The 72,089-nt window shown below is 34.0% G+C and overlaps 1 protein-coding gene across 1 annotated transcript; it reads right to left on the bottom strand.

Annotated features, from left to right (window-relative positions):
- Nucleotides 1-20,940: 20,940 nt before the first annotated feature.
- On the bottom strand, nt 20,941-67,561 carry PGANT9 (putative polypeptide N-acetylgalactosaminyltransferase 9). The gene is made up of 14 exons (XM_051209888.1): nt 67,502-67,561; nt 64,981-65,156; nt 64,783-64,932; nt 62,908-63,156; nt 61,180-61,333; nt 58,488-58,654; nt 47,242-47,406; nt 45,699-45,912; nt 36,577-36,694; nt 32,922-33,110; nt 31,471-31,599; nt 26,644-26,754; nt 24,778-24,909; nt 20,941-23,170 (listed from the first exon to the last, which is right to left on the bottom strand). Exons 2-14 carry the CDS (start codon nt 65,096-65,098, stop codon nt 23,018-23,020), a joined length of 2,049 nt encoding a protein of 682 aa, XP_051075360.1. The 5' UTR covers nt 65,099-65,156; nt 67,502-67,561; the 3' UTR covers nt 20,941-23,017.
- Nucleotides 67,562-72,089: the final 4,528 nt, after the last annotated feature.

The raw sequence follows: 72,089 nt of genomic DNA, 5'->3' as shown, positions 1-72,089 counted from the left end.
GAAAAGTTAAATGTTGACTTCAATACAAACCACTAGGATGATAATTTTTGACGAATATTTTCATTAAAAAGTTTTCTACAGTTTGTACTGAAATCCATAATTTCCGTAATACTGTAACACTAAATTCATATTTTATACTTGATTGGGATTTTTCACTATTTATTTCTCATTTCACCTTTTCTTTTCTGACATTTCTAGATTTGGATGTGTGGTGGTAGTTTAGAAACGATGATTTCTAGTCATGATGGACATATTTTCCATATTCGTTCAACATATAGTTGGGCAGTTAATCGTAGTAACATCTTTAAAAAAAAAATCTGCTTTGTCTAGCCGAGGTTTGGTTTAATGATTAGGTATGTGTCTAATATCACATAGATCAGAAGAGTGTTCATTATTTTGTTCAATGTGTAACACCAACAGTTTTTTGATGATCTGACCAATTTTTCTATGTTGACATTCAATGTCCAGTGTAATTTGTTCGTATTTATTCGATGTATTTCAAATACAAAGAAGTAGTTGAAATCATGAGTCAATTGAAGCTAGACCACCATAGAAAACCTGGAAGCACTGGATGGCCGTTTCATCCTAGTATGGGACTCCTCAGCAATGCGTAGTTGAGGACTAAACTTTAAACATTTTATAAATATCTTCACACCATTTAGAGTGAGTGATTGTTAATAACATGTTTAAGTAAACGTTTTGTTTTGCAGAATCTAATTAGATCTTAGCAGTTAATTACGTAATAAGACCTTTCGTCTTTCATTGATCAGTTTTTCTCAGTTTTTCTTTAAAAAAAATTAGTACTTTATTCATGTACAAACAAAGTGTATTTGTTTTGTAGAATATAATTAGCTCATAGTCACTGATTAATTAATAAGTATTTTTTCTATCGACATTTGGTTGAATATATATTGATTTGGAAACGTTTGTAACAGTATAACATTTATGAGTTTATTTGATACACTTCCGAAAGTATTCAAGAATACAAAGAAATAGTTGACAATTTAAATTTGAACCGAAAATAATGAAGACAATGGTGTACGGTGGCGAAACTTCGTGGATTGGTTGAAGTTAGACAATAACACCGTTGGATGCCGGCTCAGTGGTCTAGTGGTTAAGTGATCGCGCGCGAGCCAGTGGGTCCTGGGTTCGAATCCTGCGAGTTCGTGGATGCGCACTGCTGAGGAGTCCCATACTCTAATGAAACGGCCGTCCAGTGCTTCCAGGTTTTCCATGGTGGTCTAGCTTCAATTGATGCATTATTTCAACCTGTGAAAGTTCTAAAACTCCCCACAAAACCCATTCTGATAATTATAGATATGTTCACACATTTCAGAGGAATTTGTAAACAATATATTTCTTAGAAGATATAATTAGATATTAATGATTTATTGTGTAATAAATGCTTCTTTCCTTTCTATATTTATTCTGTTTAGATTGATTTCGGTAACGTCTCAGAAGCAAAGCCTTACGAGGAAAACTGAAACGTCACTCATTTGATTGGTATCTTGAATTATTTGTTCCTTCGTAAGCTTTAGCTTCTGGTGATGTAAGTTTTATTGTGTCATAAACATTTTTCAGTATGCGGAATTGTGGAGTTTGTACTTTCACAGTTGAAATCACGAGTCAGCCTAAGCTGGACCGCCAGTGAAAACCTAGATACACTAGAAGGTCATTTCTTCCTAGTACAGGACTCCTCAACAGTGCGAATCCATCAGCCTGCACGCCAGATGCAAACCCACAGCCTTCGGTCTCGCGCGCGAACGTTTAACCTCTAGACCATTAAGCCGTCTAGTGCTTCCAGGTTTTCAATGGCGGTCTAGTTTAGATAGACTCGTGACGTCAGTTGTGAAAATACTAAAATCTCCACAAATCCCCCATTACTGATAACAATCATTTGCTCACTGGTGATTAGGTTCAAGATGTAACTCCTTGAGTTCTAATAAGAAGTCGTGACCAGTGGAGTCGAATTCGTGTTGGGTGTGACACAGTTCTCTACCTCAGGTAATGGATCAAGGGTTGTGCAAGATCAGGGACTGATTGAAGTTAGACATTTAGAGCACGGGGCCCTGGCTCATTGATCAAGAAGTTAAGTGTTCATGTACGAGCCCAAAGGTCCTGGGCTAGATTTCTGTATACGGGATAGTGGACCCTCATTTCTAAGCAGTACCATACTGACACGAACTAGTCGTTCATTGCTTCCAGGTTTTCAATGATTTTCCAACTGACATTCTTATAAAATTCAACAAACTCCGGAACCCCATACTATTGATGTCAAAATGACTAGTGTTCAGTGTTAACTTGAATAAGCTTATACCTTATATGAAACAGTGAGATTAATGATCAGATAAAATACGGGTGAGATAGGGTGAAAGAAATAATAATTTAATTACTAATCCGATCCACTGTTTGGTGGAAGACCGTTGTGCGTAATGTGTGGTCAGTACTAAGCCGATTAATTATGCTTTTGGCAGACTAATAGTGAGTCTAAATCAATAATAATATTATTGATAACTATAATAATAATTTTAATAATAGTAACATTATAATTATAATAGTAGTATTATACAAAAATGTAGATAAAAATAACAAGAATGTTTGACTATGAAAGGTTTTATAGGCATTAACCAAATTAGTTCATTATATAATTAAGCTTAGTATTGATTTACTGGTTTGAATAGGGTAAGAGAAGCGATTGGACATACTTCCTCTCGATACAGACGTAATTAGCAAAACGTTTGTTACGTGTCAGATAATAGTAGTGGTTATGTAAGAGTAAAGTGGTAAGCATAAAAATTATATAAGAATACTAAAAATAGAAGTCTTAAGAAAAAATGAACATTGAAACAACTGTGGTTTAAATTTATTAACGTGTGTTTGTAAATGGACACAATCAATCATCTCCATTTTGAGGTTCCAGATTTTTTGTTTCAAACGGAGTGTCTTTCGACGGAAATCATGTTTATATTTGATGATTTGTCAGTCATTTATAATCCCATTTTTCTGTTTTTCTTAATCTAATCAATGTTTTTCTTCGGTCACATTTTTTTCAAAGCGTTTTGTGTCCTTTGTTCATTCGGACGCATAAAACTGTGTTCAAATTCTCTCAACTTTCTTTTTAGTAATATAAGTCTTTGTGAAGTGAGATGTTTTGCAATAGCCATATATGAATTTTGTAGTTTTGAAAACAAATGAAATGGACAAATCAGTGACATTAAACTACTTATGTCAGATTAAACGAAGTGCAATAAATGTATTGCAAAACTGTCACATGCTTGTAAAGTAGGAGAGCGTAGATGTTTTGATTCAACAGAGTTTGGAATTGTACTGTGAACCGTTAGTATTGAGACTATATGTTTTACTTAAAAGAATTTCAAAATTTAAGTGCTTATGATTTGTCATTTTGCAATGGAGACTAATTGGTTCATATTGGCACCATAAGCTAATCTTGCGATTTCAAATTGTGTGATGCATAGTTTTGGCATGTGCTGATATCATGGTTTGGTATTAACATTTATCTTTCAAAAATTTATGTAAACACGCAATCTGATCAAATAGTGATGAGTGGTAGTTTAACTTAGATCAATTCAGGATTTCAATGAAATTCAACCATATATATGTTGGTGTTGTGATTCTGATGCCGATTTTTCAAAGTTGAAGTCACGAATTAATCGTAACTAGACCACCATCGGTAATCTGGAGGCACAGGATGGCCCTTTTGTCCTAGTGTAAGACTCTTTAGCGATCCGTATTCAACATAGCTGGGAATTGAATCCAGAACCTTCTGTCTGGTGCAGAAACTCTAAACCCTCGGACCACTGAGTTGTTATTCAGCGGTTTTAATGTCTAATTTCAATGTAACTTCTTTTCGGAAAGTAACTTTTTTCACTGGTTCTTCTATATACACTATTTAGAGAAAGCAAAAATCGAGAGAGGACATGTTTAAACAAACTACATTCAACATATACAAATCGTCGAGATCAAGGCAAACAAAATTATGAATTTGATTGAAATTACAAAATCTTTGATGAATAATTATTAATAATGCCATCCATATCCAAGATAATAATTATACATTTTAATGGTAAAAAAACCTGATAGTACGCTACAGTACTCTAGTTGTGCTAATCGATGTGTTGAACAAGTTTCTCGAATTATGATCTAAATCACATGACTAATTAAACAAAACCACTAAACTGACTACAACTAACAATGATGGTATAGTCAAATTGAAAGTGCCTAGTTGATTGACGAATGCTTATAAAGCTCATAGTAGAACAAGAAGTTATAATACTATTGTTAAGAGAGTGACAGTCAGTCGGTTAGCTACAACGTAGGACCAGGCACATATATGCATCGGTTCAAGTTGCTATACATCTTTAGCACAACAAGATGAATACCGAATTCATAGAAGTAGTTAATATAAAAAAGAAAGACTGCATATAAGGAAGAAAGAATTAGTAGAAAGAAAGATATGAGGCGATTTTAATCTCATAGTTTAAAGGAAGACAAAGACTGTATACACCCACACCGTTGTGATCGATTCTGAGCCATGTCATCAAGACTCTCCAACCATTGTTTACGATAGTTACGTGGACCCCTACCAAGTAGTCTGCATCTACCAACATGGCTCAGAATAGAAGTTAGTGACTTCAAGCACTGATGCCACGTTTTGGTTTGGCCGCCCCTTACTTCCTTCCTACCATCCCGAACACAGGTTAGCATTGCACGTCGTGGTAATCGGTGTTCAGGCATACGTAAGAACACGTGCCTCAACCATCTCAGTGGATGAAGATTCACAACCTCATCAACTGATTTACCGTCATACCCTAATACCCTGAATATAACCGCACTATTACTTACCTGGTGATCCTAGCAGATGCGAGCAATATTTCTAAGACGTGGGTGGTCAAATACTGGTAGCTGATTGTTCTTCATTCCAGTACCTAATGGACTCAATTTTTTACGCAGATCACTTGGTTATGAGTTGAATAATCAATGTTTATTCTTCGTAAAGTAGCACTTTTTTCACTATTCCATGTATTCTCATCTCGAAACGCTACTATGTGATACAAACGCATAAAATATCTACCTAAATACACAATTTAGTATATGCTCCTTGCATCATAATCTTTCCATATTTATTTCAATCCAAATAAACTGGTAAAGTTTAATTTGGTTATTGATTTATTCACTAGATCAGTCGAAATTTTCTACTGGTACCCATCCAGTGTTAAGTTATGACGAATTACTTAATACCGCTATCGAATAAGTTGATAATATATACAGTTTCTATTTAACACGTATAAATTGTTTACATTAGCACATATATACTCAAGGATATGGGAAATTATTATTTTAAATTCAGATGAATGAGTTCAAAATTTATGAGTCTCAGAAATTACAAGTTACTTGTAGACTTCTTAAAGTTAGATTCTGTTATTTGTAACCTTATGGTGTACTGAACAGAACACAAGTGGGGACAATCGAATGTATTCGATAGGAAATTACAGGGCATTTAAATAAAATCTGCGAACCATAGAGTAAACCGTTAATTTGCATATTATTCCATCATACCAAACGTGAGTGTTCCTGTTGTAAACATCAATCTATTGCCTCAGATTTTATTGTTCATGCGTTTTCATACCAATTGCGTTCCGTTCCCGTTCTTTCCTCATCGACCTTCTATTGAAATACATTCTATGCCTGACCACCGTTATATACTACTTGTGTGGATATAAGTAACCCACACCACAATGATACCTAATATTATTCATATAAATTAATTGTCGGAAAAATATATTACCAGAATCTTGATTACCTATAAATCTTTAAGAAGGTAAATATTAAAAGGTATTTCATTTGCTAAATAACATGTTATGTCAATTACAACAATAGTCATAGTCCTGGCCATATTTGAATACTTATCATGCCAACTGTGAACAATATCTTGTAAGCTGTCTTCCTGAAGAAACTACACTTTTCTCAGAAAACAAAATGATTTGTGTAACACTGGAGAAAAATAACAGCTTAAGTGGATGCTTTAGATTTTCTTAAGTTCTTTAAGATAAATAGTGTAATGCGCAGCTTTCATTTCTGTTCTGGACTATGTCAAAAGTTATTCATCAAGTTTCGAATCAGTTTGTCCTGGTGGCTATGATTTTAATTTATTCGTGCTGCACATGCATATACTAACACACCTTTATGTCAGCCAGCACTCAATTATTACAAACATATGTAATAATTTTGTATTTCAACGCAGTGTTCATTACATAATGACATCCACTGAAAAATGGCTGATATAATATTGAACAGACATTTTATCTAGGTATTTTCATTCCAGTAATTATACTGAGGATACTAATAATGTACATTATCACATCTCTTGTCACATAAAATACTTACTTCACTATTCTGTTATTGCGGATTGAAAATGCTGCTGTTCTTTATTGTTTAGATGCCCCAATGCCAAAGAAGAGAAATCGCAAATTTGTTATAGTAAAAGAGTGGCTATGTTATAAAAAAGGTGGCAACCAAGTAAGTTAATTTTGTTGACGTAATTTACGCAGTAATTATTGTTAAACTATGCCTCAAATGTCATTCTTAAATTTTATGCTGACAGACTGTACAACTAATTCCACAAAAGTGAATACATAAATCAAATGTTCAACCTGCAAGAATTCTTAGAATCATTTCATAATCCATATCCATTTGTTAGTTTTACATGTAGAGAAGAAGAGGATAATAAGATGACGTATCGCTTGACGTTCATCTCTTTGAGATGGTGGAAAAGTTCTTTTTAAAAGATTAGATACTTCAGTTAAAAGGAATGTGTTTGAAAGAGAAACTTGGATGGAGCAGTATAATCGTTTCCACGACGTCACACCTTCCCAACATAAAATTGATCCAGTTAAATACCTTAAGTAACCAATACGCAATAAGGACAAGGAAGACTGATACTTTATCTCTCAAGGTTAGCTCAATACTAACTTACCCCGAACAGAGTGGAGGAATGCAAACCAACGCTCACTAGTCCAATATCTTTACTATATTTCAGACATTCATTTATATACCTACGAGGCCGGACTACGCAGCAGAGAAATCGAGCAACAGTGTTAACATAGAATGGCAACATTAATGATCGGAAAAACGGAGTACTGTGTATACAAGAGACGGGTTCTAATTTATGAGTGAAAAATTCTACGGCAACAATTTATGGTTCAAGTAAAACTTTATAACTAGGGTAACACGAAAATAATAAGATCAAAATACTTGATATTCATGTGGCCAATATATAAATGAATAATATAGTAGAAAAATAGCAACGAAAGTTTATACCTCTTGCAATACCATCCTTTTTTGAAAATCATTGGTAAGACATGTCATTAGAGTTCATTTATATCCTCGCTGCTTTTTTTTAATCTGTTGTGATCTTCTTAAGGGTGCCTTAATTCTTTTATCCAGTATTCAGAGGCTTATGGATTTTTGTATTGTTTTCGTCCCCTTCTACGCATCTAGATGGTTGTATGTGGCTGATGTGCTTTATCCATTTTGCACTGCCAACCCTGACTTCATAGATGATTTTATCTCTATTGCGTAGAACAATTCCGTGTACCCTACCGGTCTTAAGACGATGAAAATTAAGTATCAGAACCAGTTATCCTGAAGAGGATCTTCTGGGATTTTCTCCACTTCTCTTGCTGTGCTTTTTCTCCAAAATAATTGTTAAACATGTAATCAATATATATGAAAAGTATTGTAGAAACATGGCTTCGAAATTTTTTACCTCCCAGTTTAGTCGTCTCTTACCAGAAAGATATTAATGAATCCCTGTATTTGGATCCTGAATACACGTTTCGGAGAAGTAGTGTGCATAAATGGCGCGAGAGTCTAGAGTTCTAGCCAAAAACACCTGGTATCCTATCTGACACAAGAGTAAAACATTAAAGATATACGTGAAGGCTTAGTCAAGAAGGTAAAAGAATTATTAAGAAGTGAGGGAGTGATTCGATTATTAACAAGATGATCTTGAGTGCTATTAGAAGTATGAGAGCGGTTGTCACTTCTCAAATGTCCACACCGTTGAAAGATATTTCTTTTTGAAGGACCTGAAAAAATCCGAATTCATGGTGGTCCTAGTGACATGGGAATGTGACCACAGAGCCCCTGAGACAACTGGTGGAATGTTTTCGATTTGTTAGTTCCGCATTTCGAGAGGCTTTATCTCCTGAGACAATTCTGTGAGTTAATGTGAAGTGTGAAGATTTTTGGTGGATACTTTTAGGCCCTTTTCCTCCGTGGAGAGAAAGCATCATCGCTCAAGATGCTGGTTGTTTGTGGAAAACAACTTACTGTTCTCACACCACTCTACAGTCAACAGTATGATTTTTCCTTTGGGCCTTAAGTTGTTGATTTCAGTTTTACGGTTCTCTAATCGACCTGCTTTTGATGGAAGGATCTAAGTGAAGATGTGTTACAGCCGACAGAGCTCGGTTGAGTCATCACGATAAGCAAGCCTGACCACCAAGTCAAAATAGCAGATACGTAAATTTGTCGAACAAGCAAATACTAACGCAGCAAATCGGGATAATGTACTCATTATGAGGTCATCTGTATGTCAGAAGGGTCTTTGTGGATATTATAGTAATTCTAACAGTTGAGATCATGAGTCAATTAAAGATAAACTACCATGGAACACCTGAATGCACTGAACGGCCGTTTCGTCCTATTATGGGACTCCTCAGCAGTGCGCATCCGCGGTTCCCCAGTGACAGGTGGAGTTCAACCGGGTCTGTTGTGAGATAGTGAATCACTGAAGACAATAGTGACTGTGTCATTCAATTTCGTGGATTAGTTGAAGTTAGGCATTAACACCATTGGATGCTGGCTTAGTAGTCTAGTGGTTAAGCGCTCGCGCGCGAGACTGATAGGTCCTGAGTTCGAATCTTGTGAGGCGGGATCGTGAGTGCGCACTGCCGGAGTCTCATAATAGGGCGAAACAATCATCCAGTGCTTCCAGACTTTCCATGGTGTTCTATCTTCAGTTGATACGTGATCTCAACTATTAAAATCATCTATATGTGTTAATCAATTTATTGACTGCTGCCGGCTGTACTCAAAAGTCCTTATCCTTACACACTTGTGAGCTCGTACTGGTATGTTTATTAAGTCGCAATATGAAATTTCAGTAGTTTCATTCTTTGCCACTTAATTGACTATGGTCATAATATAAAAATCGAACATGCCTTCACAGTTGTATATCGATATCCTGATTGTTTACCAAAGGACCCAAGATAACGCTTATTATTTATAGCTGAAGCAATAGAAATCACTTCAAAGAAACCTATCTTATGTATACAAAGGCAATAAATACATCCTTCTTGTTTACCTTGCCACAAATTAAAATCGTTTCATTCTTAGTTGCAATTGTGTCCATCCCTTTTCATTTTGATTTACACTCATTTCCAAGACGTTTATTAATGTTAATCATACATCCATCTTTCTTATTTTACACGTTGCTCTTAATAATATTAACAGTAATATTTTTTTATGTCATCATTATAAGAAATATTATTACTGTGATGGCAACTGCGACACAACAATTCTTATTTTGCGTCAAATTGATTTTGTATACAATCTTATCTCATTTATGAGAACTCATCATCTTAATTAAGACATATAATTATATTTAACCTTTATGTATAACGTTTTCTAAATAATATCGGTAATATTAGTTTCTTGTCGATAATCCGTACTATTTATGACTTGATCGAGGTGACATTCACCATTGTCAAATCGTAACAGGGATAATTTTAACTTCAGAATTTTGCTTTATAACGAAAAGTAGTCGTCCTGGATTTTTACTACCTTTACCACTACGGGATTTGAGTCGACAATTGCATCTCTGTGCTAATGTGGTATGGCAACTCGAATTGATGTACGTACGTACGAAGTTCTACGTTGATACTGACTGACGCCCTAGATTTTTAACTGCAGGGCTTAATGAGGAAAATATCAGAGACGACCGTTCGTTCTAATACTCTCTATTTTTGCATAAGCTAAAGGTGCAGATGTAGTTGACCTAAGTTGTAGTAGTAAGTTTGACAAATGCTAGTTCCGTCAAGATAAAAATATGGGTTCCATCTGTAGGATAGGGTTTTAATTTCCGGAACTGTATAGGATATTTTATCCAACCTAGCCGAGACCCACTGGGTGATGGCAGCCTATAGTTGTTTAGAATAGTTTTTATAGTTCAGAATTGATATAACCCACCTAGTCAAGTCTTTGACATTGTTCTAATTCGCGCAATATGATTTAAGTATATGTGAAATGCTTTTGTGATTAAAACAACAAACAAAAAAGCATTTATTACTGCTTCCAGATTTAACAATCTCTAGCTTGAGATCAGTACAAATCTAACTAAATAACGAAATGGTAGATAATGTGAACGGTTTTATGGGGACAAATCTCTCTAATAGAAAGTTGGCCACTTAAATCGATACATTTGTGTTTCATCCTATATATTGTGCTGTATCCGAAGAAGATTAACTTATGGGTATCTTCGGAGGACTATTAATGGTTTGTTATTATACATATATTCTTACCGCATAACTATCAAGTAACTAGATTATATTTATACATCGTATTATAAGCTTTCATGTGATCTATTTAATACCATTATACTATTTACTATTCTTAAGTTATCCCCAATCTAATAGTTATGGTCTCTCACACTCACAGCCAATTTTGGCTTGATCATATATAATTGTTATTTTCCATTTTGTGGTATGATGCGGTTTGATTTGCTTGTTTATAAACTACGTATGTCTGAAATACATGATTCATTCAGTGAAAGCTGGGATTGGGTTCTGGACTCAATGAGCAGGGTGAAACAAAAGGAACCAATAAGGATTCAAAGTTGACTCTAGGATGCTCGTTTTGCATAGTGTCAAGATCATGTAAGTCGGTGATCGAAGTAGTGTTTTAGTCACATGATAATTGACGGGGCTTAGGACATGATACAATCACAATAAATAAATGAATGAATGGATAAAAGAATAAACAGGTAGACTAGTCTATTTTTAATTCAACAACCATTTGTTAATGGTATAGTTGACATATAATTCGCAGCGAGCTAACGGATATTTTCTCCGCCCTATTTTTGAACTCGTCAACGCGATAAGTATATACCACTGTTATAATATTCACATTAAAACTTGGACCCAGTGGTTATCGTCTCGATTTACAACACATCCATCCACCAAGTTATTTGGTTCAGGTATTCACTATCGTGTCCAATAGTTATCGATATATTATTAACGGTTTGTTATTTTCCGTTGCTTTGTATTCAGAACTGCAATTATTCAGTATCCATTTGTTAAACAACACAAACTGACTATTAGTATAGGGGCTGTGAAGATTATAAAGTTTTTAATTGAGATCATGAACCGATTGATTTTAGACCACCTTTGGAAACCTGGAAGCACTGGATGGCCGTTCCGTCCTATTGTGGGACTCCTCAGCAGTGCGCATCCACGATCCCGCTCGAGGGATTCGAACCCAGGGCCTTCGGTCTTGTGCGCGAACACTTAACCTACTGGACCATTGAGCCGGAATCCAAACTGACTATTCCTAACTTACAGTCTCTTCGTTTTAAAAAGTAACAAAAATCATTTTTATATAAAGCAGAGATGTTTTAGAAAACAAAAGATTCAGTATTACATAATCTTACGAAAATTTGATTTACTTATTTTGTAATTCAGTAGTTATTTGTCAATCAAATAACAAACAAAAAATTCGCAATATTTTAAAATGACATTTGTTTTCTATTCGTCGTCTACATAAGTTACTTATATACTACTATACAATTTCATTAAATGTGTCTATCTAGTTTTAGATAAGTTGTAAAGGGGAAAATTGTAGAGAGTAAACGAAATCCTATTTCTGTATGTATACATAAATGTGTGTATGTGTTTCTGATCAGATGTCTATTACATTTTAGTACTGATCTGAATTTAATCTAATCTACAGACGTCAATTGACATTTTAATATTGTTTATATCATTGCATAGAAACTTTTTAAATATTCATTCGGTTCTACAATCACTTGTTCATTTCATTTATTATTTAAGAATACAACACAATTATTCAATTAGATGGAGAAGATTTGTAGCTCAGGTGGATAATTTTGGTGGAGTTTTGTTCTTTGAGCTGGATGGTTTGGTCGTGCAGCTTTCATCGTTCTTCTGAACGACATCATCAGCACAAACTTCAGATAGAAGTGAAGTGTTCGAATTTCTCCACATGCAGTTCACAGCTTAAGGTCAATAAGAACCAATCAACATCGATGTGCACAGAACAAGCTGTGAAACACATATGGAGAAATTCGAACACTTCACTTCTATCTGAAGTTTGTGCTGATGATGTCGTTCAGAAGAACGATGAAAGCTGCACGACCAAACCATCCAGCTCAGAGAACAAAACTCCACCAAAATATTCAATTAGATACTCTGATCAGCTTTGTGTATTTGCAAATTGTGTTAAGTTTGATAAAATATTAATAGATAATTACTGAAATGTAACTATTTATCGATCGTAATAGTGTTCTGAACCTGATGAACATAATCATATCGTCTGTTAGATACATTTGGAAATAAAATAATGTTAAATCAATTGAAACTTTATTCATATACCAAATAGAAGACAATGATATTGCTCTGTGATAAATTTGTACTCATTTTCAGTATCTGATAATCATTTACGAGTTCCATTTTGTTATTTAGGGACTATGGATACTTGATATTTATCTCTATCTGTTAAACAGCAAATTCAAGTAATCTAATTATGTTGACAGGTAAAATAACAAACTCTGGCTTTCACTATACGATTGTACCTTTGCGTCCCTCATTACTACCACACTACCTTACACCAATCTCTTCGTTATTGTTCTCTTTTTTTTCTATTTCTCTTCGAATTCTCATTGTTTTGTGTGGCGCATATATATTTGCGCTCTCTTGTACCAATATTTATGTGTTCAAATAAAATAATAATAAAAATAACAAACCAATATTATTAAAATGTTTGACTTATAATAAGTATTACGGTTATCTAAGGTTATCTATCTATCTTAGTGCAGGGTGAATATACGATCAATATATCGTCTGACAGGACGGAAACCAACCTGTATCTTGCGAGTCAGTCTTTTCATGGTTTTGAACAATTTGCGAAGTAAGACAGAAGCCAATAGTTTGGACGCAATTGGAATTAGACTTATCTAATAACACTTGTTGCAGAAACATTGTGAACTCTATTTAAAGATAAGAACAACTATCAACCCTACTGACAATGTTGAAATACTTTAATTGTTGGACATTTGTCAGTATCTCAGTCAGTTCTTCAACCAGAAGGTCATCACCATCTTTGGATAGGGCAGGAATTAAGTCATCTGGGCCTGGTCGTCTTCGGCGCTTCAGGAACCAGAGATCCTTGCCAACTTCCGCTTTCCTAGGTGAAGCAGTCGTCACGGGCCATGGAGATCAGTACAATATGACCGATATAGCTGGGGAGGCAGCACAGTCAAACAGATCGTTGAACAACTCTTCCCATCATCCTAGACGTTGGTGGATGTTGTTGATTGGCACTCTATTACAGTCGCAGATTGTTTCACTAACACCAGAGTTCTTGCTGTCAGTGACTCGGGTGAGCTGTAGGTTCTTCTGGCGGTAATCAGAAGCAGCTTCTGCTTCCAACTCGTTGGCACGCTCCGAACACCAGGTATCTTGTTCCTTACTCAAGCTATGCACAATTTCATCAAATAACAACCTTTGTTTTTGATCACCTTCGCGGTCGAGAGGAGTAGACCGACGTGCTTCAGTAAGTTGCAAGGAATCTCAAGAAACCCAGTGTTTCACCTGTTTTAGTATCGGTCCTAACTATCAATTGAAACATTCAAACAACCAATACAAATATATTATGTATATTGGAGGTTTAATCAGCTGTTGATGATACTAATCCTTTTTTTCATTTTAACTTCATTCAGACACTAGTTTGTTATTCAGAGAATAGAATCATGCAATTGTAAACTATGCATTAAGCATCCATTTACATGAGATCAATAATTACTGTTTTGTTTCTGCATACTGATTTTCCGCTTACGATTTCATAAACAATTTATATACTTTTCTACAGTAGTTCTGGTTACTACCACTACTAATAATGATATTAGACGAGATAATTACTGTTATGATTCTGATATTCATTGAAGCTGTATAAGTTTATTTCATAGTTGTAGTTCCAATGGTTATCGTGAGTTCATTTATGAAACAGTAAGTGTTTCTGATATTCATTTTCTGTATCCAGTGTCATTTTTATTATAATTATTGATTTATTAAGAAACCTTTTTTATATGAGTAAAATCCTGTTTAATTATTTAAGTTCTCATTTATCCACTCATTTATCATTATAATACCAACGTTATTTGATTCACATTATCTTTGTATGCACGTAAAGAAAGACCTACCATACCCTATCTAGTATATATACTATGTGATGAACAAGATGTTAAACTTGACCTTGTCAACAACTTGAATTCTTAAACATGTTTCTAATTAAAAGTTGTGCAGATTCTAAACAATACATTTGATTCCGCATAGTGTATTTACTTCATTTGTGTAAAAATATAAAAAGTTATCGCTTTTTCCACTTTTCAGTTTGCAAAAGAAACTTTTTGAAATACTTTGTGTTCAAAAATCTATATTTTACTAAATACATAATACTGAATAAAGCCATTAATAATAATAATAAAAGTAATCTTGAAGGGATTGATTCTCCCTAGAGGATTCGTTCCCGTGTCATCCAACTTCATAGTCAGTGACATTACCATTGAGCGATACAACTCACCACTTGTATCTCATTGTAATGCGTACGAGGTAAAATCACTTATATTAGTGCTCACATTGCAGCTTGTTTGATAGAATTCGATCAAAAATAAGTCATGCACGACACTGGTCACTACTCATATATTGACCAATTGTTAATATACTGAGTCCATTTTAATTAAGACATGATATATATATATATATATATATATATATATATATATATATAGAGAGAGAGAGAGAGAGAGGAGAAACTTTCACCAAAATAAATAATTTTTTGACTTTTTTTATTCCAGCATCTCCAATAGTGCAAACTTCACGGATTCCAACAGGTTGTTTGAGTTCTTTTTATGTCTCAGACTGAAGTCAACAGTTTGGCATTTATAAGGATTGATTGTGAAACCATCACCAATAGACCATCGTTCAATGTGAAATAAAAACGCATTTATTTCAGGGTGATGTAAAGTGGTAGAAATCTTCATACATACAGTGAGATCATCCGCATACTGAACAAAGGTGTTTTCTGTGAAAGATGACAAATCATGCAGGAAATCTGTGAAAATAATAGTAGAATCCTTTATGTCGTTTATATCCACCAATCTGGTAAAAGAGATGGATATTTGCTTTTCGTACTCCCAATTTCGTAAACTAAACTCTCGACGCGAGAAAGACTTCCCTGACAGTGATTGTATATGTGTGGCTATTTGAGGGCATTTTGAGAAGTAGTGCAAACTCTCCCTACCCTCGACCGTACCAAGGTATTTGGGGGTAATCTAATTACCTTTACTCTTCAACTAAAGAGGTTGGATTTGAATAAAAAGTTGAATAAATACAAAATGAGTAACATTAATCTATGGGAGATACGATTTAATATGGATAGGATGTTAATTAAGAAAATATATCGATTCAATTAGCTTGAATGATCACTGTGAAAGATGAATTGATAGATTTGATTTGTAAGAAAATATGAACAGGATAACAGAGCTTATTACTGTTTTCTGATTAATTAATTTGTTCAGAATTATTTTTTCAGAACTTCCCAATTAGTAGCTTTATGATTTATGAATATAATTTGCTCATTATGAAAAAGTTTTTTGTTTCCTGTTACTATTTATATCAATATTTCCTAATATTTCTCTTTTAATTGAATAGTTTTCTATCGTTTAACTGTTTTAAAATACACTGGTTGATTGCCTATCACTACAGGATGGTACTATTCATCATTGAGGTGAATGTCTAGAAACTGATGATGAAAATTATTAAGTTCAACTTTCTGAATGTACTAGATCGTTAGAACAACAATGGACGTTCAACAGAAAACTATATCTACTATCTGTGGATAAAAATGTACAGCTGTGATATTTTACAACAAATCATGTTTACTTACTTTTACTTACTACTGTTACTCCTAATGTAGTATAGGCCACCGACCAGCATTCTCCAACACACTCTGTCCTGGGCCTGCTTTTCTAGTTCTATCCAATTTTTGTTCATTTTTCTCATATCTAACTCCATTTCTCGACGTTATGTGTTATTTGGTCTTCCTCTTCTCCTTTGGCCTTCTGGATCCCATATGAGGGCTCGCCTTGTGACGCAGTTGGGTGCTTTCCTCAATGTGCGTCCTATCCACTTCCAGCGCTTCTTCCTGATTTCTTCATCCGCTGGGATCTGGTTTGTTCTCTCCAACAGTAGGTTGTTGCTAATAGTGTCTAGCCAACGGAACCGAATTACTTTGCGTAGAGAGCCGTTAATAAGCACTTGTATCTTCTGGATCATGGCTTTCGTAATCCTCCACGTTTCCACTCCATACAGTAGAACTGTCTTGACATTTGTATTGAGATCCCTAATCTTGGTGTTGGTTGACAGTTGTTTTAAATTGCAGATATTCTTCAGTTGTAAATATGCTACTCATGCTTTGTCGATCCGCGCCTTCACATCTGCATCAGGTCTAGTGTGTTCATCAATGATACTGCCCAAATATGTAAAATTTTTCACATCTTCCAAATCTTCTCTGTCAATTGTGATTCGATTGTTGCATGCTGTGTTGTATTGAAGAATCATGTTACTACCAACTTTTTATGTTGTTTGCAGTTCAATTTAACATGTATATGTGTACTAGTGATGTCATTCATGAGATATTGTTTTCTTAATTTGTTCAATAATACATGTCTCTCTATCCTGATGATCAGTCTTTCATTTTATACAACAGTTACATTGTCAAAAATACATATGACAAATTTTATAAACATATAATATACAACTTATTTCTTTATATTTCATATTTATAATTCTGTAAAATTATGACTTGGCTTTATCATGGATATCTAATTTTACTCCACTTTTAATATGAACTCAACTATTCAATGTTCAATTGATTGTATCACGAAATAATAGGATATGATACGGTCACCTCCTTTCCTCCCTCCTCCTCTCTCTTTCTGATTGGTTTGTAATAATAGCATATTTTGAAAATAACAATTACAGCATCGATGCCAGTTTACAGGTATGATCAGTTTGATACAGATAGTAATATTAAATGTAGGGAATAGATATGTAACATAAGACTTATAGTGTCATTGAATAAGAAAAAGAGAATTCAGCGAAGAAAATTTTCTTTTCGACGAAATCATTTACTTAAGCTGTACATTCGTATATATAGTTATATGGAAAATGTATGTCTATAGAAGGATAGAAAGGGTTGTATCACAAAAAAATGGATTCGACAATAAATAACAAATGAGGTTAACGTACTAATCAAGGGGTAAGGAAGAACAAAATTTAAGGGTCAGATAATAGTCCAATTGACAGATTGACAGATATGAAGAAAAACGACAAAACAACAAAGGTCATAATAATAAACTGAATGATAATCAAGAAAACTTGTAAAAGGTAATAATAATAAATGATTAAAGTTTAAAGTGCAAAATAGTAATTTAAAAATATGGATAATAATAAAAGTGCATTAGGAAAGAAAAAAAAAACAACCTAGCAACATACCCATTAAGGCCAAGGAAGGATAAGAGGCTGGACAAATCGTTTCTGCACGCAAAGTTCAGGCTTTAGTTTGTGGATTGCCAATGCCTCTGCGGTGCATAAAATATTGATTCGAACCCCCTTCGATCCAGTTCCTTTGACTCTGTAAACTATTTTAAACGAAGAGTCTTTTGGAGCGATATGTCCACAGTTGATTAAGTGCTCCTGTATAGAACTCGTGATTGTTTTTCGCTCCCCTTTCAAAAGCCAAGCCGGATAATGTTCCGAGATGCGTTTGGATAATGATCGCTTTGTGCGGCCTATGTAACATGCCCCACATGAGCAAGTAAATTTATAGATACACATTTAAGTGGCCCAAAGCGAAAGTTTGTCCTTTACACACCCCAGAATGGTAGGTCGGCTAGAGAAGATGATTCGAAGTTTAGCTGCGTGGAATGTTTTATTCATTGATTTCGAAATCCGTTTATTTAGGATTTCAGCAGCTGTATCTCCCTTAAATTCCATATTCATAAATAGAGTTTTTTTCTCTACTGTCAATGCTTTATCATGGGGTCTAGGTACCAAGTTTCTATCGATGAATCTCGGTGGATAACCGTTTTTGATGAGGGTCTGTCGAAGATAAAATAGTTCCCCATCTATTGTGTCGTTGGAACAAATTCGCCTGATCCTTGAGGATAAAGAATGAATTAAGTTCCTTTTTCTAATTAATGGAACCCAACTGTGGAAGTTCGTGTATTGTCCATTCCAAGTGGGTTTTCTGTATATCGATCTCTGTAATAAACCGTCAGGCATTCTTTTTAAATGGATATCAAGAAAATGAAATTCGTTGTTTGTCTCTGCTTCTAAGGTGAATTGGATTGATGGGTGACAGTTATTGAAAATATTCAAAATATCATTGAGGTCACTGTCTTCTTCGCAAATAATGAAAGTGTCATCCATATATCTTTTATATAAATGAAATCTTTCAATTATTGGTCGAAGTACCGAGTTTTCTAGGTTCGCCATAAAACAATCAGCCAGGAGAGGACCCAATGGAGAGCCCATTGCAACTCACTCGAATCCATTTTTTTGTGATACAACCCTTTCTATCCTTCTATAGACATACATTTTCCATATAACTATATATACGAATGTACAGCTTAAGTAAATGATTTCGTCGAAAAGAAAATTTTCTTCGCTGAATTCTCTTTTTCTTATTCAATAACATAAGACTGTTTTAAGTTGTCTAATACAAAAATTGGTTAGGTGGTATATTTCTCACACATGTTACATTAATGAAAGGCATTAGCCTGTAACTTTTCATTATTTTTAAGTTAACATCTTATTGTGTTGACTTACCCGACGTCTGAAACAATTTTTTCGTAAGATAATTCAGGTTACATTGCAACATGAATTTACTTAATAGATAATCTTATTTAACAAGCTGGCGATATGTAATCGGACGTCGTTATCTTTTCCTAAATAACAACACTCCTAAAATGCTTGGCGTTTCTAAGATCCATCTTCAAAAAGTGATGAAACAGTTCACAGGAATAAGTCTAGACGATATGTTGCACTGAAAAGAACATATTCAGGAACTAAATAGATGTATCAAAATGGATTACACATATCACTTTCTCGAAATCCACTTTACAGATTTTTCGATTAGCTTTGCTTTTATACTGAGTATTTATCTACTTAATAGTCAACAAGTGACGTCCCCTTGGTTAATATCCTTGTGGATTCCTCTATAAGTATGCGGTTGCATCACAACTATGTACTTCAGTAGTTCTTTGAAGTCTTTGGGACTCAAAAAAATATTGTGCCATCAACTTTACACTATACTAGGTTCAAAATATTTGACTATCATATTGAAAAAAACTGTTAATTTCAAATATGCTAATATAGCATGCTTTTACTTTAATTGGTACCGCCGCCAATCAAAGATCCCTGTAATAATAAGTTAAAGCAAATTTAGGAAATTTTTTAAAGTATGAATAACTGAGATAAAAATAAATCAAAGTGATGACTTAAAAATTTCTGTTTTCTTCCTTATGCCTAAATGAGTAGCGAAATGCTTTTTTATTATGAAGTAATCATCGTCCGCAATCAACAGCAGAATGAGCTTCAATTAAACAGCCACTACATACATAAACTGTCTAGACAGAACCGACAAATTATAGAGAAATGTAATAGAATAATAGAAAGATGACACCAACACGTTCCTAATCCCGGCATACCCACACTAGAAGTAACACACATATGATTGTTTAGTCCAGAGTGTATGATAAATAAGGACACTCTAACAGAAGATATATTCGTTTAGAGTCAGAATAAAGAAAAAAGTCGAAACAAACAGATTGAGTTGCAGTAACTTCCGGCTGCAAAATCCACTATTCATACATCAATACTGGTTACTAGTGATCATAAAGAGTTGAATTAGTCTAACATTTCATTATTTGTGAGAATTGGTTTATTGCTATCGTATAATAATGTCAGTTTCACTAAATTTCCAAGAGCATGAAATGTTGAAAAATTCATTCTTTCAAGCCCCACAAAGTTGGCGGCCTGCTTGAACATCTGGGCTATCTGTTCCTGCCATCTAGATATTTTAACAAGTTATCTAGTTTTGTTTGTTTTAATACATCATTATGTCTAATAATCGCATAACCTATTCAGGTGCGTTTCTGAAAAGTGTACAACCTCTCGTTGTACATGTTACAATGGCCAAAACAGAGATATTGTGGTCGTTGGCAATATGCAGCGAAAAGAATGTACATTATTCAGATGTTCATTTACTGGACTGTTAACATCTAACTGGCGATCACTCAATATTTATCGACAAGATCGACCGAGAAGTCAGAACTGCAAACTTGTTGAAACATTTTGTGCTGAGAATTCCATAGTTTATCAAAAATATAATATTGAATAAAGCTAATATTAATAAATAGCAGATATTTTGAACAAAAGATTGACAAATATCACTTTATTAAAGGCTTCTCATTTACAACTATTGAAGCAAATTACTTAAAGCTAGCATAATTTGCTTGTAGTAAAATCTTGTTATTGTTGCCAAATAATGGTCATACTGGCTGTTTATTATTCGGCAAGTGTGAACTGTCAACCGACTTTTCTTTACGAAACAATGATAGAGTTTACCAGGTAATTATACGTTTGTGGATATATCTTCAGCATACGTTCGTCATTTAGTCAGTCGTTTGACATTAGCTTTGTGCAGATCAGCACAATGGAAGCTACTGTGCAAGTGGTACACATACACAGACTAAATTCAACAGATTGTCTATTCCATTTTGTTGTCACCACGTTAATTTCTCGTCATTTTGTGAGTGTGATAACTGAGCTGTCAAGACTTAATGTTTTTTGAAGACCACCTTCAACCAGTAAGCATCGAACATAGAGTATATGACGTTGAGTTACCTAGACTAATGGCCTCATTGAAACCTGACCGGTAGGATTCGATCAGCACTAGAAATCAAATAAATATAATATCGGTTAAAACTTTATGGTTAATCTCTGTAAGTGAAGGTGAATGGGTATTGTCTTAATAGATTTATTTTTTATTTATTTACTTGAACATATAAATACTGGTACAACGGGGCACCGAATACATATGCGCCACACAAGTCACTTGATTTGTATGTGAGCTGTAATACTGTTTGGGTGACCAAACCAAAGCAGGTAGTTTTCTTAGGGGGCCACACCCGGAGCCTTCGACCCAAAGGTCTGATCCACGAGGCGATGGAGCAACGTAAGGAAATGCAGTCTCACGGTGGGCGGTGACCAATAAGTGGTTCATACGCTATTTGTTCCTTCAGGATACTAGAACCCATGTGCACCATTGGTTTGGAACTGGGGTGAACTCTCCATCTCCACCAACCCAGTTAAAGTACTGGATATCCACTTTTCGTCCTCTCAATTTCGTAAGCAACACCCTCGCCGCGAGAGAGCAGTGAGTTGGTCTTCCCAGGTAGTGGCTGTATACGCGTAGCCATGTGAGAGCATTTCGAGAGGGGAAGCTAACTCTCCTCACCTTCGGCCGTACCAGGGCATCTGCGGACATCAATATGAAGTATAACTATGAAAAGTGTGAGAAGATTGAATCATTAGTATAAAGTAAAAACCGATCTGACAATCATGTAACTACGTTAAACCATCGAATGCACCTTGTTCAATAAAAAAAGTTTTGAGAAAAGTCAGTTATAAAATATTTAATTCGAGAGAAAACGAAATATGTAAAAAAAGAAAACGTAAGATTATGGTCACATTGTTTCATAACGATATTTGTTACTCTAGAGAAGTTTATAAAATACCTCAAAATAATAATGATTATCATCAAAAGAAATTCATGTCTCAATTCTCAATAGGCACTTACATACAGTTTGTTTTAATGAATAAATAATAAAATGAAATAAATTAATTTGATACATAAAACAACAACAGGGGTAATACAATCATTTCTCCATGTATATATATATCTGAAATGAACGAGAACGATGATTGTGTAACAGCCTCATAATTCAAAGTATGGGAAACATGTTGTGAAGCAAAACAAAAGAGTTTTGTAATGAAAAATAGACTAAAATACATTTTGAAAACAAACCATCATTCTATAGAATAACAACCATAAAGTTGAGGGGTAGATAATAAATAAACAAAATATTGAGCATCGTTTATTTGTACATTCAATTACATATTATAAATGAGAAATAACCAAACACCATGAGAAAGGCACATTAGTGAATATATAAAAAAAAATTGGACTCATACTGGTTATCTATCTTGTCTGTTTGTTTGTTTATTTTATTGGTTGTAATTTTTTACAAATTTATCTAAATATTACGTAACTGTTATCACAGATAAACGAAATTGTAAAAATGAGCATGATATGTTATCACTAGGCTTAACCAATTTACACATTGGATGTTGAAAACACAACAACAACAAAAAATAAATTGATAGCATAATACAATATCTGTGTACTTTCCATTCTATTCACAAAACCTTTGTTTAAACAGATTGTACATCTAAGGAAAGACATTGTTGTTTTCTCATGTTAGTACAAATACATGTTAATAGATATATATACACATGAAGTAGTTGAACACGAAATAATAGATTGGTAATTATTCCAATGTGTTCAGTCAATATTAAAATCGATTAAAATCTACAGCGGTTGGCATATACGGTTTGCGATTAAATTTCCATTGTTGCTTTAATGATCCAGTACATGAGGCAAGTTGAACACTGGATTTTTCAATATTGATCTCTAAACATCGTCCTTCATGACGAATAGTATTGTCCTGTAAATTAGAAAGTAGTTTAAGAATAATTTCAGTTTGATTAAACAAACTGTTGGATTTACCTTATTTTCAATTAGAATTCAATAGTAATTGAATATTGCAGTGGACAGTTTTTTAAAAAAAAAACAACATTGCTAGAAAATAAGTAGTATACTATTGTAGTAAACAAGAATTTAGTTGGGGACAACTAATTCATTGTTAAATATAAAATTACAGAATGTCTTCCTAAAATGTGAAAACAATACATTAAGTACTGCATCTGCACATCATTCCATCAATTCTCCTTTACATCTTTCATAATTCTTCCAATTCATAACCCCTTTATGTTTACCTTTCTGCTTTATTCAGTTCAATCTTCTCAACCTTCTTTTGACAGGCATTCCACTTCTGGTCGGCGTTACATACTACTTAGAACTGTCAACATAAGTTGCATACAGCATACTATGTTGTCTACTCTTTACTTTAGATCAAACGATAACTGTAAGCTTCAGAGCTCAATTCACAAGTTTAATATATTAACGCACTATGTTAAAGATTCGAATTTTCTGGTACTCATCACCAAATCATATTGATAGACAAGAATAAACTGATACTATTTGACGCAACAGTCACATATAGACCGATCAATTGATTCAAGTCATTGATCCACAGAAATTAAATGAATAAAATAATCGAATCCATGAGTCTATATAAGGTAGACTACTGGTGAAAACTTCGAAGCACTAGACAGGCGTTTCGTCCTAGTATGGGACTCATTAGCAGTGCACATCTACGACCCACACATGGGACTCGAACCCAAAACATTCGGTCTCACGCGCGTACGCTTAGCAATAGAAAGTACTGCTGATTGTCGTCTGCACCTGGAATCTCGCAAATGGTGGTTAGAAACATTCAGTCATGAGGAACTTGTAATGGTCATGTAAGTACGTTATTGTTATATCCCGACGAGAATTATGAATGGTAACTTTTAAGAACTATTTATCGACCAATACGATACATATACTTTTACTGTATAATTGTTAAGTAACTAAACTATGCGTATTCATGTTGCTGATATTATAAGTTTTATTTTGACAAATAGACTATTATTATACGAGTTATGCCAAGTACATTAATTACAGTCCCCCACATTCACAGATACTTTTGGCTACATGTACAAATGTTGTTTTCCACTTTGTGGTACGATATGCTCTGTTTCGTTTGTATATAAACCAAGTACTTTTGAAAAAAAATTTATATCGCAGAGGCTGAGATTGGTGTTTTGGACTTAACAAGCAGGGCTAGGCAGGAAGAAGGAGCGATAAGGACTCTAGACTACTCATACGGCTTTACGCGTTATTGGTCCGATCGATAAATCACTGTTCTCTAATAGGCGGTATCATTACGTCATATATTAATAGGGGTCAAGGCCACAAGTTACAAAAAGTTGAAGACGGCATAATATGACCTATTAATTGTTCATGGTAAGCAGGTATCATCAATTGCTAGGGCCAACTGAGTTTAAACGAAATAATTAAACATATTCTTCTCCAGTCAAATTTTCTATATTAAATAATATGACGATTTTGCAGATGAAAATAACTTTTACTACAAATTAGAAGACGTACTTCGTCATAAGTAAACTTTTGATTACCCTGTGCACCATGACAACGATATAAACCAACGGTATTGTTTTTCGTACCAGAATCAAAACAAAAATCATCACGTCGAATTTCATTGTTAGGTGATAATAACCAAAACTAGAGAGAAAAAATACAAATAAGAAAACGAATTAAGTTAAGATTCAAAGGATAAAATGCTTGTTTACTTATTCACCTTCTCAACTAAGATTTTTTCAAATACAAAACTTTAATAATTTTTCTATCTGAGCATATTAGTTATGACATTCTGGAAACCAGGTTTAATGGAAGTAAGTAGCAGTGATGTAGACCATTTAACTTCAGAAAAATTATTTGGTCTTGAGTATGCGCATGATATAACCAATCTATTCAATCTGGAATAAATTAGTTAACAATAAGTGTCCATGGCTACACCATGTACTTTCCTCGTCCTAAGTCCAATATTCTAAACTGAGAGCAGTCCCGACCATTGTTGCTACCTTGACGTTGTGGTCAGGCTTGCCTATCGTGATGAAGCAACCGAGCTATACTGGCTGGAACAACTGTTCCTCAAGGTCCTACCATGTCAGACAGGTCGGCTGAAGAGCGGCAAGACTAAAAGCAACAAACCCAATGTCCGAAAGCAAAGTCGTACTGCTGACTGTACAGAGGTGTGAAAGCAGTAAGGTGTTTCCTTCAGACAACCAGCATGACAGCAATGCTGCCTTCCCACAAGGAGGGGTGGGGTTAGAAAAGGTCGACCCTAAAAATGCACACCTCGCCTTATCCCACAGGTATCCGTCTCCGGCGGTAAGGTCTCAACAAGTACGGAACTGACACAAAAATTACCCATAAAAAGGTCGTGTGTGACCGATCTCAAGCAGTTGTCCCTTAGGCACTGCGGTCAAGCTCTTAGGTCACTAAGACCACCTCTTACCCGATTTCCTTTTCAGGTACCTGCAGAAGAACCCTTCACGGTGTGGGCAACCGGGAAGTGATAACCGCCCTCATACCTCTGATAGCACTCAAGACCACTGTATTCATAATCAACCTATTCAAACTGAGACCAGCATTTGTTGGCACCCATTGTACGTGATGAACCAGTAGTAGTAGTTGAGAAGTTTATGCATCTAAGTAGCTGTGTGAATGCTGGCGGTGGACTGAGTGATGAGATCAATTTACGTATAGTAAAGGTCGAAGAGGCATATTATAAGCTGGGGGGCCTCTGACGCTGACATCATGTTAGATTTTCTGCACAAGATTGGCTTTATAACGTATCGAGGACAGTAGTTCTACTCTATGCCTGTAAAACCTGGCCCCTTAGAGTTAAGGATGTTCACTCACTCTAAGCTCGACCATAGTTGTCTCCAAACGATGAATGATGTTCATTAGGAACGCCATGTTAGTAACTCTGAGGTTTGAAAGAACCAATAACTCATTTGATAACACCATCTTGAAACACTGACCTCAGTAGCTTGGGTATATGTTATAACTATCAAAAAGTTTACAAGTTCGTCGATCAATAATGTCACCTTTATCCAAAGCTTTTCACAGAGCCTTATATGTAATTGACACATCTTATTCAGAATTAACAATACACTGACTGCATCTATACTTCCAAAATGATTAGTTATGCCTTAAAGTTTATTGAACATTAATTAGATTCTAATGTAAAAATTTCACAAATTTCGATTCGTCAGTAATTAGTCAAAAATATCTAAAAAACGCTTCCCATTAAGATACATCAAGTGTAATAATTTATTAAGAGAAAATTATTCACAGTACTCTATGTTGTACTGTAAACTATTATTGGTATTTATGTCACTCCTATTTCATTATTCAACATAGCTATCAATAATCAATCGATTAACTGACTTGATTGCCACCTTGTTTATGACATGGCCATATTTTGATAATAGTTTGTTTTTTATCTCCAGTACGAGGAGTTGGTGAATCCAAACAGTGTGGACCAGCAGCACTTTCAATCTACAATATTAGAAATATCGATGAATCAACTAATCATCAAGTACTCTATATATATTTGTTAAACAAGGTAAAAATTACCAAAGAATAGACCTTTATCAATATAGATTTATTTTGATGGAACTTTGTTCTCTGAGCTGGATGGTTTGGTCGTGGAGCGTTCATCGTTCATCTGAACGACATCATCAGCACAAACTTCAGGTACTGATGATTTCGATCAGAAGAACGATGATCCATCTCAGAGAACAAAACTTCGAAATCATCCACCTGAGTTACAAATATTCTCCACCATCTCATATAGATTTATTCAATATTTGTTCAAGTAACGTCACGCCATAAAAGAAGACTGCTAAACGTATTAAATAACTGCTTGTTACGTTATTTATTTGTATTTGGTAGGACGAAATGATTTGATATCCCTAGTATTGAATAGTCTCCTATACTGCACGATTCTACTTTCTGAGGGTTTTCAATTTATCATCATAGACCTACTGCTGGAAATAACTTGCTCGTCGACTGTATTTTCGGTCTTAGATCTCCTTCCACGAGGTCCACTTTATCGATTGAGAATACACAGATCATATAGTCCTGCTTGTTGAAGTTGCTCATAAAAGGCAGAGTCTTTTGGTAGCACTGAGCAACAATTTCAGGGTGTTTGGGATGTGTTTTTCCCACTCTAAATGCAAACTCTTGCCTAAAGACTGACCTGCGTCAACACCTGTACTAAGGATTGAGAGTGAAGTAGTCGAACCATTGAACCAGAACATCTACTCTTCAACTAATCTCTGACATGAATAGTTTAATGTCGCCAATTTGTCCTTTCCATTTGTTTTCAAAAATACAAAATTCATATATGGCTACTGCAAAACATCTTACTTCACAAAGACTTATATTACCAAAATGAAAGTTGGGGGAATTTGAACACAGTTTCACATGTCCGAATGAACAAAGGACACAAGACAGTTTGGAGGAATGTGACTGATGAAGCTGGTTGATCGAATGACGAAAATCAGAAAGACAGAATTATAAATGACTGACAAACCATCAAATGTAAGCATGATTTCTCTCAAAAAAATACTTCGTTTGAAACAAACAAATCTGAAACTTCGAATGGAAATGATTGATTGCGTCCAATTACGAACACACGTTACATCAATTCACTACCAACATAAATAGTTCATTTTAAACATTTTAACTGAAGTAAAGCTTCACGTTAACACTCTTCAGTTAATTTTCTGAATTCAAATATATCTACAGTCAAATTTACCGATCGCCGATAGTCCAACCGAAGCAACATTAAACGTTCCAACTAAAATCACATATATGCATATGTTAATTTAGAAGGAGACGTGTTATCAATGAACAACGCAGGTTCGACGTTTTAAATGAACATAAAAGTGCAATAAACTGAAGTGAGCAATCACGGAAGAAGCAGCAGACCATGAAAGTAAATTTTGCAGTGTAAAAGTATTCAGTGGCAGTTTTTGTACGTGATAAAGACTACACTGTTCGTTGGATTTATAATCTAATCACATATGGATCTTATTTAAAATGGCGATTTCAGGTTAATTTACTACTGGTAACAAAAATCAGACTGCCTAAAAGAAATTGGTGATAACTAAGGTTATTAACCATCGAATTTATTGATGTGCTTACAGGTCTCATTTTATATTATATTTTGTTCGGAAGTATTGTGAAATATGGTGAAAATAAAAATACAGCAGCAGGTAATTAGAAGTTGCTCATAATCTATGTTGAAGTTTTTCCTTAATATAGTTTATTATATCCTCAACTCAAAAATAATCTCACAAAACATCTCCAGGTTCCGAACTTGATGTGTTTTGGAACAGTTACCACAGTAACAAAACCAAGTCATACATTTTTCGTGTACTAAACTGTTGTAGTGTAGGTTGCTATGTTAAGCCCAATTCCCTTATTCTAACTTTATCCATTCTTCTTGAGTTACGTTTTGACCTTGTTAATTATTCATTTATCAGCCTTGACTGTTTTTATATGAGAGTATATGTAAGTACACTTCTTATTCTTTTCATCACATATCTGTAACTTGTTTATATCTGGCTATAAATACTGATTAACGCATGATTAAATGGAGTTGGTTCACACGCCTTCTCTTTATTCGCGATCTAATACAACCTTTATCCAAGTCCATCAGTGACGAATCAATACACATTTTTAAAAAATATGTTCACTCATAACAAGGGGTTTTGTAACGTCCCATATTAGTTCCAGGAAGACAGTTATCCAAAAGAAATTCAACGAGGCTTGTTGTCAAGAATAAGAATGTAAAACTTAAACAAGGTGATTTCAAAGAGAAACACTATTTATTTTCGCTGAAGTATACGTATTTTAATCACCATCTCATTAAATAAACCTTCAGATTTTATGAGATGTAGGTTTCAAGAAATTTTCTACAATCTAGTAACTTGCTGATTGTTTCACTGGTTATGCAATTTGTCATAGCATAGATTTCTGGCCATTTCGTGAGTGCATCAGCCATGACTAAAAACACTTTTCATCGTGGTGGGCCTGCAATATCTGAGTGGAGACTCTCTCAGGGACCATTGGGCTTTTTCCTTTGTTGTGGCCCACTCGACCTAAGGCTTTTGGCTGCTTGCAAGCACAACGAACAATTGAGGCACCTAGTTTCGATATCTCGATCCATTGTAGGCCAGTAAGCGTAGCTTCGAGCGAACGACTTTGTATAATAGATGCCGGGATGGCAAATGTGGAATGGTCTCAAAACCTTGTGGCGCAATGTTTTTCGTAAAAATAATTTTGCCGCCGAACATAATACATGAATCACCAATCTTGAGTGAGTTCCGTCAGAGAAAATATTGCAGCAGTTCTCCTTCAAAACGACGGTTCGGCCACTTGGTGAGAAGACAACACTTAACTTCTCCTAATATATTTTTATTTTCCATAGCTTCTTTGATAGCTTTGAAAGTAACTGGTAGACCATCGACAGCGTCTTCCCAATGAGTAGGAAAATTAAATTTTTTGACGTTTCGTGACTCAGTGTGGGCCATTTCTTCAGAGGATAAATAACCAAACCAAAATAATTCCATGTTTAAATAGTACAACGGAACAACACAAGAATATTTTTCTTCACGTTTCACTTGTGAACCAAACAGTCTATACAAGGCATCGGCTTGTACAAAATAAGTAGTGTGATGATACTTAATCTTGTAGTTGTAACCCAAGAATGTACTTCTCAATCGTTACAGTCTGTTCGCGGTATACACCGGAATCTTTTTTTCGACCCGAATGTGGCCAGCAATGGTTTATGGTAAGTTAATATCGTAAACTGACATCCAAATATCATCTCGTGAAACTTCTTTACAGCAAAGAAAAATGTCAATGCATTCTTCTTGATCTGACTGTAGCTAAGTTCTGCTGTAATTAACGATCTAGCTGCACTTGATATGGCTTTCTCAGATTCATTGGGTTAGATATGTGAAATCACTGCTCCAATTCCATAATTTGACGCATTCGCTGCGATCACAATAGTAACAGCTGGATCATCATATCAAAAGTATTATCTATCAAAATAATTTCTCAGTTTTATTCACATTCTGCTTTTCAACGTTCATACTATGTTTACTATTTGCCTAAAACAAAAGGTACAAGTTTCCATGTTGAAATATCATTTCAATATAGTATTTAAGGCTAATAATGACATTTCCAAAGGAGTTTATTTTCCAGTTCTTACAAGGTCACCAATAAATATGACAGAATATATCACTGGGAATGTCCAATATTATGGTTAAGGGAAATTATTCATGGATGATGGATTGAAATAGATAAGCAAAGGTAACAGAAGACATTTTTAACAATAAGAAACGGAGTAGTGACTTGACAAAGCTTCAGAATTTGTAGACCGCAAAAAATACGAGAAATTTCTCATCCGGTTAAGTGTAACACAGAAAAGAAAATGTAGTTCGAATATGATAAAACATGGCTGCAAACGTTTGTTGAAATAATAAACCATTTATCAGATAGATTTCATTGAAATCACTGACTTATGAATGATGAAATCAATGTTGGTTCAATAAATCTCAAGAAAATGTTATACATAGACAAGATCATATTAGTACAATAGAGATAAATTAAGCTGTAATCAGTATAATTATATAGGATAATAGACTAACAATCGTTTATAGCCAAATAAAAGATCGGTGCAAGTAACCGTAATTACTCATTTTGACTAGCATCACGTCATCTTTGAAAACATGAATTTTCACTAACTTCCCTGTAATCGTATTGTAAAACGCAAAATCTTGGTAATTAAGATCTCTGTCATTTATTCTGGTCAAAATACTCATTTTATCCATACATACGAAACAACGTCTCAAACTGTCAAGCCCAATGAGCGAGTGTTCGTCACCTCTAGATAACATGTACGCCTACACGAGCATTGCCAACTAGCACAAATCCTTGGTCCAGGTATACTTTTGATGTCCAACCATCTAACGTCCCATCATGGTAAAAATAATGTCGATTTAACCTGACTAGTGATAACGTGATCAATATAATTCGACTAACACCAAGAAGGACGCGGCATAAATGACATTAGTAACTACTCAGTGACTGATCAGTTGTAAAAACATAAAACAAATTTCAAATATAACTTGGGGAATAGTTCATGTTTAAACATTGAATTCCGTAGAAAACAGAAAATGTACGACAAAAAAAACTTACATCACCAGAAGCCAAAGCTTTCGAAGGAACAAATAATTCAGGATAAACATTGGTTAAATACCAATCAAATGAGTGACATTTCAGTTTTTCTCGTAAGGCTTTGCGTTCTGAAACATCTCCAAAATCAATCTAAATCAGAGTAAATACAGAAAGGAGAAAATCATTTATTACGCGATTAATCGCAAAAAGTTGATTGCGTCTCCTGAAAATTACTGTATTTTACCTTAAAAAAAAAGAATGAAAATATTTATGAATCCAACATGTACTCTAAAATGAATGCTGAAATTTTGATTCTCGACTACTTTTGGACATTCTTGACCAGATCAAAAATACCGAAAAATGACCTTATAAAATAATTACACTATTATAAACATTTTCAAAATTAAGCTGCATTAGTTTTGAAATGAGAAGTAAAAATTCGTTTTCACCTCTCGGCTTATAATGCTTGCAAATTCTGGCAATGATGAGGCAACCGCATAGGATGCACATATGCCAATAAGAGACTGATCAATTGCAGTCTTAAACATCAATGCGAAGATTCAAACAACCAATAAAATAGCAGTGTTTGAAGCGAACGGTACCAGATTTGAGTCCCGTAGTGAACATCAACACTGAGATGCAGGTTCATCCAGCCGATGAGTCCTAAAATAGGACGAAACACGTGTCCTAGATTCCATACCTAACCACTATCTGTCTCTTCTCACGAAAAAATTTTAGTTTAAAAATTTATGCACACGCCGAAGAAGACATAATGATAGAGCCTGTTGAATAATTTCAGCAAATAACCATTGCTATTTAGAAAATATGGGATTTGATTAGAAATCGGATCCACAGAGCGCTTTTCAATAGTTAAGGCAATAATCCACACAGGATGTACAAATGTCAACACAGAACATCCAAAATTCATCCGTTATTATCAACAATGAAATGATTCAAACACTTACACGATAAGAAGAAAAAGATTATGTTCAGTTTTAGGTGGTTCGGTTAACCTACTTATCATCACCATTTTCAATTCATCAAATCAACCCGTGTCAATGTTATTGTTAAGATGCAATCATCATTTATTCCTAAGTGTGAATGAAAATAACTATATAGATAATTATAAATTCAAAGCACATTATAACTGATATCAACATGAGGAGAAAGATATTTTTTGGATAATTGTCAATTTTGTCTATGAAAGGAAACATACAGGAATTCAGAACAAAGGTTTTCTTCCTCTAACTGAATATTTATCCAACACGTTATTTTCACTATAACAAAAAGGCGGTAAAATGAAAGTGTCACATAACAGAATGTTGTTTATATAGCTAACGAGTTTAGATAGGAATGATTTGTGAAGCTTATTAGGGTAACCTGAACTTATTTTACAAGCAATATATCCCTGAATTTAGTAAGTTATATACATTCAATAAAAAGCAAATACAATTTAAGTATAGCAAACTTACCGTGTTAAATCCAATACGAGCATGATAAAATCGTTTATAATCATCAAGCCATACATCAGCCAAACGGAGTAGATTTCTTTTCAAAGGATCTTTTACATTAATGTTCCATTTGTATGGTGAACGACTACGAAAAATATGTCCAACAACACTGCACACGACAGTTTCTAAACTACCACCACACATCCAAACCTAAATAGTACATATCACAAATGATGAATAGATTGAAAGGAGGAAAGAAGTAACGACATGATCTAGTAGTTATTGTATACTTAATAATTTCATTACTAAAAGTGAAGGATTTTAAAACTACACAGAATTAAAGCATATCACAAAACAACAAACACCCTTCAAAATACTTTAGTTTTCTCCAAAAGAAAAAAAATCACTTTTACGTTAATAAATAACTGTGTCTAGAAATTAGGATGTGTTGAATGTGATGCCTTCAATATTGAAGAGTCATCTCGTGAAATCTCGACTCGAGCCGAAAAGAATCTTAGTATATACACAGAAACCACCTAATAATCCCGTAGAACTGGATAGACTTCAAATTAAATCAGCAACATCAGTTTACGCCATTTTCAACAACCATCAAATCGAAATCAAAAACATCAAAATCATACAAAAAGGCTTTTCAACTACAAAGAAAGCAGAATAGCTGAAACTTTCCATATAATGCTTAATCCTACTGTTGTCAATAGAAAAGACAGCCTCACTATCCATACGACTTGAGCTATCTATCCAAGCTACCATGTCTGATATTACTCATCTTTCACACTATTATCGTACATACAAATTAAACTCTATCCTTCCTCACCACAAATGTCATATTTATTCATCCCTGAGCATACATAAATGCACACACACAATTTACATACATATCGCACATAAATTATCTTGACCGGAATGACATGACATTGACTTGTCCAGACCTCTTTTTTTGACTGATCGCATCTAATATTCTTGCTTTGTTCCTTTGTATTATTTAACCTTGGGTTAATCTTGATTTGTTTGTTCATTCTCTGAAGAAGTGGCTTACACTGAGTCACAAAACGTCGGAAAATCGAATTGTTCTATACATTTGGAAATTACAAATACATTCTTTTTATTTATAATCCTACCGCACAAACTATTCAGAATTTTTTAAAATGAGAATTTATCAGAAAACTTTAAAACTCCATTTGTTTCATGAATGCTTAACTAATTTAGTCAATAATATATGATTATCAATGGATCCATTGGTCAGACACTATCAGCAACAACCTACTGTGGGAAAGAACAAACCAGATCTCAGCAGAGGAAGAAATCAAGAAGAAGCATCAAAGAAGACCAAAGAACACATTACGTCGAGAAATGGAGATAGACATGAGAAGGATGAACAACAATTGGATAGAGCGAGAAAGGAAGGTCCGGGACAGAGTGGGTTTGAGAATGTTGGTCGACGGCTTATACTCCATTGGGAGTAACAGGCGTTAGTAAGTAAGTAAGTAAAGTAATGGTGTAAAATATTTACAAACATTTTTTGATCTGGAAAAATTATCAATGATCATAAAACTAATATCTCAGTTCTACAATTGAACTATTCTTGGAAGTGAATTATTTTCATAATTCCATCGTTTGATTCTATTCCACTTAAAGACGGTCAAAGCTTAGAAACCACTTAAATTATGAATCATATAACCGTTTTCATGTAATAAATTTACTGAAAATATTCGGGAAAACATTCATTAAATATTAAAATTTCAATAAACTGTAATTATTTCGGTACTGAACTCTTAATATATTTCATAACTATCTCTACAATCACTGAACCAACTTTAGTTAAATTAGCAATCTGGTTCTTGATTGATCCATTAATAATTTATCGCTCTAAACTACTTAATGGAGCTTATATATGATTTAAAAAATGTGAATATTAAACGTTTTAGTAAAAAGACACTAAGGTAGTTTGTAAAGCGAATATATTGTAACTCAGTACCTATCTACATACAGTTTTGTGTGCTGAAGTTGAAATACAGATTATATATTATTGCTAATAGAAATTAAAAAGTGTCTGAGCAGAGATAACAGAATTTTGTTTTGGAAACATAACACAACAGTCGGCTGTCAAGTATCTTGATTACCGGGTTATATTTCCTTACACCAGAGAATGTTCGCATGTGTGAGATTTTGCATGGTAATCACTTTCCATGTCCATTATTTCAGAATTTATATTACAGAGTTAGTACACAAAGAGACGCTCAAGTGCAGGTTCTATAGTTTTGGCTGACCATGTTCCTTAAAAAACTACGTAAGAAAAGCTATTTTGATCTACGAATACAAGTGTGCCTAACTGAATATACTATAAAACATAACAAGAAATGTCAGTTATTGGGGTTTCATAAGGACAACCGACCTTACTCCATAATCCTGAAGAAATACGGAAAACTGGAAGATTCGAGGACACACTAAGTCAAGAATTGGAAGCAAAGATGAAAAGGATGAGTAGTAACTGAAAAGAATTGTCCAGGACAGAGTTCGATGGAGAATGATGGCTTGTGGCCTATGCTACTCCATGAAGAGTAACGGACATAAGTAAGTAATTAGCATTCTAAATATAAAATGCTAGTCACAATAAAAGTAGATAATCAAGCCATTAGCTTAAATCACCTAAGGTAGAATAACTGAGATATCAAACACAGTTTGATGTTATCTGATTTCAGATGAGTATTTTGTATGCAAGTTTGTAAATCGCTCTCACAGTTGTATTCTACATAACCCTTAAACACTAATAGTATTCTATAATATTCTACAAGCAACACTACAACATCATTCGAATGCTAACCAGTTTGATTGAACATTCAAGTAACTATTTCCATGGCTATTATTTCATCATTGTTTTTAAATCATTAATGAACTATTCTACTTTAAACATAATTCAACGGCTAATATACAACAAATGAATCTCCATAATTGTTGTAAAATCAAGATGAAAATAAGACAAACTAGTCGACAATAGGTTATTATATTTGACAAACTATATATTGATGTTTGTTTTTCTCAATTATCTAGATTAAGTTGTCTAAATATAAATAAGGGAGAACGGAAATACCAATCAAAACAAAATAATACAATCAACCGCCTACATAAATATGCATGCAAATATCAAAATTCATTTGTGACTATCATTATACGTAAATAGAAATCTGTAGCTCACGCAAATACATGAATTGCATGGCTGACATTCAAATAATTACTGAATATATTTTCATTTACCTCAGCAAATACGAATACACTACTGATATATATGGGTTGTAATTTGGAAGAAGTTAATATCTGGTTGAATGTTTCAGTAAAAGATGACAGACTAATGGTTACCAGACTTGACTTGATGCAATCACCTCTCAAGTTTGCATTATGCTTCACTGATTTCGGTTTGGGAAGGAGCAGTAGTGTGATTATTTGTTAAACGTAAGAAAACGTGACTTATTTCTTAAATTTCCATGAATTTTCGCTGTCCATTCAAATTAGATGAAGCAGATTAAAGGGAGTAAGACAGAAGTAAAACTAGGTTTCAACTGACCAAACAAATATACAACAAACAAACTGAACTAACTGAAATGCGAAAATTTCATTTTAAGTTAGAAGAATGCAAGCAGATATATACATTTTTGCTTACTTTGAATGACAGTTCCAAATTTTCACCTCCCCATATTTCCATACCAGAATCATACTTCCCAAGATGATTAAAATACTCACGACTTATAGCAAATAAACCACCTGCCATGGTAGGTGATCTGAAGAATAGAAACATGACGAACAGGGAAAATAAATGGATACAAGATCAATGTACACTAGTTTCTTATCACTTAAATAATGCCAGAGTATTCTTATGCACTTATCTAAATGTATTAACGAGATTTGTTCATTCTAAACAAAAAGAAATATCGAAGAAAATTTTTATCACTAGTCAACAAGACCAACTCACCACTTGTGTAGTCAGTTTAATTTAAAGTAAGTCGAGAAATAACCAAGGTTATTGAATAAAGATTATGCGATGTGATAAAATGACTACTATGTGCTGACCTACAAAACTAGGAGTATCGAACTTACTATGAGAAATAAATGTCATTGGTTTATGGATGATTGTAGGTGCGTCTAATGGTTCACCAAATGGCTTCAGTTTATAATTTAAATTATCATTGGAACACTCAAGAACGTATTTTACCTGTGGAATATCAGTTACAGTAATTAACTATCTTTAATACATACATAAATGCACACATACACATGTAAATATTCATATAGACGCAATGATCTGCAGCAGTTAATAGAATTAATACAATAATATGGGAATTTTTAGTAATTTATAGAAATAATCGTTATTCATATAGGCTAATTACATACACTTTTTACGTTGTACAACAGATAACTAATAACTGAAATGCCAATTCATTGTGTCTATATTCAATTTCATAAAACTAAAAAAAGGATCAATATTCATAAGAAATAGGTATTAGTATAGGGACTTGTGGAAATTGTAGTAATTTAACAGATGAGTTGACGAGTCTATCTAAGCTCCACAAACCCCCCTTCTGATAATAACCATATGTACGGTAGTGACTAGCTTGAAAATGGATTTCCTGGGGTTCTAGCGAGAAGCCGTGACCAGTGGAATCCAATCCGTGTCAAATGGAGAGAGTTATCCACTCCAGACAATGGATGAAGGGTTGCGTAAGATCAGGGACCGATTGAAGTTAGACATTGACACTGTTGAATGCCAGCCGGCTCAGTGGTCTAGAACGTTAAGCATTCGTGCGCGAGACCGAATTTCCTGGGTTCAAGTCCCATGTGTGGGAACTTGCATTCGCGATGCTGAAGAGTCCCTACTAGGAGGAGACGGCCGTCCAGTGTTTCCAGGTTTTTAGTGGTGCGTTAAATTGGATCGACTCATCAATTCAACTTTTAAGACAAATATTAGACTTTAAAAAAGAAATGCAACAAATAGTGTTTATTATAGTAGGCATGTGTATGTAAATACATGCAATTAATGCAGACTATCTATAAATATAACTATTGTTACCATATAAATCTCTAGTACTTAGTCAAAAGAATGAAACTAAACGAAATAAGTGATGAGTAATGAATGAAAACATTTCAAATGGAATAGCACAGTTCTTTGAGAATGGATAGAATAAATATATCACCTCAGTTAATCAACATAAAAGGAAATCCTCCTCCATATATATACACACAAACGAATTTCGAACCGTTAATAAGCATAATTCATGAGGACAATCGTCATTTATATGTTCAAATGCTACAACTATTACATGAAAAGAAATGGTAAAACAATAAAAAATAATAAAATGAGAAGACGAAGATTATAAGAACTACATATTTCTGATCTTCTTCGTCTTCTTATTACACTATCGAAATTTATCAAAGGGACTAATTGCTTAGAATAAAATGAGAACTAAGAAATAGTAATATTTACTTGGAGTAATAAACATGAAACAGATGACTGACAAAACATTATAAATATACACACATTGTTATCAATTAGATACTAAGAAAACATGATGAATTTTACGAAGAAAGCATTCGAATGATTTACTAAATTTGGACAGTTGGCATCAAGAAAATTTTAAGATATGCATTTCATCCTGTCTGAGATTCACCAAGTGGATGTACTTGTATAACAATGTCAATGCTCACAATAAAACTCAAACTCAAAAGAGTTCGTTTTACAAAGAAATGAGTTACCTATTGAGCCAGTGAGTTCAAACAACATACAATTATTCGAAGTGAAGCGCACTAGTCTCGAGTTTCAGTGTGAACATTCGTACTGGAGTGCTGACAAATCCAAAATCCGATCAAATGTGTGTACTGAACTCTATTATTATCATTATCTGAACTTATTCAAAACGGTAGATCATATAGAAACAAGAAAATGATTTAAGGGGTTCTAACCCTAAACTCACTCAATTTTAGCTTACATCATGTAAAAAGAGCAGTACGATCACCTTTTGTAAAGTGACTAGAACATTTAAAGTTATATACAAAATTTATTTCTTGATATTAAAGAGTAAAAATGATGCCATTAAAGAGGAAAATCATATCTGTAAAAGATCTCCGAAAATGAAATTTGATAAAATCCAACGTTACACACGGCAATTTGGTTCAAGCTTTTTGAAGAAAATATAATCAAACGTTGGATTTACTTTGGTTGCCGAGATATTTATTACAAATATAACTCATCACTTTTATGTTTTCCACATTAATTAGGTACCCGACTACTGTAAAACTACTCATCCAAATTTAGATTGTAGTTCTTACAAATGTTCGATTCTTCTTTTTAGGTTGCTTATAACACGTAAATCAACCCTATCCCTGAATTTTAACCATACAACCTTAGTTCTTTCTCAAACACTAAAGTGCCAATCTTAGTCTGTTTTCTGACTGATATGATGGTAAAAGTCAAAATTAGATTGATTTACTTACCCGGGCTTTTGAGAAAAGACTTTGCTGTATTGCGGAAAGTGCTGAGGGCAGTTAGCAAGATGTGTGGTGAATCTTTCGAGGTCATAAATAATATGGTTGTGGACATATAAAGTCATGCAAACTCCTGGCAGGTGTTATTTTATCAGATACTAACCATCCCCTTCACTCTTATCTTCCTCCTTGTATATCTTCTGGTAGAACGAGATGTAATTACATTAAAATCCATGCACGCAAGCAAAAGTGTAAAAGTTCTATAATACCTTACCTAGCAAATATACTCTGTGACGAACAGGTTGTTAGAGTTAACGTAATCAATAACCTGCATTCTTATTATGTCTCTAATTTGAAAAGTTGTACAGTTTTTTGGTTTTCGTAAAACCTTTCTTGTTCCTTTTTTGTCTTTCTTGCTGTTCTTTTTGCGTAAGTAACTTGTTGAAATACCCTGTGCTGAGAATTCTATATTGTACCAAAATATAATACTGAATAAAGCCATTAATAAAAAAAATAATAATAACATTGCTTCCGTTTTGATTCAATATAATGATTACTCAATGCGGTATTTGTTTTCTTTTCTCGTATGATAGTTCATTCTGTATAACATACGATATTCTTGTATTCAATGGATATGAACTATGCTCAGCTTATGATTTATTATAACTATTTTTTACATATGTGATTTCATCCTAATTATTCATCAAAGTATGTGTACTAATTAATATACAAATGAATGTATTTTCGACTAGGGTCGTCGTGTTTTGGGCGTTAATAAATCTTCACTTATACCAGTCTTTGTGTTCTTACTTTCTCGTCGTGAGAATTGCAGAGGTCTATCGTTTCGTTTATAATTGATAAGCGTTTCCGACACAACAATCAGCGATGACCAGGTATAACAAGTAGCATTCAATCAACAAGACATATCACTAATCGACTAAGAATTTAGTCAAATTCATCAGGATTATATTGAACTCTTCTTTATAATTTATAGCCTAAAATATTTATGATAAAATGGTAGCATCAAGGCGATACTTTCAGGAAAATAAAAATCTACACAAATTAAGTTGATATATATATATATATATATATATATATATATATATATAATAAAACTATTTTCACAGAATTCCCAAATATTTTACAACACACGAATGCGCATACAGTTCACTAGAGTAAATAAGAAACGAACATTAATCATCATAATAATAATACTTAGATTATTTCGAAAGGCCTATTACATATTAAAATAAAGTATAAATCATGTTATGTAATCTAGATCTAAGTATGTACAAGAATGTTGCTTATGTCAAAATGTGTATTGATAAGAGTATAGTATTATAAACTTTTATAATAATGGAATGTAAATGACAAATAAATACCATTTAGAATACCATTTGGAATAATCAAAACAAAAACATAAACTCAAATTTGTGTTTTGATGTTTGATAAAATGATGGGTTAACATTATAAAATACTAAATAGAATTTCTAAAAATACAATTATGGATTATATTAAATACAGGTCTATATGATGTAATAATGCTTCATTTATAAAAACTTAAGTAAATGTTTTAAGGATCCATTATGTAACCTTATAATTGAAGTAGTCTTTTTTTATTCTTTGAACAATGCTCTACAGAGGTATGAACATTTAAAACCCATGATACAATTAAAATATCTTGTAAATATAAATGAAATTATAAACATGTAGATAAGTTAATATTGAATAACGTGTCCTCAAATTTAGAATCTCTGTTGAAATACTTGTTATAAACAATAGTGTACGGATATAAATCATTCAATAAATAATGATTAACAGTGAAAGCCAATGTAGACCATTCAAATTAAATCTAATAACTAATAATCAATTCAGTGAATACCCATTATAGTTGCCTTTATTGTAGTCATGATAACACGATAGTGAAACAAAAAAGTGTGAATAACGAAAATTTTAATTGACACTTGTAAGGTGACTGACTTATTTGAGAAAATATGATTTGAATGCTTTTTGTATTCAACTAATCTGAGTTTTCAAAGAAGAACGTTGATTGTTGAAGCATTAAAATAATGTAAAAAAATCAGCTTGAGAAATAATCTTTGTATCACTTAAACCATAAGTTAATTATAAAAATTTTGAATAAGAAAAAAAGAATCCAGCCAAGAAAATTTTATTTCGACGAAATTTTCTTCGCTGAATTCTCTTCTTCTTATTCAATAACTTACTTACTTACTTACGCCTGTTACTCCTCGTGAAGGAGCATAGGCCGCTCACCAGCATTCTCCACCCAACCCTACAATGGGCAATTTTTTCCAGCTCTTCACAGTTCCTATTGATCCTTTTCATGTCTGCTTCGATTTCCCAACATAATGTGTTATTTGGCCTTCCTCTTTTCGCTTCTCTCTAGGATTCCAGGTTAGGGCTTGCCTCGTGATGCAGTTTGATGATTTGCGTAATGTATGTCCTATCCATTCCCATCGTCTTTTCCTAATTTCTTCTTCAGCTGGAAGTTGGTTTGTTCTCTCCCACACAAGGCTATTGCTGATGGTATCCGGCCAATGGATGTTGAGTATCTTGCGTAGGCAGCTATTTATAAATACTTGTACTTTCTTGATTGTGGTTGTTGTAGTTCTCCAAGTTTCAGCTCCATACAGTAGAACTGCCTTGACGTTCGTATTGAGGATTCTCACTTTGATATTGGTTGAAAGTTGTTTTGAGTCCCATATGTTCTTCAATTGTAGGAATGCGACCCTTGCTTTGCCGATCCTCGCCTTTACGTCCATCTCCTTGTCCATCGATGATGCTTCATAGGTATGTGAAGGATTCTACATCTTCCAGAGTTTCGCCATCAAGAGTGATTGGATTGCTGTTCTCCGCTTTGAATTTGAGGACCTTGGTTTTCCCTTTGTGTATGTTGAGACCTACTTATGCAGAGACTGCTGCTACACTGGCTGTCTTTACCTGCATTTGTTCGTGTATATGGGATAGAAGGGCTAGGTGATCTGCGAAGTCCGAATCGTCTAATTGGTTCTGAGCTGTTTATTGTATGCCGTGTTTTCCCTCAGATGTCGAGGTCTTCATAATCCAGTCAACCACCAGAAGAAAGAGGAAGGGAGAGAGTAGTTAGACTTGTCTGAATCCGGTCCTTACTTGGAATGCATCTGTCAGCTGTCCTCCATGCACGACCTTGCACTGTAGCCCGTCGTTTGAGTTCCGGATAATATTGATAATCTTCTCAGGAACTCCGTAGCGTCGAAGACGTTTCCATAACGTTCTCCTATCTACACTGTCAAATATCTTTTCATAATCAATGAAGTTGATGTACAGTGACGAGTTCCACTCAACTGATTGTTCGACGATTATCCGTGTTTTAATTTGGTCTGTGCACGACCGATCCCTACGGAATCCAGCTTGTTGATCTCGAAGTTGGGCGTCTACCACGTCAATAACACTATGGGTTATTATAACATTTTTATTGGGATAGATTTCATTACCTCAAACACCATTGTTGAAATGGCTTGAGTAGGAAATTTTTATGTCATCATTTCCATCGATTTAAATGGGATGCTTGATTTTTTTTTGGTTGCTGCCGTGATATAAGCTTAAGCTGATATGGTTCATGTAGGCTTCAGTATCTTTTACAAGTTATTTGGCATATGTCTGATTGCCTCAGTATACCAACCTTTTCTTTATCAAAAAATAAGTATGCCTTTTAGAATTCAGCTTTAGGAACTAAGTTGCGATCACAGCAGATGCTGGCAATATTTCTAAGAGATCTGTGATCAAATAGTAGTAACTTACGAGTAAATTAAAATATTTGAACATCGAAAACTATGGTCCATTTGACACAGTCTAATCAAAGTGAGCTAAAGAGAAATCGGTATAAAAAAGTCAAAGTAATTTAAACTAGGTACACGAATCCAATTTATGAAACTGGGTTGGCTAACGTTATTAGGTTGACTACCAAAAATGTCTGGATATTTATTTCCGAAAAATGATGAACATATATACAAGATCCACAAATCAAAACTGGACGACCAAGTCAACCATGTGAAGTGTGTCTTTCATAGATTATAAAAGTGCAAGAAAAAGATTGATTATTATGTAGATTAATATTTCGTGCAGATATTTTGAGTTTTGAAGTTTTGTGAAGATTATTCTTTTCACACAATTTGCATCATAGACTGATCCAACTTTGGCCATCGCTGAAAACCAAGAAGTAATGGACAACTGTTTCATTACAGCAGAGAACTACTCGGAGGTGTGAATGTACAACCCTGCCAAAGATCGAACCCAGGACGTTTGATCTCATGCACGTACCCATAACTTCTTTAGATCACTGAGCTGTAATTCCATGTTGTACATGTTTAAATACAATCAATTCGCGATATTATTTTTTGTAAACTATGATTGACACAACATTTTTTGTACAATAACTATGACTCCAATTACATATACGGTGTATAGAAAATGTAGTAGAAATTACGTAAACAATTGGTAGCTCATATCTCAATAAAAGTGGAAGCGAACAATTTGAAATTCGATTTACATTACACATGAAGTGCATTAATCAAACAAGTCTATATTTTACAGAAATTATATAAATAAAGTGATTTTCACGAATTTCAATCAACCAATATTACCAAAGAGATTAATGTAGAAAAACAACATTCAGTCAATAAAAACAATTGCATAATAGGAATAATTACTTAATCAATCGAAATATTAAATAATCATTGACTAATACTTTTACAGTAATCCTTATAAGGACAAGTAAAAAACAATGCAATATGTAGCTAATTCATTAAATTTTATAAATAATGATCTAGTTACGAAGCATTGATTGAAGTACTCATCTCGAAGTCATAAGTTCTGTCTTGTTTTTTTTAAGTCCATTGAGGAATTATTCAATTAACGTTCTTTAATTACCTGAAAGTTGTTAAATCTGACAAACAACTAATTATAAAAAACATAATAAGATGGAGTGAGAAAATCATTCGATGAAAAAGGCAAGTAAAGAAAAATCAAATGTTTATGATATGTGTTTTTTCACCTTTACTATTTAAAACTGTTCAGAATTAATTCTGGAAATTTAATCTACTTAAAGGTATAAAAACTTTGAATTTAATGGATTGTAGTCATGTCAGGATTTGACCATTGTAGTTTGATAGATAAAAAGCATATATCAGAGGAATAAAATAGATATCACTGATTATAACTGATGACAAGATGACAGAAGTTCCATAGTTTTTAAATCAAATCCTGATCTTAGCCAGATCACCACTGAAAACCTGGAAGCAATGGGTATCTGTTACGTCCAAGATTACTTAGGCATGAGAATCCGCGCGTCGAAATAAAGACCATTGTCTGTTATTTCAATAACAATAATTATCATTATATGTGGAAATTATATTTCACATAATCTCAGCGGTTGAAATTAAAATGATTCCAAAGTTTCGTCTAGCAAACTTGACTGGACTTGTTCGAAGTAATAATCAAAATTATCAAAAACATATATAATCTTTAACGATCAAATCAACTCTATACTGTACAATTATCATTAACTGGTTGCATTAAAAATGCCTAAAATGCAGAAAATAAACCAGTCTAACTGCATTTTTGTTGAATACATTCGAATACTAACAGGTTGTCATTCGATTTCTAAAAGAGAGAAACAATCTCTACGAAGAAAACTTAAGTAAAAGCATAAAAAGATTGATAACAGCAGGTTTTGAACAGATGAAATTTACGTGAAATTTTTTTATGTTGAAGTACTAGTTCCATGAGGACATGTGAACAAGGAATGAACATAATGATGCTATCGAAAGATTATAATACTACATTACGTGATATGAATAATAACAATATAACTTTTAATATCTAAGCTAGACCACCATTGAAAACTTGGAAACACTGAATGGCCATTTCGTCTTATTATGAGACCCCCCAACAGTGCGCTTCCACGATCTCGCATGTGGGACTCGGATCCAGGACCTTCGGTCTCGTGCGCCAACGCAAACGAATTACTGAGTGAATGCAGTAAGATGATTAAGAAGTTTCTCTACAATAATTAAAGGTAGTAGAGGTGCAAAATATCCTCATGATTTTATCCATAATTCTTCCCTACATAACTTCATTTAATTTTCCACCTCTATTACCTTTATTCACTGTAACAAAACATTCTAATCAACTTATTACACTCACATTATAATCCGCTACTAAATTATTAATCTTACTGCTATAATTCATATTACGTAATCTTGATTAAATTTAGTTACATCACAAAATTTAGTTTGTATTAATTACCTAACAGGTGAATATGGTGCACCAGGTCGATTTTTGTCACGTTCAGTTTGTTCATGCCATCGGAATGTTAAACTCCAATCAAATCCACCAACTTGAACATGAGCCGCCTTAAGAAAATTATACTTCAACGTTTTATCACTTATAGTCGATATTACAGGAACAACAACAATTGACGAATTGTAAGCAATACGATCTAAAAGTGGTTCAAGCCAACCTAGAAAATAAACAAGGACAAGTATGAACGGTTAAATATTTAATGACGTTGAACGATGTACGTTTGTAAATGAAAAACAACTAATCAACAATAAAATGCACAATTTCATGCAAGATATAACTTGTACATTGTAACCGGTGGTTTAAGATCAGTGAAGCACAGATTCGAAGGATACTACTAATATCAGTGTGTCATTTATCATTATTACACGATTTCCGGTTGTCATTTCAACAGAGTATTCTTGTCATGTTCGACTTACAACTTATATGTCAGTGCGGACAACATCGTACTGTGTTTAGTTATACTACATCAACTGAAAGGTGAATATTGTCTCAATGTTGAACTGTAAATAACCACAGATTTCATATTCATATGAAGTAAAATCTATATGGTACAATATACAGAAATGTGTGGGAGATCAAGTACACATTATCAGTAAGAACTCTGTCTCTCTCCCTCTGGATTCAGAAAGTCAGAAAGCCGTAAATTGAATGTACATTTTACTAGAGCACAGATTTGTCTTATGATCATTTTATAATTCACTTCAAATATGTTATTTGAATAATGTGTGTCAACATATCGATTACATGAGTAATGATGAAGGGATTAACGTTGACCGACTATGAACAGAAATCCTCTGTTTGGTTCAGTGTATCTAATTTATCTCCGTTTAGGCGACGAGTGTAATAAAAGGCCGAGTACGAATTAATTCAGATGAATCTATTTCAAGTACTTATTTGATTGGAGAGATTATAAGACGAGATGTGAAGCGGGGAAGACAAACGTAGAAACTCCCCTTTAACAAAGCATGAGTCAATATTTATAATCAGATAGATAAAAAATAATGAAGAAACGTTATGAAGACTGTATGTGGTAAACGCACACCCACACAACACTCATATAAAACCAGTCAGAAACATCAGTGAATGACTGACATGATCAAATATATATATATATATATATATATATATATATATATATATATATATATATATATATAGAATATGAGGAGTCAATTAAATCATATAAAATATGATCTAAACTGTTTGGAAATAATCTTACTTGAATATCATCAAGAAAATTGTTCACTACATATAAACTAGTTTAGTGATGAAGAACGTAGGTAGTGATAAAAATAGCAAAAGTTAATAGTTCTTTTGTATAGTTGTTAAACCTGACAACACTAAGTCGAGCACATTCGAACTCTTAACCTTTATTCTTTATAAAAATATGTTTACACTCAAAAAATTCATATTTACATCCTCTAAAAGATACAATATTATGAAACACTCGTACAATCAGGTAATGTTAATGTATTACCAAGCTCACCTGTGGTACATTCAATATGCGAATCTAGAAATACGAGCACTTTCCCAGTACTGTGTTCTGAACCAATCATTCTTGCTCTGATCAATCCTTCACGTCGTTTGGTACGAACAATTTTGACAACATTCAACATTCCCATATATTCTTCTAGTGCTTCTCTGAGATAGGCTGAATTCACAGAAAACAAGTCAAGAACAAATACCGTTGTTATGTTAAATTAGTGATCTATCAAACTGATTTTGGCGAACAAAAATACTAAATTCTTGACTGATAATAGAGCAGTTCAAAATGAACGCACAAAGCAGTTGTCAAGATATTTGCTCCTGTTATCAACATTTATATTTCAAATAATCCATCTATTTTGCAACAACGACTATCATAACAAGAAACTGAATAAGGTTTTATTGTGTAATTTTTAATCAACTGAACTTGATCATTTATAAAGGCAGTATTAATAGTTAAACACTTCAGTACATAAATGTTAAAACACGAAAATTAGCAACTTCAAAATCATGTACAACAATAGTAGGTCATGCAAAAAAATCAATGGATCAGTTTGAAAAAGGTTGAAAAGTTTGAACTATGAATAAACACGTTATTCGACAGAAATAGTTTTCAGAATAGATCGGTTGTACTTAGTAGTGAAATCCATAACCCACATTTCGTTCTGTGTGAGATTCGTTAACTGGATATAAATGTATTGCAGTACTAACGTTCATATTAAGACTCGAACGCATTACGTTTTGCTGCAAGTGTCCACTGGGTTATTAAATCCAGATAATTCCTGACTCGTCCAGGTTAGTATGTATTAGGACGAGATGTCTGCCCTGAATTCAACTACTAACCAAGATCTATCTTCAAAAAACCTTGTGACAAAATATCATGGTAAGTTACTCAGCAAGCAAAAATGCCAAAGGGGAATTATCAAAATGCAGTGCAGAATAGTATATATATATATAGACCTGGTCAAACTCATAAATCACCGATTTTGCAATAGTTTAAATATCACAACAAAGTTTTTTATTTAAGAATTGTTCTAAATGAACAATCACTATTTTTATTATTATCATCAGCTTTATTCAATATTATATTTTTGGTACAATATAGAATTCTCAGCGTAAAGTATTTCAACAAGTTTCCGTTTCTTTCTTCTTGGTCGGTCCTAGCGATAAATATTGAGTGATCGCCAGTTAGATGTTAGCAGTTCAATAAATGAACATCTGAATAATGTGCATTCTTTTCGCTGTATATTGCCAGCAACCACATTGGCTCTTATTGAGTTTTTTGTAACTTTTACAACGAAAGGTTGTACACTTTTCAGAAACGCAGCAGAATAGGTCATGCGATTAATAAACATAATGATATATTAAAACAAGCAAAAATAGATAACTTGTTGAAATATCTAGATGGCAGGAACAGGTAGCCCAGATGCTCAAGCAGTCCGCCCTTATCATGGATGTAAACCAAATATACTCGCAAGCTTTTCATAAAAAGGTTTACAGTGAGGTGAATTACTTACAGCTAAATTCAAGTCAAACCTTTTTAAGGCTGCTATCGATGAGTGGCAGCTATACAATGCTGAATATTTACAAGTTAACTGGATACAAAGGACGGAATACTGTTGCTATCGTGTATATTTTAGCCGGATAATTTTTTCTTCATATCATCATCAAACACATAATACTGAACATAGTGAATACTACTATTGAATAAAAAAATAACACCTACCACTCCTGAAACTTTTAACAATCAATCAATTGATTTTATCAGAATAATTATTTTTCTCAACAGTTTATGAATAATAATAATAATAATGATCGTTATGGTATACCTGATTTTTATCGACATATTCAATTAGATATTAGTAGAAAGATTAATAATAACAATAAGAGGGTATTCATTATTTTATTAAAATAGTTTTGAAAGGTTTGTCAGTCAATATCATAAAGTGTTTTATCATAACGAAGATACATACTTACTAACAGATCAATAGTAGTAACAATCGAAAGGGACACGAAAGCTATCGATAATCTGTTAATTTGTACAAACTATTTCATGTATATATATATGAGAATACTAAACAATACTTTCACCATTAATATTATAAATGCATGTTTTATAATTTGTGTACACTTATTAAATAATTACAATTTATTCACATATTATCAAACAGGTTAAAAAGATGCACTGAATGCTGGAAATGACCTAAAAAGCGAATAGAATGATAGTTAATATTATTATTAAAAAAAACGGTACAGGGTATCGCTAATTATTTTGCTCTGGAATTAATCGATATAAACAAACTGACTAATTGGGTCATTAAAAGAAAAGAACAATGAACAAATTAAAACATGAAGGAAATAAAATAAAATTAACTGTACTAATTATAAGAATGTCTAGAATTGAAGAAAATCAAGAAACTTCATTACATAAATTAAGACAAGGAGACTTATTGGTGAAAATCAATAAACTATTGTATACTTCTAACGTTATCACTAATAATCATCAGTAAAATACATCAAATATATGAATATTGAATACATATACAATCATTTTGTACTACTGATTAGAATTGGTTAGCGTCTAGCAGTGGAATCAGGGACACTCATTTCGTCCTATTTGGAACATGTTAGCTGGATATACTAGCATCCTAGTGTTGATAATCACAGTGAAAGGCGAACCTAACACTTTTTGCTTTAAACGCCCATTGCGTTACCAATTTTGTTATTAAGTTCAGATAGCCAGAGGCTTGTGCTATGAGGTGACTTACAAATTATTTTCATTTGATTGAATCTTCTCAACCGATCAATTGGAGTCTTTGACATCAACTAGAAGAAGATTTTACACAACCTTTACAAATAAGCTACTTTATGTTAATCTTTTATCTCTCTGTTTGCCAATAAAGCTTGAAATAGACATCAATATATAGGATAAAAATAAACTAGAGATTATCAGAAAGACGATATCAAATAGATTATATCAATATTACTGACGTTTAGAACATACACACGTAATACTGTGGAACATTTCACTTTTGAAATGAGCTTTATTCATATTAACTAAATACAAATAGATGCATAGTTCATTAGAAATTAGAATATATCAATACAATAATCAAAGTATTTGTGATAACAGTTAAGTTCACAGTGGTACAACGACTTAAAAATCAGTTTTACATATCAATCACAGCTGAATACATAACTTTACAAGTTTATTAACCTTGTAAAGAATACAAATAGCAAAACTTCACATTCTTCCAGGTTTTCAATGGTAATTTAGCTTAGATTGACTCGTGAACCGAACTGTGAAAATACTACAATCTCCACATATCCCCTATACTGATAATAATCAGATATTATAAGTTATAAAAATAGAACAATATTTTCCACGTGAAAGAAACCTGTTTCGGTTGCTTTTTCACATTTTATTGTTATCAAATACTGCTACATCAAGCATTGTAGTCAAAACTTTCCTGTACGCATCTATACAGATTGAAACTTAACCCTATTATATACATTTGAGCTATCAAATGATTTCATAACCTTGAAAGTTTGATACATTTCTCTCCAGTTTAAGTTTTATTGCCCAAAACCTTTTGAAATCAAATGAATTTGAACATGAACTCTGTTTTTGGAATAATCTACACTTAACAACGTTGATTATCCAATGAAATATGTAGTAGCACTAAAACAAAGTTCGTCAAATGATACACGCCATTTATCAAATAATTTTTTCACAGGTTGAAATCATGAGTCAGTTGAAGCTAGACCACCATTGAAAACCTGAAAGCACTGGACGGCCGTTTCGTCCTAGTATGGGACTCCTCAGCAGTGCGCATCCACGAACCCGCCAGTGGAGTTCAACCAGGTCTGTCGTGAGATATCAACTCACTGAAGACAATGGTGTTCGGTGGCTCAACTTCGTGGATTGGTTGAAGTTACACATTAACACCGTTGGATGCCGGCTCAGTGGTCTAATGGTTAAGTGCTAGCGCGCGAAGCCAGTAGGTCCTGGGTTCGAGTCCCGCGGGGGGCGGGGTCGTGGATGCGCACTTCTGAGGAGTCCCATACTAAGACGAAACGGCCGTCCAGTGCTTCCAGGTTTTCAATGGAGGTCTAGCTTCAACTGATTCATGATTTCAACCTGTGAAATTTCCTAAAATCTCCACAAAACTCATTCTGAAAATAATTTTTTGTAAATGGTTATAGAAAAGTGATAAATTTATTGACCAATTATTTTACCTAACCATTAAAACAAATTGAAATGTAATCAAAATGAATTATTTAATAGAATAATGAATGTATGATAAAGAGTAACTAATTTCTATATCACTATTTATAGAAAAGCTAAGCAATTACCAGTTGAAGAACAAATGGTACTCAAAACAACTGTTAACGAGTATCAAAGTCACAATCTTCAATACAAACGTCAAGACAGTTCCACTATACGGGGGTGAAACTTGGAGAACTACCAAAACCATCATCAAAAGTGTACAAGTACTTATAAACAATTGTCTACACAAGATACTCAATGTTTGTTGGCCGGATAACATCAACAACAGTCTACTGTGAGAGAGGACAAACCAGCTTCCAGATGAGAAGGACATAAGGAAAAGATGTTGGAAGTGGATAGGATATGCATTAAGGAAATCATCAAATCGTATCACAAGGCAAGCCTTAGCTCGGAATCCTGAAGGAAAACGGGAAACAGAAAGACCAAAGAACACACTGCCATGAGAACTGAAAGCAGATATCCTGTGTAACATTTAAATGATCCTTCATGGTAGACTGAATGAATTTGATTTCGTGAGCAAATGATTAGATGTGACCTCATCTATCTACTTCTTTCAATAATCACTTACTAGGTCAATCAAATCTGTTATAATCGCATGATTATTGACCAGCACACAGTGTACACATATCAATCTATAAATGTTTTGATTAATTACATGGTTCATAAACATGATAGGATATTACGAATGTTATGATTTTGCAACTGAATTATATATATATATATATATATATATATTAAATAAAGCAAGTTTTCCTGGTCATGAAATATATATTTCGACTTCAGTTCACGATAAAAAATATCTGAAGGGGTTTGTGGAGGTTTTAGGAAATTTCACAGGTTGAAATCATGAGTCAATTGAAGGTAGAACACCATGGAAAACCTGGAAGCACTGGACGATCGTTTCATCTTAGTATGGGACTCCTCAGCAGTGCGCATCCACGATCTCGCACCCTGCGAGATTCGAACCCCGGACCTATCAGTCTCACGCCAGGCACTTAACCAACTAGACCACTGAGCCGGCATTCAACGGTGTTAATGTGTAACTTCAACCAATCCACGAAGTCGCGCCACCGTACACCATTGTCGTCAGTGAGGTGAAATCATCTCACGACAGACACGGTTGAACTCCACTGGTAACGGCTTCTCAATAGAACTCCAGGAGTTTCTCTTGAAGTCAGTCACTAGTGAGCAGATGATTATTATCAGAAGGGGTTCGTGGAGATTTTAGAAATTTCACAGATTGAAATCATGAGTCAATTGACGCGGGTTCGTGGATGTGCACTGCTGAGGAGTCCCATACTAGGACGAAACGGCCGCCCAGTGCTTCCAGGTTTTCTATGCTGATCTAGCTTCAATTGACTCATGATTTCAATCTGTGAAAAAAATATCTGTATAATAAACAAATTTAACAGAATATGCTCAATAACACATAATTCTTAAATGATTATGATTCATAGTTTAGATGAATGTCTTTTTTAATTAATAATAATAGTAATAATATTTTTATTTAACAACAAACATTTGATTATAATAAGGAACTTTCAGTACAGAATGCACAATTATTGTAACCCAATCTCCTTTTTAAAAGTAGTTAACTTGTGAATCGAAAAAATATGTATAAAGTAAGTTTAAACAGTGATTAGCTTCCATTTGTAACTGATTATGAACAGTCTTGCTCTCATGACGACTTTAGATTATTGCCGAGTATATTTGTTGTATGAATTTGTTCAGAAATGACTTTACATTTCTTTGAAAAGCAGAAGAAAACGATGAATAATTGTGGTAATCATTCATGAATCTCATGATAAAATATAAACATTTTACAAAAATACATAACTTAGCCCAGTTTACAGATATAATTAGCCAATTCCAATAGGATAATAATGATAACAACGTTCAATTTTCTTAAAATGATTAATTTAATTACAAAGCATCCATTCTCTTATTTTGGACAACATCGTCGATACCTCCTTAATATAGAAGTAAACTTTAAATCTCAATTTTAGAAAAAAAATGCTATTCCATTCAACCATACAGCTAACGGAATACAATATCACAACGAAAAGTATCGAATACTCTTCATTATTATTTTTTCCATTAAACAAATATGCACTACTTTTTGTAAGCAATGATGGATAGTGGCTAGTAGTGGAATCCAGAACGTGCGTTTCGTCCTATTTAGGACTCATCAGATGGATGTACCTGCATCTCAGAGAGTTGATGTTCACTCTGGGACTCGAACCCAGTACCTTTTTCTTCAAACGCTATCGCGTTATCCACTCAGCTACTGAGTCCTGATAGCCACTTGCTTGTGCAATGAGGTGAATTTAAATTCACTTAGTATTGTTTGGCTTGTATCTTCCAATTGAGTTTTAAAACTGCAATTGATCAGTCTGTTATTGGCATATATGTGCATACTGTACATATGCCTCGATATTGCTTTAATTCACAAGCTTTTTGTAAGCAATGATGCAGTTTTAAACCTCAATGGAAAGATACAAGCAAAACAATACCAAGTGAAATATGCACTACATTGTTCTCCCTCAAACACATTTCAATGTTGTTTATTTCTTCATTTATTTTTCGATTTTTTGTTTTGTTTAGAATTGAACAACTTTTTTTATATACCGATTTTCGATTGAAATCAACTTTTGAGTCAATAGTTAAGTAATTCATATAATAAAAGCTCATATTTCTTTTAATTGACAGATTGAGAGAGAGAAAGAGAGTGAGAGGATAATTACCAATAGAACACCATATAGGTTATTGACTTAATATTGTCCGACTATAATAATAATAAAATTTGCTTATTATTCTCACTCAATATAGATCAATAGTACATAATGTCAGTGTTACTATTATGTTCAATGTTCTTTTTTAAAAAAAAATAGTTTCTATTGTATTCCTAGTACGTTTTAATTAAGTTAATACAATTATAATGGAAACTATTTTTCATTAGATTGATTAAACCATTTAAAGTAGACTTGTTATTATTACTGATGAAACAACTTATTGAACATAATGATAAATTAAAATTTTATTTAAATTATCAGTTCTGTATTTTTGTTCTTTTAAAGAAACTTTAATTAACATAACACATTTAAGAGAATACAAATATAGACATTACTATTTTTAATCACATATTTAACATATGTATCTATCAGGAAGATTGTGTAGAAATTGGTTTCATTTTTAGTTTTACATTTTTTTCAATAGTTGTACACCAACATTTATGCATGAACCTACTTTCGAAGCTGGTCTTACAAAGGAACCAATGGATACTAGATGTAATCATGTGTATGGAGTTGTGGATAGACAGTAAGAAAGAAAAAACGAATATACAATATTTTTTTATTAGTATAGGGTTGTGTAGATCGTTGAGTTTAAATTGATATCATGAATGGATTAATGTTAAAAAATCATTGAAAACCTGGAAACACTGGATGACCGTCTTGTCCTAGTGTGGAACTCCTCAGTATTGCGAATACAAGAGCCCACACGGGAGACTCGAATCCAGGGTTTTCGGCCTCGCGCACGAATGATTAATCTTTAAACCAATGACCCGGTTGGCCTAACTTCAACCAATCCATTGGCCATGGCCAGTGGAGTTCAACCGTGTCTGTTGTATGGCAGTTACTCATTGAAGACAATGGTCGACGGTCGTGCAACATTTTTCTACCGGTTGATTTCAGCCAATGTAAAACTTTGTCAGTTACACACGAATGAGGATACGAAGAGATGTAAATTAGTGCAAGTCACTAGGTATCTGATAGGTAGTTAAACTGTTTTTTCAAAGTATTCCGCCTATTATTTCAATCTTAGGATTTGACAATCGATCAAATTTCTGTCTTTTGATGTGACAGCTTCATCGAATTTCCGCTCCAACTCTATATCAAATTGGTAAATTCTTAGTTCTAGATAAGAACAAAATCTCATCAATACGCGTTAGTAGTAGTTGCATACAACAAATTATATATATGTCATTAATAAACAATTGTTATAAACTACCTTGTGGTAGTGTTCACAACGTATATTATTGTATTATAGTATTACTTCAACTTGGTATAAAAATACACATTCACTTGGTAGCCTTGAAGGCGAACCTTTCTGTATGAAGATTGATTAAACTGTAGCAGTGAAGGTGATCTTCAAACCCAAAACTCAGTACTTCAGTTTAAAATATTTTGATCAAGGAATCAATATTAATAATGGTTTACATTATCCCTTCGTTATTATTCATGATGGAATTTTGATCAGTTTTTATCGATGTATGTGCATCCTGTGAGGATTGCCTCGATGTAATCATTCTGTCACAAGCTGCCAACAAAAACTGATCAAAATTAAATTGTGAATATCAACAACAAGTGAATTTGAGAACTTATGAATGATAATACCAACATTGTGCCCGTTACATGTTGGTGGTTATATAAACTCAGTAGCTAAGTGGAGAACATGTTGGGCATTGGAAATGAAAACTACTGGATTCGAGCCCCATTGTGAATATCAACAGTAGGTTGCAGGCACATCCAATTGATAAATAAAACGAAACGCGCTTCATGAATCTCACTAATAACTAAAATCTATCTAGTTGAAAATGGGTCACAATACCTTATGAATTAAAACTTTATTGATAACCAAAATCATAACATTGAACTCTTATTATAACCTGTTTTTTCTCATAACTATCAACTTTCTCCAATCTTTTTTATTTCCTTAATATTAAAAAACGAAGTTATTCAACTTTATGAGAATAGTTTCAGAAATTATTAGACTAATTGATATATGTTTAATAAAATCTAACTAGAAACATGCAAATACATGAATTATTTAGTGAACAGAATTGTCTATTCGTTAAGCTACATTGATTGCACGATATTTATATTTAAAAGACTCTTTAACATAAAATGGCTACAACGATACAAAATCAAAATGAATAAAACTTATTATACATTTGCATGACAACAAATCTGAACAAACACTCTGTGATTAAATTACCAGACAACTACAACTTATAACTGTAATTTACATTCTATTGTGTAACAAAATGTTTGCGGGACATAGACTGGATTAAAGCATGCTCAATGCACGATTGCTTTGGTGCACGGTGATTGCCTAATTCTTATCCAATCAGCACTAGTCGATACTTGGAGAATACTCTAGAATCTTCTCATGTAAAAACTATAAATATACTAACGTTTTCCCTATTGTGCTTCTTACTTCCACCTAACTTTGTTATTCGGAATATAATCTCTTTCCTGTTCAACCGTGTTCTGATTTGAGGACTTGTCGAGTGAATCGGTGTCCGAGAATACTAAGTAATAGGAATAGCTGGGTCATAACTGTAAGAAAGAGAATATAACACAAAATAGGACCACATTAGCACAGGAAATGACAAATCTGCTGAAGAGCATTAAACAGCAATTAGGTAATGTGTGGCAGTATCACAAAAACAACTTATTCGTACTACAACACATAAAAACGAACAATATAGTTTTCAATAAGATTCTCACCAAACTTTAATATACAATAATATTTACAGGCATATACGAAATTATTAAACCAGTCAAGGTAGTTTATGAGTCAATGATAACAGTGAGATGGATTACATAAATAAACATAATAAGTAGAAAGTACAAATTGATAGTGTGATGACAGGTGTACTAGTTGTGGTAAGAATAACAAACGCTTCAAACAATATTTTATAATGAGAAATAGGTCAATGACTTGTAAAATATAGATCCTGAAATAACATTCATTAGAATCTAAAGCATTACGCAATAGGATGTGTTCAGATAATTGGACAGAGTAAAGTATATTTGAAGGAACATTGGGTGATTAAAAACAACCAAAACGTATGACAAATAATAATAAATAAAATCGTTTATTAAGGCCAATTCTGCGACGGGATGTTACAATTTTATGAAACTATATTGTGAGATTCATGATGTGTACAAAACTTAAACGGGAGAACAGGAAGATGCCATGTCTCTGATACAAAGACTAATCAATACTAAAACCGGTTTCTTCTTAGCAGGATTAATTTTTTTAACGTTATTCATCATAACACTCAAGATTGTAAATAAATATTATAAGTACCTTTATTATCGGCGTTTCTCACTCATACGAAAGCAGGAATAAAACCTACAATCTCCACAAATCCTTCCGCACTGATAATAATCATGTCCATGTTCAAGATGTAACTCATGCAGTACTAATTAGAAGTCATGTCAAGTGCACTTCAGCCATATTAGGTTACTTCCTAAATGCTCGACTATAACCAGCACAAAAATAATGTTTTAATAATTGTCATTTCGAATTTTCAAGACCGGGGGTCAGGTTCCAGGAAACTCTCATCCCCAGTGATTGATATCTAAGGTCACATAATGTGCAAACACTCAGGCATCTTTCCGAATATCATTGTCAGTTGGAGGAGGAAAGAATGTTTTACTTTCTTTTATTATCTCTTCGATGGTTACAAGGCTGGGTTCAGAGTTCATTGGCGCCCAGTAGAAGTATTGCATTGACTTCAATCAATGCGCTGAGATTTGATCACCGTAGATAGATTAGGCTCATAAAAAAATTATCCTCAACTTTTGAGTTATTTTGTGTTCACCAAGTAACCACAAAAAGATCAATTTTAATAACTTTAAAGTCACACTAATTGCTCATCAAGCCAACACACGTTAGAATGACATTTCAGAGACAATTTCTTAGATGAATTAATATTTATTTACGATTAATTAAACACATGGCTTTTCTTTCCGTTACAAAAAAACTTTAATTTGTTAGTATTAATACAAGAAGTAAAAGCATCTCATAATGTAAACATGTTTCTAGAATGGTGTCTTGCCGTTAAAGATGTAAAGATACACTGAAAGCTGGAATAATATTATCGCTCAAATACCTCATTAGTAACTCAATAGTAAAGAGAATCAAAACATATAGACACGACTTACGACGATCAGAGAAATCGTCAACAAGTATAATTTCATTTAACAAACTTGGTGGAGATCGATCTATCACTGAATGTACTGAACGTAATAATACTGACCAAGCTTCATTATGAAAACAAATTATAATTGATGCTGAGGGCAGATTACTTCTATATTTATCGACTTTACACCTAGAATATTATTAACAAAGATAAAAGTTATCAGTCATAATTACATCAGAACAAAGACAAAAGAGTAAAGTTACATAAGTAAACAAGTTTGTAAGTAGTAATGGCATACAGTGAAAGGAACAATGAATAGATAAACATGACGTATGTTATTTCATAGGGCCATTTTAAGCCACATAGATTGAGTAATACAATATACTCTGAATATATTTGACTGCTCATTGTACTGATGCTAAAAACAGTAAATAAGAATCGGTGAAGTGATAAACTTTGCCATAACATTAACAAAGTGCCATATTATTCGTCAATAAATCCATAACTTATTTCAGTGCTGGGATTAATCAATATAAAAACATCAATATTTGTCAGTTAAAATGATAACTGGTTCAAAACGATATCGCTACGAATAGGTAAATGCTTGCCTTCATCTGTTATCTGAAATTTATATATAGGTGTATATGCATATTGGTGTATATACCTATTATATACTAATATACGGGTATAGATTCAAGGGTCAAACAATTCGTTGTGAAAAACACAAAATAATCGAATAATTTCTAAATCATTTAAATTTACCAGTCACGAAATGTATAACTAATTGATCATACGGTATTCGGGTGGAAAATGGTAACACTCACTAAATTATTACAAGCTTTTTATAATCCTATTATTGTCACTATAGTCAGTTATGTTCATTTATCAAGTAATTAAGGCAGCTTTTTTCCAATTACTGATAAACATCAAGGACAAGAGGTATTCACTTGAAAACTGTATGATAGTTGTTAAAAGAAAATGATGATTGAACTTGAAACACTAAATTATAGTCAAAATCAAATTGCAGATCGTCAAACTACTGTTTTAACAGATGAATTGTCAGTAAACGGCATTTTTATCATCGTCAGGTTATCCAAATACAATTTGTAATAACTCCAGTGAAGCAGACACTACATTTAGTCAATCCATCTTAAAGCTTATTTTATAAGGAATACCATTGGTTCTCCAAAAGATATTCTTTTACTTTGATCACGAGACAAACTGAATAGCAAACATCCTCACTTAGAAACAGTTAATTATTTGAGAAAATAAAACAGCTGTAGCAAGTGAATAATGCCTGATAAACAGTATAGAAAACAGAGAGTAACAATCTACATACTTAGTACTGAGTTCAGTACATTCAAACATGTGTTCTTTACTTACGTACTTACGCCTGTTACTCCTAATGGAGCATAGGCCGCCGACCAGCATTCTCCAACCCACTCTGTCCTGGGCCTTCTTTTCTAGTTCCATCCAATTCTTGTTCATTTTTCTCATGTCTATCTCCGTTTCCCGGCGTAATGTGTTCTTTGGTCTTCCTCTTCTCCTTTGGCCTTGAGGATTCCATGTGAGGGCTTGCCTTGTGATGCAATTGGGTGCTCTCTCCAATGTGTGTCCTATCCACTTCCAGCGCTTCTTCCTGATTTCTTCCTCCGCTGAGATCTTGTTTGTTCTCCCCCACAGTAGGTTGTTGCTAATAGTGTCCGGCCAATGGAACTGAAGTATTTTGCGTAGACAACTGTTAATAAACACTTGTATTTTCTGGATGATGGCTTTCATAGTTTTCCAGGTTTCCGCGCCATACAGTAGAACTGTCTTGACATTTGTATTGAAAATCCTGACCTTGGTGTTGGTTGGCAGTTGTTTTGAGTTCCAGATGTTCTTTAGTTGTAAATATGCTGCTCTTGCTTTACCGACCCGCGCTTTCACATCTGCATCAGATCCACCAATGTTCATCAATGATGCTGCCCAAATATGTAAAGGTCTTTACATCTTCCAAATCTTCTCCGTCAATTGTGACTGGATTGGTGCATGCTGTGTTGTATTGGACAATCTTGTTTTTCCCTTTTGTGTATATTGAGACCTACTGCTACACTGGTCGTTTTCTTCTGCATTTGTTGTTCTGATACTTTTAAAGCAATGAGTCGTAATCTAGTGGCCTGCATTTCTAACTTCAGCCAGCATAAAGTGTGATTCTCGTCAAATGTGATTTATTGTTTTGGTTGCAACTACGGTGATTTCATGTCTCAAGGTCTACCATTACTACTTTTATTCAAGAATTTCTCTTCCCAGGTTAACAACAACGTCTTAACCATTAAGTCATTCTTTCACAACATCCGTTAAATACATGAGATGATATCATACACATGAAGGAGTAGTGATGACACCTAATAGTTTAGACTTTCTTAATTCTAATGAAACTCGAAGGTATGATCAACTAGCTTATGCTCGAATGTATGAATTGCAAAAATTATATGCATTCTTTAACGGTTAGTCCACTCTCCTAGCACCCATGATATTCCCAACATTTTGAAGACCTGACTTTGACCCAGGTAGCCAACTAACATTTCCAAATTCACAACAAAATTATAGAAGGTGGTTTAATAATCACAAAAATACCAATCACACGGGATAAAAAAAAATTAGCAAACAACAGTGAATCCGTCTACATAGAGAAAACAAAATTAATAATCACAATTTCGACGGTTACTTACGCTCCTTCTCTATAGTCTGGTAAATATCGTCTCACACTAATTCGATCGCTAGCATATTGATTATAGGCATTATCTTCCCAACCCTTGTCGAATATTAACTGTTCAGCTGGTGATAAGTCTTCACGATTTACTGTATATGCTTTACCACCTTCACCTTTTATCCAATATATTGTGATTTGATCGTCGGTAAGTCAAAAGTTCATGTCATTCAAATGATAAACCGTATAAAAAATAAATAAGTAAATAATAATTAATTAATCAGTGTTTAGTCGGATGTTAAGGCGTGAAAAAAAACAAAGTATTTTTATATTTAACAATATGAAATAGCATTAGCAAGAAAATTAGTGTGAAACAGTGAGTAAGTGTTAGTTTAGGAAACTTTGCCACTGAATACTCGAGAGTTTAGACGCAGTAGAACTCTGTACATTAAGGTTTCGCAGTGAATGTGTTACTCTAAGGTAACTAAATCAGGACCAAACGGTTCAATTTTTTCCAAATTCAGCAGCAGCAAACCCCATATTGTCCACAATAAACAACATAATTACCTAGCCACTCGAAGGAAAATCGGTAAACATAAGAAAGACAACCATTTAAACTAATGATGCTGACTTAATGGTCTACGTTTTAAGGGTCCACTGCGAAACCTAGAGTTCTTTGTTCGATCCCCGGTAGGGTAGTAGATGCATACTGCTTACGAGTTTCAAACTGGAACAAAATATCTATGAACTGCCTTCGGGTTTTTAATAGTTGACTCACTAAAATCAGTCTATGATGTAACCTACAAAAATTCAAGTCTCCACAAACCCCCATAGTGAAAACGCTAGAGTTAACGGTGAATTAGAGCATAGTACTCAACATAAATTTTTTTCATTGAAGATAATTACAGTTTCAAAAGTTCATTCACGTGAAAATATTCACTTGTTTACTGGTTTACACAAATGCTGAGATTGCGAACATCAGGCGAAATCGTTAATAGTAATTGGGATATGAAGTAGCGGACAAAAGTCCATATTACAATAAAATACAAAAATATTTATGTAAATGAATCGATACACGTACTTCATCCACAACAAATGCTAATCAAAGTGGAAACATCAAATTAATGTCCTTCTTAAATGAATAACAATCACTACAATTGAATGATATGCAGAAATAATAAAAGTTATCGATTCCGATGGAGTAACAGCTTTATTCAAAAAAGCAATTAATTCAGCAGATAACAATGGTTAGTTTGAAGTGCTTAAAACATCTAAAGTCTTTATATGAGTCTGTTATTCATGAGCAGCTTAGAATGTGGTATAAATTTGAATTGGCCAACTTTTTTCACTTATCTACCAATCCATTGAATGGTCTTACACAAACATATACGTCAGAAGTCTTTATCGTTCAATGTTAGTAAAAAAACTATAAAAGAAAAAATTTATCCATACTATTCTACATCGATTATTATTCATGATTTAGCAATAATTGTTCGTGATTTTACTGATGGGTAGATCAATAAAAATAAGTTAAACCCTATAGTAGTTCTAACAAAAAAAATAGTCTTCGTGTGCGTATCCAAGATCACTGTCTCCGGTGCGTTTTGAATTACCTCAGATTAAAATAATTCGAAATTCATAGTTAACAAGCCTCGTAGAACGAAATTCATAAATTAAAAAACGTTTGCTTAGAAAGCCATGTGTGTGAGTTAAAATTAGTAGCAATAACTAAGTTAGAAGATACACTGACCTGGACCTGTTGAGTATTCGTCGCTTTTTGGAGGAGGAGAACTAGGAGATAAGCCTAATTTGGCTATGACTGATAGTTTATCTGAATGGCTGCTTTCAACAGGTTCATTACCGCCCATAATTCTAGACTTTTCCTTATAGTCAGGTTGCACAAGAACATTATTGTCCTCATTAACAGGCGGCACAATATCAGGCAAATGATTTTCACCGTGTTCATCATCGACAGATCGGCGTTTCGCATTCTCATGACCTGTTAAAGCAATCAACGAATAATATCAGACTAACGAAGATTCATATTTGAAATTCAAATAAAAATTTTATCGGAAATGAAAGCCAAGTTCAAAGGCAATAATAATTCTAGATGATTTAACCAACTGTTTCATTCTACAATAAGGGTGCTTCTATCTAACAAGCCTTCATTCATGTTAGACATAACAGTAAATGGTTTTGGGATAAACCATTACTCAACATGAAGATCTGCTTAAAATTCTATTAAGATAAATCAGTTTCGATTTATTTGAATAACTCAAGTGTATATCGTTTTTTCCACATCTTTAACGGCTCATATGTTATTCGAAGTAAAAAAATGATCAGGTGAATTCAGGTCTTCGTCAAACATGTTGATGTGACACCGCTTTATTACGTGCAAATATCTGAATGATTGCATTATTATTAATTAGTTCTGTCATGATATATAAATCGTTCCACGAACAATCTGTGAATGTTAGCAATATCAAAACACTCTTAATTTCAGTGGAGATTAATTAATAAAATGAAAGATTTGATCCACATCAAAAGTGAATATAATTTAACTGCTGATTCGTCTCATTAGTTTTGAAAAATTAACAGAATTTCACGACTTAATGCTTATGCTATCACCTTCAATAGTCACTCCTTCAAAAGTATTGCAATTTCAATGAATGAGGAGAAAACGGTAACAATTATCAAACATTAGAAAATTATATACGATTCCACATTGCGTAGTTTAGATAATATAGCGATATTCTATGTCTTATGGCTAGTAAAACTGATGTTATCTCTGATCATGAATTCATCTTATACTTCAAATTATCAACGACTATGTATCAATAATTCGTTCAAAATAATCTACGAAACACTCTTTTTTTTCTGAAAGCTTCACCTTTTGTATCAATCTGAACATCCTTGTAAATTAGTGTGCACTCTGTAATCATTCTTGGAATATGCACATGCATACATATATATATTATAAATAGATACGTAATTGTTTTCATATGTAACTCGTAACTAAGTTCACGTAGAGATATTGTGGCGACCGTAAAAAAACAAAACACTTCTTGTGTGCATTAGACTATTGGACCATGTCCTTACTATTAAGCAAACAATCCACTTGGAGCTGTTAAGTGATTTCACGAGGAATCGATTTTTGATAAATCTATCAAAGTTTTAAGCTTCATTTCCATTAATTGTCACTATGAATTCCAGATTACATTCCATAGTTTGTTTGTCAGAATTACTGACTGATGCATGTGAAATACACACCAATATTGTTCTGCTAATTAATTTAATTTTTATAGGAAAACTAATGTAGTGTATTTCTGCTTCTGTATACCACTTCTGAAATATTTTATGAGCACAGTTTCTTAAATTGACTAAATACTTCCGACAGATTCGAAAATTTTAAAATTATAATGTACATATAGGAAAATTTACATAATAAAGTCAGTCCATTTCGTAAATTTCCGTCTTGATTTTGTACACAAATGGTTTTATTCTCAAAATTAGTAAGAGCATAGTGAATGAATACAAAATTATTATATAAAATGAATTCACATTGAATTTTCATAAATCCCTTCTAATAAATTATGAAAAAGAATATACCTCTTGGACTACTTACTTAAATCTTTGTCAATTGGAGGATATGGACGAGCGTTCGGAAAATGAGGTATTTTTAGATTATTCCCAATAAGTGAATTGTTCTTTTGGGACTCATCTTGATATTTTAGTTCCTTATGACTTGGTTGACGTGCTAAGATTTGGTTATTTTCTACATATATTTGATCCGGTAAATAGGCCGAATCTGCATGCAACTTACCATGGTCAAGTTTATCTATTTTTATCCACATAATCAATAGGAGTCCAAAACACACTAATCCCAAAGGCAACAGTTTATTTTTTCTCCAGAATAAATTATGCAAAACCCTTCTGCGCATGCTGTTCTAAAGGATAATCGTGTCAGTGGATCAACGAAGCAGTGCCCTCTGAAACCACCTGATATAAAGCGAAATGCAACAGAAACAGTGAAAAAAGCAATGGAAGCTAGATAAAGAATCTACCTATTCAAGTAAATATTTAATGAATTTTAAATACTACAAATAGGGTATTTTTAAGTTCTGCTTAAAAGTGATGGAAGGTAACTTTATCGATGCATACGAAAAGATTAGAACATAAAGCCAATCAATGCATTATTATATGGTGGCTGTGGAGTACGTCATAATTTTTATGAAGTTCAAGAAGTAATAGCAAAACATGATTGAAGTAATCAAGAAACATAGTTTTCATTTGTCTGTAACTGCACAGATCTATTCATTTTTCGCCTTCCACCAAATAATGAGTTTTACCATCATTTCATACTGATTATTTTCAAAGTTTATTTGTTGCTTTCGAACTGTACGATTTGTTATTCTCACTCCTGCCAAACCATGGTTTTGGGAATGTAATTGCGTTCCTGTTCAACCATGTCCTGACTCGGAAATTAATCGAGTAATGTGAAGTGTCGAAGGAGTACTAAGCAATAAGAATAGCTCGATCGTAATAAGAGATATCTTAACAGCGAGCGATGAGTCGTTAGAGATGTAATTAAAAAAATAAAAGCTACTGATGCACATCTATCAGGTGTACGTTTGTCCTAATTGTTCAAATAACCAACATAACCTGTTTACCAAGGACAAGTCCAAGTAACCGTCTTTAACATAAACTAACTCCTGATACGTTTGTTCGGCTGTGGTGATTATTTATTTTGTATTGTTGTTTCAACTATCAAGAACTGATGAATTTACGAAATTTGTCTACGTGCCGAGTTAGCATGATGCCTTATTATAAATAAACTAGATGTTTCGTGTCACTGAAATTCTCTACAAAAATTTCGAAATAATCCTCAAACTTTTGATTCGAAACTTCAAACTTGCAGGGAAAAAGAGCATGTATACATTTGTAGCGGTAAATAAATCCCCAAAATAAATAGCTCTGTAAGTTTTCGACATTGGATGCTGACCATATGTTTTAGTGGACTCATCTAGTTGAAGGCGCTCGGTCATGCATCCGTACCAGATCACGTGTGGTAACGCTGTACTCCGCATCTACCGCAATCGCTAGCCAGATTAGATCAGATAATTCCGATGTATTGGTAATCGCCAAATACACTCTTCCGATCTCCTCGACTCTGTCTTTTGATTTCTCTGGGTGGTTACGAATTATATTAGAAGGTGTTACTGGTAGAAGCGTTGTCAAACACTGAATACCTGTGTCATCCTTCACATTCTTATGACTAAGATTGATTTTGACAAATGTCATCTACGGTTTCAGTCATGAACTCCAATTACTTTGTGAACTTCATATATGAAGTCTGAACCTCTTGAAATGGCTCAGTCAAGCAACCGTTGAATACGTGGACTGATTTCTTTTTTAGGTCCCAGCACACTTAACTATTTAAAACTTAATTCTACGTCTGACGACGAACTGTGAGTTTAGGTTTATTTGGTGTATGTTTTTTGAATGAGTGCAGAAGCACTATTAAATAACAGTTCTGCCTCAAGGACAAGTGTCGAAACTTTCATCTGTCAGAGAACCTCTTATACCCAACATATAATACTCGAGAAAGTTTATTACAACTTCAGGAAGACACGACCCACTCGCCGGTGAGAATCTGTGTGTATATCATTGCTTGCTTCCTAACCACTGAAATACAAGACATTTTAAGCAACGGAATGTCCGACATATGCTATAAGTATGATCATTGCCATCAACAACCAAAAACATGGTATGACTGAAAAATAGTAACAAAAGAGATATGCCGCAATTCGCGACACAACAAAATTGAATAATACCGATATTGAGTCTTTCTAGAAATTTTACCCGAAGAACAAGTAAAATCATAACAGTCAGAATGATCAGTGCGCTCGATTGTGGACAGTAGATAGCGAAAATACTTCTCTGTTCGTCTAGAAGATCAGACAAACACTTTAGGTGCAAGGAAAGGCTAGAATAAGTGAGAGCTTACAGCTAGTAATATATCAAGACTTAAGAATCAGGATCAGTAATGAATGTCTCGTACGAGACACCTTATCCAGGGAATCTAGTCAAAAAATGCCACTTGATAGAACACGTGCTCTTCAATAGGACTGAAACACAGTAAAACATTCATTTCTGATGGAAATATAGCAGAATCAACCTAGTAACTTGTATCATATGACACATATGTTTCAATAGTTCCGACCGCCAGACACATAATTGCCGAAATAAGTGTCAAAAACTTTTAGAAAAAGGTACATAACAACAACTGGATAATATATCTGATTCTGTGGACCGATTAATGTGCAACAAATGACTAAACTTACGACCCACTAACACCAGCGCCTTCAAGTTATGTGGGACGAATTGTGCGCTGACTTCACAAGGTCATAGGGTCACTTAATATAAAAACGGCTAATGGGTTAAACACTATAGTCCAAGTAGTGGATGGGAGAGAGAGAACCGTCGCCCAACGAGTCACCGTATGTAGTATCGGTGGATCACCTATAATTTTATGTAGAAACCTATGCATAAATAATGGTAGATTATAATAAAACATTGAATTACATTCAGATTAGATTCAGATTTATGTAGTAAGGACAGAAACCCTATAGTCTGTGTCATTTCTGTACAAATATGCTTCTGTGAGTGTATATTTTTCTCCTGAGAGAGTCGACTGAAGGCGCAGACACCACTGCTTTGTGTAATAGTTCCAAGAACTGATGACTTGGTGTGAAAACCTGTATGCCACAGGTATTTTGTCCATTCTTGGCTTAGAGCTGGCAGCCTGAACGCGATTTTCAGTGATAGTTCTCACTAAGGTACTTGGCAGTGCCAAGATTTTCCAGATTCAGTCTATTTGTTGATACCTTATCAAATGCTTTGCTAAAATCTGCATAGAGTACATACACTGGTTTTCCATTGTCTTGAGCCTTTATCAGTTGTTTCCTTACTATAAATAGGTTTGTTATGCAAAATAAACCTCTTCTAAAACTATGTTGTTTGCTGCTTAACAAGTTGTTGGTCCCCAGAAATATCATCATGGTCTTTTTGAATACTGTTTCCAGTATTTTAACTACGACCCTGGTGAGGCTGACACGTTTGTAGTTCGATGGAAGTTGTCTTGGTTCTGCCTTAAGTACTGGAGTGACGATCGCATCCGTCCAGTCAGTATGTAGCTCACCTTGGTCAAGTGACGTATTGGATACTACACATTCTGTATTGCGGTATACGACAACTAATTCAATAATTCGCCGTCTACATTTCGGCCTGTAACACACCAGTTCACATTTCCATAAATAGTGTGCCACTGTCTCAACAACACGTGTGGTGAAATTGCTTTTTATGTATGGGATAATTACACCTTCCCTTACTGTTTAGTCAATCAGCCCTTCTGGATAAAAAACCAGTCAACTGAATTTCATTATCAAACACTTCTGATATTAACCATGTTTCTGAGACAGCAATGGCATTCGGATTTTCTATATTCACCGCTGTCTCGGGCTCCACCACCTTATTCAGCAGGCTGCGAGAATTGTATAGCACACCTTTAAAACTGTAGAGATCTTTCCCTTACTACTCACCTCTTCGTATGATCAATCGATCTATGATCCTTACAAAAATATATTCCGGATCCAGTCAGTTTGCGTGAGTTTTCCAGTATCATGTTTTTTCTTCTACCAACGCAAAGGTGACCTAAAGAGGTGGTTTTTCTGAGTACTTTCAGAATCCACTTTTTGTCCTATAGCATAAGACTTACAGATGTAAACTCTTGAAACTCTCTCTGCAAGTAGTTTGCTTATTAAGCACTTAATGTGGCTGAAGTTGTGTTCAAGTCTAGTTGTTGGCCCCTCTTTAAAAGATTCTTTTAACTCATGAAAAATGACTGACCTGCCAGCGTGGGTCGTTTTAACACGCTGTGGAATTTTAATCTACGAAATCTTCCTTGTCCTGCAATCCGATATGTCGTCAAATGCAGAGGCCTCACTCTACTCCCTTATTTCTTCTATTCTGGGTGTAACTGTAAGTCAATCATTTATCTTATTATGTCTCTTGATCACACCATCTACACCGTGCAGACTATGCCCCCCATAGTTGATATGTGAATCCGAAACTGAAACCGCACATTCACATACCTTAGTGCTGCCCATAATTTCTGTCTTCTCAGCGTCCTTTTTCTTCCACCTTGTAACAATGTCTACATCGACGTTATCCGCTTCCCTAATAGGGCCCGACTTTATAGTCTCTTTCAAATCCAGAGCTGGGCTTATGATAACGCTCTTTATTTCCTCGAAAGCTGAATTTCGCCCATTTACTTACTGACTTCCCTACGCCCGTTACTCTACGCGGGGGTGGCGTAGACCACTCAAAATCACTCTCCACCCAACCCTGTCCTCGGAAATCCCCTCCAGTTCTCTTCAGTCGCTAAGCATTCTTTTTTTATGTGTTTCCGTCTCTTGACGTAATGTGTCCTTAGGCATCTCTCTTTTCTGCTTTCCTTCCGAATTCCAAGTTAATGCTTGCTTCGTGATGCAGTTTAGTGACTTCTGTCATGTATGTTCTATCCAATTCCAACATCGTTTCCCGATTTCCGCTTCAGCTGGAAGCTGGTTTGTCCATTCCCACAGTAGGCTGTTACTGATGGTATCCGGCCAACTGGTGTTGAGTATTTTACGTAGACAACTGTCTATAAATACTCATCTACTTCTGCCTGTTTATCTGAGGGCAATTTTACAGCTCTGTTCAGAACCTCACTCGCCTCAAGAATCATCAGAGACTTTGTAGAACAGCATGCTTCGCATAGCCAAAGAGATAGTGGCTTACAACACCCTTTATTTGCAGCCGGTGTGAGTTTGATGCACATGTTGTGAACATGTTGTTGTAGTTGACACATTGCATTCCATCATCGACCGGGAAATAGCATGTGAGTCTGCCAAAATGATGTTTTACTTGTGTCATAAAGTTGTTTTGTGTTCTCACAGGAAGAACTACAGCGACAACTGATTCCTAAAATAAGTTACTTTAAAGGCTCCATAACTGATAGATAGTGAACACAAAAACAGAGGTTTGTATATTACCACATCTAAGAACAATAAAGAATTCAACTACAGTAGATACAGAAAAACCTTGACACCTTTGGATACAAGTCATACTAAATGATATACTCAACGAGGAGAAAAATACTAGTGCCGTTTTCTTAACTGTACTCAGAAGTACAGATGGTAAACGTCTCTAGAAAAAAGTGATACTCACAATTGATTGATCACCACCCAGTGATCAATCAATTGTCATTACATCTCAGTCCTACAGGAGGTTAGTCACGGCTCGGATAGCTCAGTGGTAACGTCTCTGACTGTGAAGCTGGGTGACACGAGATCGAATCCGTCAGGGAGCACCAGTTCCCTCAAGATTACAGGTACACCTTGCTGACGAGTGCCAAGTAGCACGAAACCCGGGTCCAGGGTTTCCTGTTGACTACCTCCAACTACCATCTAAAAAGTGATACTCTTGAACACTACTTAAACTGAAATTAATTCAGTTGAGGCAAAACAGTAGTCTTTATGATCAATTAAACGACCATTATTATAAAATATACCACTGTCCCGTTTAAATAGGGCGCGTTGCGCTGGATCACCTACGACATTTCAAGCTTTCTCTCGAAGTCCTACGAAGTCAATTAAACCACCTCAGCCGGCAGAGAATCCCAGGATTAGACTACTCATAAACATTGCGTGTGTCTATAATTCATTTCGCTGTTAAGCCTCTAAACTCTCCATGTCACTCCCAAGATTTGTGTGAGAATAAGTCCTATATCAGCTTTCTGGGGGAGCAAAATAGTGTTTACAATGATTTGTGAAACTATGGGGTCACCACTGGGCTTATGCCCGAATGATCATAGGGTAACAACATTACTTGATCTTTTTCAACTCAGAACACCTCTAGAAGTTACTCAAGTTCTATGCGTGGTCTGAAACATGTTTCACATGATCCATTTTGGACTTCAAAGTGTGGAGTGAAAGTAGGTCCATTGTTATCTACCTAACTTTGAAGTCCAGCCAGATCCTCATGAAGTCCCACCTTATCATCTTAGTTGCAAACTTCTCACCAACGTTCAGTATCGTTATTTAAAAGCAAAAATTTAGTTGACACATGCTGGAGAAGACCATTCATATAAATAAAGAGAAGTCCTACAACTGGATCCTGGTGGGACCAAATTGGACATCCTGGATGTGGTATGTAGTAAACCAATCTGTTAATGACGCTTTGACACTTAACAGACTAACGTCATTAATGAAATATATATGATAAGCCCTACTGAAAGTTTCCGAGAATTCTAGGTATATCACATCTTCCTTTCTCTTGTAACCACGAATAGTTGTCCATTTGATTACCCCAGTCGGAATATTGGTTAGTCAAGAGCAGCCTGTGATGATTAGGATTATTTGAATTATCATACGAACCACAAATCCTTGGAATCACACAATTTATACAAGCAGAACTACATGAGCACAAACGAACTTTTTGCATTCGGAATTTCAAATCAGGCAGACATCAAATACAAAGGAATCATTAGTTCATACAAACACCACACAACCCCATTACGAAACTGTGTTTTGGGGTGAAAGGGACTTTGTAGATTACAGGTGGTTGCATAGACCGTCTCATACCAAGGATTTCATAACTTCTCAGAATAGTGAGAGAAGTGCTTCCGGTCGGTAGCTTGAAGGTTGATTTTATCGGTCCCCTTTGGGAACTCGTGGGATATGCGTCAGCTTCCTGTTTTCTAAGGCCATGTCTTGGCTTAGGAAATTTGAGTACATCACACTAAGAGGTGGTTTTAAGAGTGAGGCTACTTCCCTCAGTATAGCAGAGGGGACCATATCTGAACCACAAGAAGTGATTTTTAGATTCTTC

This window comes from Schistosoma haematobium, chromosome 1 (assembly GCF_000699445.3).
Source record: "Schistosoma haematobium chromosome 1, whole genome shotgun sequence".
Classification (NCBI taxonomy): domain Eukaryota; kingdom Metazoa; phylum Platyhelminthes; class Trematoda; order Strigeidida; family Schistosomatidae; genus Schistosoma; species Schistosoma haematobium.
This window is presented reverse-complemented; position numbering and strand designations above follow the sequence as displayed.

What these genes read in the sequence shown, in the direction of transcription:
- PGANT9 (XM_051209888.1), bottom strand. Translation starts at nt 65,098, where the DNA reads ATGCGCAGAAGGGTTTTGCATAATTTATTCTGGAGAAAAAATAAACTG. An exon ending in CGAATACTCAACAGGTCCAG is followed by an intron (nt 61,334 to 62,907) that starts GTCAGTGTATCT and finishes ATTGGATAAAAG; the next exon opens with GTGAAGGTGGTAAAGCATAT. An exon ending in CTCGTATTGGATTTAACACG is followed by an intron (nt 31,600 to 32,921) that starts GTAAGTTTGCTA and finishes ACTCTGATTTAG; the next exon opens with ATTGATTTTGGAGATGTTTC.